We start from the raw sequence: 72,089 nt of genomic DNA, 5'->3' as shown, positions 1-72,089 counted from the left end.
CCTGTTTACCCTATGCTAGACACATCTCAAAGGTTGAATTCCATCCCCATCTGCTTTCTATGGCCTTCTTTCTTTGAATTACTCTCTGAATCCTGAATATATCCTGTACTCCACCACCTCCAAAAGTTTCTCAAGTTATTCCTTATGCCTGAAATGTCTTCTCTCTCCCCCTTCACCTATTGAATTTCCTACCCACCTTATTAAATTTAACTCAAATGCTACTTCCTCCACATAGTCCTCTTTGATTTCCCCAATCCTGCCCCACCCCCATGAGTTCTCTAGATATCACATTAATTATGTCTCTCTAATGCATTTAAAAGTATCATAGTGATCTGGATGGGTAAGCAATCTGATAGAAACAAAGATTCTTGAAGCACTGAGGCATAGTTTCCTGCTTCTGTCTTTTGCACCTATGAAACTGAAAACTTGAGGAGAAGGACATTATGATGTAGTGAATGGAGAAAATGAGGTCACAGGGTTGGGTAAAAAGAGAGGTAAGAAAGTATCATAAGTAAAATAAAGATGGAGGAAAATTCACAAATAGTAGTTATAACTTTGAATATGAACAGGATATTTATAGCAGCTCTCTGTAGCAGCAAAAACTGGAAACTGCAGGGATGCCCCATCACTTGGGGAAAGGTTGAACAAGTTGTGGTGTGAGGCTGGGATAGAATACTACTTTGCTATGAGAAATGAGGAGCTCCATGATCTTAGCAAGACATGGAAAGACTTGCACAAAATGATGAAGAGTAAATGAGCAGAACCAGGAGAACACTGTATACAGTAACAGCAATATTGTTTTAAGACCAACTTTGAGCAACTAAGTCATTCTGACCATTATAAATACACAAATTAAACATAAAGGACATATGAAGAAAGATGCTATATACAATCCAGAGAAAGAACTGATAAATAGATGTATAGAATAATTTTACATATATGTAGATATACGTATCTACATATAGATACATGTATACATGTGTGTCATACACACACACACCTATTTGTGTCTAATGGTACCTATCTTGGGGGGAATAAAAAAGAAAGATATTTACATAATAACTTTCTTGTATATTTGGAGGGAATAGCAAGTCGTACATGGTAGATGTGCAGTTTTGTATGGAATCCTCTTTTTTGTTATACTGTTATGAAATGCTTGTTTGTCCTGTGAATTGAAAATAAAACAAATTTAATTTTTTTGTAAATGAGGTAGTGAAAAAGAGTATTGGCCTTGGAATTAGGAGAGACCTCAATCTGACTATTTACTAGCCTTGTGACCAGGGGAAAATTCTCTTAATCTCTCTCAGATTGAATTTTCTCAGCTATAAAATGGGGATAATAATGTCTGTAGTTCTTAACTTAAAGGGTTGTTTTGCACCTTAAAGAATCCACTGAGAAATGTATGTAAATTGCTTTGTGAGCCCTAAAGCTTTTATAAATGTCAATTACTATTACCTAACTGTACCTTCTCCAGGCATCTCTATTCATTGTATGTGTTGGTTGAGTTAAATTGAATTTCCCAGCAAGCTCTCTACCCGGAGAGCTCCGGGTGATTCGCTCCCACCCTCCCAAACATTCTGAAAGCACCTGCCAGTGTCAATTGACAGAAAGCCTCCTTAGAATTCTCCCTTGTCAGCATGGCATTAGGCCACTGAATTCTCTTGTTCTGCTCTTTACACTGCAAAGGCATCCATAGCAATACAAAGGAATATCAACACTAGGACATTTAGAATCAAACATTGGTCTAATGGGGAAGCATCGAATCTGGGGCCTGAATTGTCACCCTGGTTCTATTATCAAATCACTGACCCTCTCTGTGCCTCAGTTTCCCAACTCATAAAATGAGGGGGTTGCAGTTGATTCTTTCCAAGGTCATCTAAATAATAAATGAACAATCATATATGCCATTTCTTGGAGACAGCCTGTCCTGATATCCCTAAGAGAGCTCCCTCTCCTTCCCACAAATTGTTTTTTAGTTATTTTGTCTGTATACATATATATAATGTTTTAAAGTACTTGGTGGGTACATATTGCCTCTCCTAACCCAATATAAGCTTCCTTGAGGGCACACATTGTCTTATCTTTGCCCTATATTTCAGATATTCAGCCCAGTGCCTAGCACAAAGTAAGTACTTACTAATACTTGTTGATTGATGGATATATGCCAGAATTCTAAGAACAGTCATCATGATAACTGACATTTTTTTGTTACAGAGGACTTTCCTGCATGCCTTTTTTCGTTGCTGTTTTTGTTTTTCATATACTTTCAAATTTCACATACTCCTATGAGGATGAGAGACATGAACTGACTTGCCCGGTATCACATAGTTAGTAATAATCATAGCCTAGACAGGAATCTTTCTATGGTGACAAACACACATACATAGTAGAGTAAGGAGAAAGAGGAGGAAAAGAAAGGCCATCAGTGAATGGTGTGCTCAAACCAGCTCAAATCAGCTTGATCAGAGTGCCTAAATTTTCAGCGGGAGCATGAGCATCAGCACCTCTGATACTAGCAAATACTATAAAGCAAGGCTTAATTTATTGTTTTATTGACTGTCTACACTTAAGAAAATAACAGAGAAAAGGTTAATAATGAAGGTTAAACTTAAGTGTGTCATGCATACTTGGTAGCCGGCAGTTGAACATTGATCAACACACCCCTGCAGGGAAGTGGCTTGAGACAAACTTTCCTCTCACCAGCTCCTGCTGCTTTCTTCTTAATGGGCTTTCCCTGATCTATTCTAGACTGGTGTCCCTGACTCTGAACTGTTACACTAATTCCTTCATGAGTTCTACGAAGGTTCCATTAATTCTAGTTTGTTTTTAGGAAATTATTTTTCATAGGAACCTAGGATTTAGAACCAGAACAGACCGTGGAGCTCCTTTTGTTATATGCCCTCAATTTATGGAGAAAGGACTTGTTTCCCAGAGAAGGTACCCAGAGTCACACAGTGAATAGTCTACTCAGACTTAGGGAGGATAAGATCATTATCCTCAAGTGGCTCCTTCAAAAGATTGTCATGTAGGAGGGGGATTAGCTCCTAGGAGCAGAAGTTGCAGAAAAGAAAATTTCACAACTTGATGTAAGAAAAACTTCTTAACAATCAAAGCTGTCCAGAAGTGGAGTAGGTTGCCTCAGGACACTGAGAATTACTCATCACTGGAGACTTCCTGTGGTGATATATCAACTTCTTATCAGGATTATGTAGAGGAAATTCCTGCTTAAAGATAGGCTATACTAGATGTCCTTGGAAACTCTTTGCAGTTTTGAGAATCTGGAATTCTTTGAAACCAAGTCCAGTACCCTTAGATCATGCTCCTTTTCTTTGGTCTACACCTGTGATTTTAAAAATATAGGCAGAGCAACTAGATGGCACAGTGGATAGAGCACCAGCCCTGGAGTGAAGAGGACTGGAGTTCACCCCAGTTGCCTCCAAAAGTAAAGATAGATGGATGGATGGATGGATGGATGGATGGATGGATGGATGGATGGGTGGATGGGTGGGTAGATATATAGATATAGTTATAGATATAGACATACACACATGAGAAATTCTTTGTACAGAAACTCCCTTCTCAGATGCAAACTGGAAGTCCTAGGGTGCCAGGAAGAAATGGGAAGTGACTTTCCCTTGGCTGTATGTGTCAGAAGCAAGACTAAAATCCAGCTGTTCTTGCCTAGGGTCACACAGCTTACTAGTGAGTATCTGAGGCTAGACTGGAAGATTCATCTTCCTGACCCCAGGCCTAGGGCTCTATCTACTGCACCACATAGCTGCCACAAAAAAAAAAAAGTGTGTGTGTGTGTGTGTGTGTGTGTGTGTGTGTGTGTGTGTATATATACACACACACACACACATATATACATATGTGTGGGTCCAAGACCACCTACTCAAATAAAAATCAGAGACTTCTCAAGGTAGAAGCAAAGCAGCAAGATTTTATTATGATCTCACGAGAAAGGGCATCTCCTCCCTGACAGGTAGTCAGGAGAGTGAGTCAATTACAGAAGACAGAAATAGAGATTATATAGCCCTAACGCAGATCCCACCCCCGCTACTGGCCTTCTACTCCTATTGGCTGGGAGGCAGGCTCACAATCTAAACTCAACAGTCTACCCTGTGAATAGGAGACAAGGTAGCAGTGGAATAACCAATAGGCATTATGTTGATGTAGATGTTGATGTGGCAACCCAAGGAGGGGTTGTGCTCAACCCAAGGGAGCAAGAGGGGTTGTGTTATGCTGATATGGCAATCCAAGGGGGGGTTGTGTTGTGGCAACCCAAAGTGAGGGGGTTAAGTTTCGTATTCCCAAAAGTCACATGATTTCTGGGAAACCAAAACTTAGGCCTAACCATCTACTAAAACCCTGCTGTTAAGCACTAAGAAGTCTTCACTAACTTCATTTCATTCACATATACGTGTGTGTGTATGTGCATGTATGTTTGTGTGTATGTATGTATATAGGCATATATGTGCCCCTCCAGCCCTGGCATTCTATGCCCTAAAATCCTTTCCAGTCCTGATGTTCTATATTCTATCTTCCTAGGCACCTTCCAGCATGTTTTGGATCATGTGATTTTAGAGGTCTATGCTTCTTTCTAAGATTGTAGCAGAATAAACTCTGGGCTTGGATGCATAGATTTGAGTCCCATGCTGTCAGAAACTTGATATGAGACCTTGGGTAAGTCCCTTTACCTCTTGAGACCTTGATTTATCCTTCTACATGAGAGGGAATGGACTAAATGATTTTGAAGGCCCTTGGGCTGTCATTCTATAATTCTCTGCCCTCCAGGGAGGAGGTCTGCCCTTGTCAGTGAAATGGGGTGTGTGTAAGGAGGGGATTCCTGGGGTAGGACTTTGGCTTCAAAGCCCTATGATTATCTCTGCACCAGAGTGTCTGTATCCAAAATAAACCCTTAGCAAAGTGTCACATTCTGGCCACCCTGCTTAGCACATGACTTTGTAAACAAACTAGAGACCAGGGAGGGAGGCCAGGAGTGCTGCCTGTCCAAGCCTGCCTGTCAGAAATGCTCCCTGGACCACCAGCCAGACTGGTCTTGTCTCCTTCCAGACACTTCAGACTTGTTCTGGACCTGGAATCACACTGCTCCACCCCACCCCCCACTGGTCCAAACCCCAAGAGGTCACCAGGATGCTCCCCTTGCCATAGCAATCTCTTCCTTCTTTCAGGAGGTAGAAGTACAGTCAAAAGAGTACTGGACTTGGAATCAGAGGACATGGGTTGAAATCCCATGTCTCTTATTAATAAGCTCTGTGCCCTCAGGAATGTCCCATTGCCATGTGACCAGTCAGCCTCAGTTTTCTCATTTCATATAAAATGGGAATAGCAATAGCACCTATTTCCTGGGGTTGCTGTAAGGATCAAATGAGATAACACATGTAAATAACTTTGAAAAACTTAAAGGTCTATATAAATGCTAGGTCGCAGTTAAGTGGTGCAGCGGATAGAGCACTAAGCTTGGAATTAGGAAGACTCATTCATCTTCACATGTTCAAATCTGGCCTCAGATACTTATTAGCTGTGTGACCCTGAGCAAGTCACTTAACCCTGCTTGCCTCAGTTTCCTCATCTGCAAAATGAACTAAAGAAGGAAACGGCAAACCACTCCAGTACCTTTGCCAAGAAAACCCCAAACAGGATCACAAAGAGTCAGATACAACAAAAATAAATGCCAGCCATAATAGAATAGAATAGTATGATTAACATTATGGCTAATTATTCCTGCATTGAACCCTATTTTCTGCCTCTACAAAAGAAAGTTAATAATACTTGTACTACTTACCTCAGAAGATTCTTGAGGGGAATACTTTTTGTAAATCTTAAATCTCTGTAAAAATGGGAGGTGATATAAATATTTGCATTTCAATTCTGGTTCCTATCTATGATCCCTCAATAGATCCCTTAGTAAGTGGGACCAAAATGCTTTGCAGAGTTCAAGGGAGAAAGTCAATCATGATTATAAACAGGAACATCAGTGATGGTATTTGAGTTAGAGTTTAAGGAATGAGTAGGTGTAAAGAATGACTGAGGCAACCCTATCCCAAGGATGTTTGGGGAACAGAGAGGTTTCATAGTCATGTTCTCTCCTCAACGCTACAGCCAAAGACCTTCCCAATTCTTCCTGCCCTGTGCTTCCCAAAACATCAGCGCAAGGGCATAGAAGGAATGTATTGACTCGAAGATGTGTGTGTGTGTGTGTGTGTGTGTGTGTGTGTGTGTGCGCGCATGCGTGCGTGTGTGTGTGTGTGTGTGTGTGTGTGTGTGTGTGTGTTTGTCTAGGAAGGGAGTTATTTGATGCCACCACCAAAATGAGTTCCTTGGGAAAATATTCCAATAAAATGAAGTCTTCAACTACGATTTCAGTTTCTGTCTCCAACTGGTGAAACTCTGTCTGACAAAGCATGTGTGTCTGCTAATCATTAAAGAGCACTTTGTCCACCTCTTTCCCTTGCTCCTATCTCACCCTTCATTTTATATATTTATCAGTATCTACCTATCACAGACCAGCATTAGACTATAAACTCTTGGAGGTCAGGGACTGTGCCAGTTTGGGTATTGTATTCCCAGCACAGAACACATGACTTTGTCCATAGTGTGCATTTAGAAAATGTTTGTGAAACTCGGTTTGATAAAATTGGATTGAATTGAATTGTGGAATTAACCACGGGATTTTGAATAAGAAAACTTTAGTCTTTGTGAACCTTATTCTCATTCTCTATAAAATAAAGGGATTGAGCTAAGTGACTTCTAAGGTCCCTCCAAGCTCTAAGTTTTAGGATTCCCTAATCACAAAAAAAAAAAAGAAAGAAAGAAAGAAAAGAAAAGAAAGCGTGGGTTTTTCTAACTCAACATGTCTAAAATAGAAATAATTATTTTCCCCCAAACCTATCCTCTTACTCACTTCTCTATATCTGTTGAGCTACCATCACTCTTCCAGTGTTAACCAGGTTCAAAACTTCAGTCATTCTGTATTCTTCTCTCTCCTTCACTCGTCAAAGCCAATCAAACACCAGATCTTGTCATTTCAACCTCCACCTTCTCTCTTGAATCTGTCTGTCCCCTTCTCTTCTCATACAATCCCATAATAGTTCAGACCTCTCACCTGAACTATCGCAATATTCTCCTAGTGATCTCCACATTGCCTCTAGGATAAAATATAGATTCCTCTAGCATTTTTGGTTCTTCAAAATCTGACAATAAGCTTACTACATGTTCCAATCTTTCATGTGCTCTACATTTGAGCCAAACTTGCTTGCTTGATCTTCCCTACACACAGTAATCCATCTCCTATCTCTGTGTAGTTGACTGGGTTGGTCTCCTTGCCTAGAATGTACTCCTTTACCTCTGCCTCATAAAATTTTAAGCTTTCTCTCTTTTAAAATTTTTTTTAAATTTTCTGTTATTGAGAACTTGATAAATATTAACAAACATGAACATTTCTATGTAAAAAGAATAGAAAATTAGGATTGTCCTGTGAATCTCTACTACATAACAACTTGCTTATAAAAATGACAGTGGTTTCAACACATATCTGTACGTCTGTTTTCCTTTTTGAAAATTCTTGTGCTCTTTTATGTGTGTGTATGTGTGTATAGATAGATGCATACATACATACACATATATAATATATATGTATACAGGGCATAGAATGTTAGAACTGGGACAGGCTTTAGCATATAGAATATCAGAGCTGGAAGAGAGATACTGGAGCATTGAATACAGGAGGTCCTATTTGTAAAGGACCTTAGAATGACTACCAAATCTACATCTCTAACCCTAACTTCTCTCCTAAATTCCAGTCCTGTGTTACAAGTCAATCTTATACTGGATATCTCCCCCTAGATATTCCATGGATACCTCACAGTATGTCCAAAGTAGTACAGTTATCCCTTCCACCTTAAGGGGGTTAGGGACATGGTGCCCCACAATGTGGAAAATCCACGTAAAATTTTTTTGGTCCTCCCTTCGTACCATAGAAGAAGTCTGAAGTGTTATGGCATTAAAAGATAAAATATGTTGATTTTTACAATACTATACATATGTTTTATGCATTTGTTAGTTTCTAAACTTTTTCTGTGTCATTCACTAACCTTTGCATGCCATCTGCAGCTTCTGCAAAACTCCCCCAAAAATTCCCATTTTATTTCTTATGACAAACCAAGATATATCAAAATCTTGACAGGGAAAGTCACAATGTAGAAGGGATAACTGTACATATTTTTCCAAAACTTATTCCTCTTCCAAACTTTTCTGCTTCTGTTTAGGGAACAATTATTCTTTCAGTCACCTGATTTTGCTCCATCAGAGGCATCTTTGACTTCTTCCTCTCCCTGATCCCCCAGTTCTATTCAAGTATGAAGTCTTATCCATTTGACTTCCACACTATCCTTTGCATTGACCACCTCATCTCTACTCACTAGGCCTCCATCCAGACTCCTCATCTCTTACCTGGACTCAAACAATAATTTCCTGATTGGTCTCCCTGTTTCCAGTCTCCCCCACCTATTATCCATCCTACACGAATTGCTGTTCCTCAAACACAGATCTCACCATGTCATTCTCTTGCTCAGAAATCTTCAGTGACTTCCTATTGCTTTTAGAATAAAATATTAAATCATCAGCCAGGTTTTTAAAGCTCTCTATAAAGTGGTTCTTTTTTAGCATCCCACCCCCCCACCCTCCCCAGCCCCAGCCCATAACATTGCATCTCTGTTCTCTGCAGGAAGGGGGTGGGGTGGGGATGGGCAGGGAGATGTCATTCACTGACAAATAGTGTTGACTGAAAGAATCTCTTTACTGATAAGTTGTATCTTTGGGCAGATTAGTTTCATTTCTAGAATATTCTTCCATTGTCTTCTACCTCTCAAAATCCCTAGTTTCTTTCAAAGCACCGATAGGATGCCACCTCCAAATAAGTTAACCTTTGTTCACTCTTCCCCAAGTTCTCAGTATTGTCTCCCTCTTTGAAATTTCCTTATATTTACTTCTCTGGGTACATATTATTATAATCTCCCTAATAAACCCCACCCAGATTTTGAGAGCTAGGAATGCTTCATTTTAAAGCATGAATTCACCCAGGAACAACCCCACACTTTTCCTTCCTAGTTCAGTCTTAAGCTTGGAGAAATTCAGTCTTCAATTCAATTCTGGATGATTGCTTATTGGAGATATTATAGAAGAGATTCCTGTTTAGGGATGGGTTAGACTAGGTGGTCCCTGAGATCCCTTCCAACATGAAGACACTATGATTCCATGACTTCTCTTGCAGGGCCTTGTGACTAACTGTTGTACCACTGAGAATGAGATTAGCCACCTGGGGAATCTTGTTAGAAAGCCATTAGTTGGGTCTTATTAGATGCTTCTCATTTGGGTTTGACTTTTCTAGGTCTCCTTATTGGGTTACTGTGTGCTCCGTAGATATTCACTGATAAGGTTACTCACTGTTCAAATGTCTTCTGCCAACTTACATTTGGGTCACCCTACCCCACCAGCCCCACTCCCACTCACCTTGCAACAATACATTTTAAAGAAAAGTAGAAATACTGTGCTAATACACTAGAGTTGAGAAGAGCATTTGAGACAAATTCCCTCATTTTATAGAAATTGAGACTCAAAGAATAGAAGGTGCTTGCTCATGTTCATAAATTGAATTAGTGGCAAAACAAGGACAAAAGCCTGGCACTCCTTCCCACAAGTCTAGGGCTTTAAATAGTGTAGAGTGAGAAGAACCTGTAAAAGAGATAGAAGAATCCTGCATTCATAGTCAGAAGACCCTCAGCCACTTTCTAGGTTACGTTGAACAAGTCATAGAATTTCTAAACTGCAAAGAACCTCCTAATCCAACCCATATGTAAGCAGGGATCCCCTCTTTAATACCCTTGACAAGTAGTCACTCAACCTCCAAGGATAGGGAACTCACTACCATTCAAAGGAGATTATTCTACTTTCGGACAAACTTCATTGTTAGAAAGATTTTTCTCACATAGAATCATAATCAGCCTCTTTTCCACTTCTTTCCATGACTTCTGCCCATCTAGTCATTTCTCTTTTCCTGGACCTCAGTCACCTATTCTGTAAATATAGGGAACTGGGAAGGATGATCTCAAAGTTCCCTATCAGCTCTGACATTCTGCAATTCTGTTGTTTTATTGTGAAAGATTGTAAGAAAATAATGGATTAGAGAATGGAAGGCTGGTAAGGCCAGGTCATTGTCAGGGTCCAATCCAAGCCCTACCTCTTCCATAGCATCTTGTGACACCCTCAGACAAGGTACTAAGGGAACTCTTGAGCTATCACAGTGATATTTCCCATTTAGCTTCCCTCACAACTACCCAGAGAATTATGCATAGTACATGCATTATTACCCCATTTTACAGATGAGGAAATTGAGTCCAAGAGAGAAGTGACTTGCTCAAATTAACATTGACGGTAAAAAGATTAAAACCCAGATGTTCTACAAGTCCAGGACTCCTCCTCCCACTATCCTATTTTGTCATTCCTGGTGACATATATTTCTTATCAGTGACCCAAGTAGTTTCATTTTTTTAACATTTCTCTGAAGAGAGAAAGTAAGTCAGACACCAGGTTTTCAAACAGTACCTACTATGTGCCTAGTCCTGGGGATGGGAGGTGGGGAGAGAGAGAAGCTGAAGGTATTTTTAAAAAACCCAGAATGGGACAAGTCAAGATATCTGGAGCTATGGAAAGAGTCCAGAACTGAAAGAAAGAATGACTAAGTTCTTGATATTAGATTTCTGGGCTAAATTTTATCAGGGTATATGATATCTGACAACTGTTAACGGGGTTTTCAGGTGGATTCAATTTGTTCTGTTTGCCCCCAAGAGGCAAAAGTAAGATCTTGGGATGAAAGTCGCAGAGAAGATTTAGGCTTGAGAAAAGGGAAATTTCCTTAAAATTAGTTGCTTACAGTCAAATAGGATGTCCAAGAAGCAGAAAATTTTCCCACATTAGAGGTGTTCAAGCTGCCTAGATGATGGCTTGTCCTCCAGGGGATTCCATCCCAAGCATGTCTTTGACTCCAGCTCAGGTCCTGTTATGCTTATCCCAGCTCTGTCACTTTATAGACTCATGGGGTCACACAAAGATGAGATCTTTCCCCTTTCTGGTCCTCAGTTCCCTCTTTGGTATAGTCAGGGGGCCGGATTAGGTAGTCTCTAGAACCCTTCTGGTTCTGACATTCCATGTTTCTGGGTCTGATGAGCTAATTTCTGGTTAACAGTTTTACCCCCATCAGTTAACCCTGATGGTACCAAGGGAAGGGTGTGAAGTTGGCTGGTACATTGGTTCTCTGGGAGAGGGTCCCTGAAGGCTTCTAAGAAACACCAGGGTTACTGGGTGGACCAGGGAGAGACTTCCCCCCTCAGAGCCCAGCCTGCCCGGCTCCTCTCCTGGTGGGCTTCAGCACAAGTCTGCTGCTGTCTGCATGCAGACACCCCACAGCAAAGCAGGCAGATGAAATGGGCCCTTTCCCTCTCCACCGATCTTCATTCCCTCCCCGCCCCCGCCCCCGCTGCCCCTCCCTCTCTTCCTCCTGGCCTTATATTCTCCCACTTTTCTTCCTCTCCCAGCTCCTTCTGTCTCTCCAGCCTTCCCTCCTTCCCTCCCTAATTCCCTAATACTCATTTCCCCCGCCCTTCTTCCCCCTTGCCCTCCCCCTCTCGGCTCTGAAATTCCAATCCCGGGAACCTTCTCCAAAGAGATTTGGGATGGAGTGAGGGCGGGGAGGGGGGAGGGGGAGGGGGGGTTGGAGGGCAGTGACCGGGAGGAGGGATGAGTTGTGTTTGCAGAATACTAGCAAACCAGGCTCGGGCTCGGAGGGTTCCTCCACCTCCTGGCTGATTCCCCCGAACCTGGCTGAGTCGGGGAGGAGGGGGAGGAGAAAAGTGGAGGGCTGGTCCCCCGCTTGGGAGAGTTGAACCCCTTCCCCTTCCACCCTCCCCCCAAAAAAATAGGCTACGGGATCCATCAGGGAGGAGTCAGGCCTTGGCCAGGGAGAGCCGGACCCAGGGAGGATCTCCGGACCCCAGCGGTAAAGAGAGGGGCAGCTGGACCCCGAGCTTCACCCGCTCCCTCCTAAGCCGCTTTGCCCCGCCCCCGGAAAGCTTGGGGCTAAGCAGCCATCCCCCTCCCTCCACCTTCTCGCCATCCCCATCCCCCACGCTGACTTTCCATTGCTTCGGGCTGCAGCTGCAACTGCAGCTGGAGAGACTCAGGTAAGACCTCCAAGAGAACAGGGCGGGGTCCGTCTAGGGCTTCCTTTGGATTTTAGAAAAACAAGGCACAGTTTACAAAACATCCATTTTGCTGGGGTTAGAGTTAGAGATCATAGCGATCATAGGATTTAGATCTGGGAGGGAGCTACGGGATCTCATCCAACCCTCTTATTTTATAGATGGAAAAACTGAGACACCACTCATCCTCAGGTTAAATTAACCAAGTGAAGGTTGTGGAAAGATGACTCGGCCAGGGAATCATGAGAAGTGAATTCTAACCACAGCTTGGCCCTGCAGTGTTACTATGACCAAGGTTGGGGGAGGGGGGGACAATCTTAGTTACTTTATTTGTCAAATGGAAATACTAAGGCTCAAAAGAGAATGCACTTGGAAAGTTGACCAAAAGTAGCAAGGCTGGAAAAACCCTTAGGAATCATCTGGTGCAGCCCTCTTGTTTTATAAAAGAGAAAACAAAAGCCCAAAGACAAGGCATAATCCTCTGTACAAGTATGGAAGGCTAGTCCTGGGATTTCTCTTTTTTCTCTAAGGACCTAGAAGAGATAAGGAAGAGGGGATAAAGGGAGAGAGAGACTGACAGACGAGAGGAAAACAATTAACAGGGAGGGAAGTAGACTTCAACTCAACATAAGGAAAAACTTCCCAATAATCCTATTTGAAATTGGAAGAGAAATAGTAATCCCTCTGACCCTTGAGGTCTTTAAGTGAAGGATAAATACAAATATTTATCAAGAATGGTATAGACCGGCTTCCTGATCAGGGAGAGGTTGGGCTAAATGTCCTTGGAAGCCTCTTCTAGCTTTGCAATTCTGGGAAAGCCTAAATTCCCTCTTTCTGTTATCCTTCCTTTACATCATTTAGATTAGGCATTTAGCCTCAACGTAGATCTGCTCTGCTTCCTTTTCTCCTTCCTTATCCTTTTAAGTCTCAGACTTGCCTTGTCTATTTGTCCAAACTGGAAGGGATCTCTGAAAGGAGCGTGAAAGGATTTGCTTAGTGTCACATTAGGGCCAGAGCTGGGTCGAAGATTTCAGATGCCCCATTTCCTCCTTCCTTCAATTCTAAGAGGCTAGAATTCTGGCTTAGACAACATTTGGAATCAGTTTCCAGTTTTCCATGAAGGTGTGAGGAATCTTTCTCCCTGCGACTGTAATGCTTCACTGCTTTTGAATGGTCCCTATGAATCATCTTTCAGTTGCTAACAGACAGCAGTCAAAGGCAGAAACTGACACTTGAGTTCCTTCTGGCTTCTCCTGTTCACTGGAGTTTCCAATTCCTACATCTAATAAGATAATTACTCTTACTCTAGACTCCCTGAGGGGAGTCAAAGATTAAAGTCATCAAGAAGTTTTCTCTATTCAAAATCAGCTGATAATTAAAGTCTGTATTTTTAGACATTCATTTCATTTTCCAAGAGGGCTATGGCTGCCAAAGCAGGCCCCTAGGGGCTATTGGATGGTCCAGAAAACTAAGCTGAAATTTAATGATTCATTTAGTGAAATGGAAACTAGACTTGTGTTTTCTACCTAATCAATATTCTGGAGCAAGCTTCTCTTGAAAGACCCACCTCTCCTGAGGGAGCAAAGGATTGTATTTTAGATGAACCTCAATGGGTAACTTGGAACACATTTGATGTAGTGTTAGAGGACTTTGGTTCGAACTACAGTTCTGATGCTTATGTTACCATAGGCAACACTTATAGTAACTTGCTGTGATCCTCAATTTTCCCACCTGTAAAAATAAAGGAATAAGACTACATGTTTTAGTGTCATTTAAAAAAAAATAACTGAGAAAAGGTTAAATTTGCCTGATTTTAGGTTAAGGACTTCAGTCAATAGTTTAACACATTTTATTGTTGTTCAATCATGTGTGACTCTCCATGACCCAATTTGAGGTTTTCTTGGCAAAGATACTAGAGTGGTTTGTTGTTTCCTTCTCCAGCTGATTTTACAAATGAAGAAAGTGAGGCAAACAGGATTAAGTGATTTGCCCAAAGTCACAGAGCTAGTAAGTGTCAGAGGTCAGATTTGAACTCAGGTCTTCCTGACTCCAGGCACCTACCTCTATCCACTGTGCCACCCCGTTGAAGCCATAGTCGTTTTGCAGTATGGAGCCTTTGTTGAAATCAATCACATTTTTTGGATTAGGGATAGGGAGAAGAGAGAATGGCAAAAGATAAAAGACAAAGAGAAAGGATGAAAGGAGATGTAGGCAGTGAGTGGATGCAATAAAGGGACAGAAGCAGCTTCCTGAAGGAAAAAAAAGGAGCTGGGAGGTTGAGGAAATTCTGAAATAGTAATAAACTACTTTTTTCCTCACCCTGCTGTTTATGTGAATTATCGACATGCAAGTCAACAGTGGCTTTTAACGTGAATTAGCTGGTTAATCACAGCAGTGATCTTATGATCATAGATTTAGAACTGGAAAGAGTCTTACAAGTCACTAGTCCAGTCCCTTCATTTTACAGATCTTTATCCTTAAAAGCAAATGTACACACATTCTGGCAGAGGCAGCAGGTGGAAAGAGCACAGGACTTAAAATCAGAAGGCCAGGGTTCCTGGTACTTATTTCCTGTGCAACCATAGACAAATCACATCATTTCTCTGAATCTGTTTCCTCATCTATAAAATGGAGATAAGTGTATTTGCCTTACCTACCACCCAGGAATGATGTCAAGGTAAATAAGCTAATATTTGTAAAGTGCTACAGAAATTTCAGCTGTGATCATAATTATAACTACAGTTATTACTGGTGAAAACATCCAGATTACCCAAGCCTCCCCCTCAAAATATTATGCTTGTTTCAGTTATCTAATTTGTGAGGAATACAATATGTTTTGGCTAGTACTGTATTTGGGGGTCAGAAGATCTAGATTCTAGTACCATCTAACCCACCTGCTAGACACATGACCTTGGGAGTGTCCCCTTGTCTGGGCTTCAGTTTCTCCCTCTAAACTGGAAATTGTACTCCTTGCCCTGCTTCCCTCTCAACTCTGCTGTTGGGGTTTTTGGAGGTAATAGACGGGATGATGTTTGGGAAGCCATGACTCCCCATACACACTTGAGAAATTACTACTATTGTCTTTGCATTCATTAATTGCGTGTCTCATGGACTTGTGATGTGTATATATACATATATACATGCATATGCATACATATATGTACACACATATATACACGTGTGTATACATGTATATATATTTTGGTTAACAGTCTTGATTAACACCTCACTGTATGTTAAAGTCTGCTTGGGGCTCAGCAAGTCTGAGACATTTCTCATGCTATTCTTATTTCTTGACTCCACCATATCTCAGGTGAGTAAAAAGACTATAGAACATCAGAGTTAGAAGGGCCTAGAGCACAGAATGTCAAGGCCGAAAGGGACCATTGGTTGTTCACTCTCTTTGACCCCGTTTGAGGTTTTCTTGGCAAAGATGCTGGAGCAGTTTGCTATTTCCTTCTCTAACTCATTTTACAGATGAGGAAATTGAGGCAAACAAGGTTAAGTGACTTACGCAGAGTCATATGTCTAGTAAGTATCTGAGGCCAGATTTGAACTCAGGAAGATGAGTCTTCTTGACTTCAGGCCTATCACTGTCCACAATAAAGATAAATAACGATAACCATAATTTATATAGCATCTTTAAAATTTGCAAAGCACTTAATATATGTTATCTCATTTGAAACTGTCACCCTGTGAAGTAGGTATACTGTCTCCATTTTCCAAATAAGGAAACAGAGGTTTACTGACTTGGTAACAAGTTACACAGCTAGTAAGTGTCTGGGAGCAGGGACTGTTGAACACAGGCAAGGCTGTGATGAAACCAACTCTTGATCTTATCATTAAATATTGGTATAAACATTAGAAATCAGCAAACACTACAAATCAGGGCTTGAATTATTGTTGGGTTAGTCACGTAGGCTTTAGAAAGTGACATAAAATAAAGTAGTGATGCAGATTAACTTTAAAAGTGTCTTGTGGACTTTTAAATTGTAAATATTTATCAGCCCACCATTGACAAGTCTCCTGCCTCCAGAATCAGTATGTTATCCACAATACCACAGTACTTCTCACTGTCATAACCGATAGTACTCTAAGAGTCCATCTAGCCTGTCCAACCCCCTCATTTACTGAGGAGAAAACTGAGGTCCAGACTGGAGAAAGGATTCATAGCTCATTCCTTAGTGCCATAGAGCCAAGTTCCCTCCATCATCAGCATCCATTCTGGGGAAACAATGTTCAAACTGACTTTGCTCCTTCCCCCCAAAGACAGGTTACAATACATGATTCATTATGTTGCTTTATTTTTCCATGAGGCTTAACATGGCTTTTTATCTTTTTCGAAAGAAGAGGCAGTGTGGTATAGTGTTAACGGCAGTGGGCTAGGAGACATAGGATCTTAAATTTTAAGAACTGAAAGGGAACTCAAGAAAGCACTGAATCTAGTCACCCTCTACCTGAGCAGGAATCCCTCAACCATCCTCCACCCAAAGAGTTCCTGGGATGTAGAGCTTCCCTCCTTCTATGTCTGTTCCACTTGGGGGCAACTCCATTTGTTAGAGGGTTTTTCTTTTGTCAAACCAAAATCTACCTCTGCATCTTTCTCTACCACCACCATCATCACCAGCTCTCTGAGGTCAAGGAAAGCCTAACTGCTCTAGAATCTTGGCCAAGAAAACCCCAAATGGGGTCACCAAGGGTCAGATATGACTGAAACCACCGAACAACAACAACATGCAGTCTATTCATCCTCTCTCAAGTCAGATCTCATCTCTGAGACTTCCTAGCTTCATGAACTTCTAAACTATCGAGTCCTGATACCACCTACTTCCCTGGGTGTTATGAGAAAAGTGCTTTGTGTAATCTAGAAATGAGAGTTAATCATGCCGTTACTCTTTTTTTGAAATATATTTTTCATGATAACAGCTAGCTTCACATGGTAGTTTAAAGTTTACAAAGTCCTTTATATGTGTTATTTTGTTCAGTTCTCACAACTCATTGAAGCGTAGCCACTATCTCCATTGGTTTTATAGATGAGGAAACTGAGGTCCATGGAGGTAACCCTTACCTCCCAGCAGTAATTGTCTGAAACAGAATTTGAACTCAGGTCTACGTAACTCTTGGGTGTAGCATTATATTTATTCACAATAATACTCATATAAATGCAATACTGCCATGCCATGGGTTGGGACAAATTAATGAATTGGCAAGCATTTATTAGGCACTTACTATGTACAAGGCACTGTGCTAGATGGTCGAAATATAAAAACAAAAGTCTTTGCTCTCAAGAAACTAGCATTCTATCCAAGGAAACAATGTATGTACACAGAGAAGAATATACAAAGTAAATAAAATGGTCCACTTTATTACTTTATACGCTTTTATATTTGATCCAGTAATAAAACATCCCTGTAGGGTAGACTTTAGACTAAAGTTTGTATCTTGTTCCTGGAGTCACTGAATAAACAGCCCCTTGCTGAGCTCCTACCAGGGCTTCTGGCCTCCTTCCAGGGGGAGTTGGCTGCCAGGCTGCCCCTCAAGCTGGCAAGATTTCCCAGAGGACGCTACAGTGAGTGAGCAGCCCTGTGTTTCTAGTGACTCCTTCTATCTTCTTTTCTAGCAGTTGCCGTTTCCTTTTTGCCTCTTGGATGGAAACTTTAGAGTTGGTTTTGAACTTGACCAGTGTAGCCAAATGCTCCCTCTTGAGATCTGGTTCCCTACATGCCCTTGGGGGATCTGGTTCTGATGACCTGGTCTGATTGCCGCAGCAACAACAGAAGCAGTCCAGGAGAGGGCTTGGCCAGGCTCAACAGGCAATTGCTCTGCTGAAGGTGCTCTCGCTGGGAGAAGCTGGCAGGTCCTCCAGCCCAGCAAGGAGATGTTCCTGGGACATCTCATCCAAAGTCACAGGTAGGTCAGAAACATGGCACAGCGACACGAAGAGGGAAGGGTCTTGTAAGGAGTTCTCATTTTACAAGATATATAAGAAGAGACAGAGACAGAGAGACAACCAGAGAGATAATGAGAGAGAGAGAGAGAGAGAGAGAGAGAGAGAGAGAGAGAGAGAAAGAGAGAAAGAGAGATACAGTAATAAGTATAGAAGGATACCATATTAGACATCAAAAGATCTGGGTCCAAATTCCAGGTACTTCTTGCTACCTGGGTACCAAGCTTGAACAAGTCTTTCCACATATCTCTGGAGCCTCAAAGTTTCTCGTTTGGAAAATGAGTTTAAACAATATGTCTAATTGTGATATCATATTTTGGTTTATTACAAAGGTCACTAAGCAAGTCATCTGACTTCTTGGACCTCAGTTTTTCATCTGTAAAATGAGGGAGTTAGACAAGATGGCTCCTGAGGTCCCCGCCAGCTGTCATTCTGTGCTACTATAGTCTTGTGCCTGATGTGAATCCTGTCTTTGCCTCTTACTACCCATGGAAAACCAGGCTTGTCCCTTCATCTCACTGTGTCCCAGTTTCCTCCTCTGTAGAATGAAAGGGTTCCTTCTTTCTCTGAACTGAATGACTCTGAGTAATATGGTCATTCTTACCCAAGCTGTCTGAGATCTGTACAGGGGTGTCTGAAAGAGGATATCTTCATTCCCAAAGAAGGTGGAGGGGAGAGGAAATTAGCTGAACTTGTCAGGGAGAAACTTAGATTTAAAGAAATGGAGACTGTGAACTCCTTGAGAGCAGGGATGTGTGTGTATGTGTGCACACACACTTAGCACCATTCCTGGCGCATAGTAGGCAGTTAATAAATGCTAGTTGACTCGTTGGGTGACTGAACCCTAGAATACTGTGGGATTCTGAAATAGGTGATCAAAATACACTAGAAATCTCAGGGCATTTTGTCTGGATGCCTCAACCTACACCACCCACTCACTATGACCCCCCATCCCCAAGATGAGTTTAATTTATCCAACTTTCCTTTGACTCATTTGTGATTTGTGTGCATGTCTTGATCCTTTTAATTAACTACTTGAGGTCAAATAACAGTATTAATTTTCATCTCTATAGCCCCAGCACCAAGCACAGTGCATAGCACATAGAAGGTGCTTCATATATCTGGTGATTTGAAATGAATCGGAGAAACTTTAGAGGTCATATAGCCCTGAGGTATCAAACGTGCTGCTGTAGAGCACCTGCCAAGCAACACTCCCTAATGCTTCTGAACCAGATTAAAATGGAATTGAGAAATATCTAACAAAATGAATAAAAATACAATAAAACATAGATACCATTACAATTTAAAACTAAGTCAATGTGCAACCCACAGGAATCGTTATGTATAGTTTAGTGTTCCCATTTCTATATGAGTTTGACACTGCTAATATATCCCAACTCTCTGTTCACTGCTAATTAAAGAAGGATGATTTTATCCATAGTGAGTAATTGTGGGGGTTGCAGATGACAGGAGCTGTCCAGCCATATCAGATTAGAGGGGATTGGAAGGCAGATTTGCTACACAAATATTAAAACATGGTGGTGCCCTTTGACAACTGAATGTTAATTTCAGAAACTCTTTGTGAAACTCCAACCCCTGTTTAATCTCAGCATTGAACCCTATGATCTGGCACTGGAGTTGGCGTGGTGTGTTAGAGAGTATGCTGGCCTTAGAGCCAGAAGGCTTGGGTTCAAATCCCACCTCTGAAGCTTACTACATGTGTGATCTTCAACAAGTCATTTCCCCTTCTCTGACAGCCATGTTCCCCATCTACAAAATAAAATTGTTTCGCTAAAGGATCTCTAGGATCCATTCTAGCTCTAAACCTATCTCTTCATTCAATCCCCTCAGCCTCTGCTTTTGAACCTGATATTAACCCTTCTGATTTAGATAACCACTTTCCACCTCTGGGCCCTCAGTTCAGCCATGTGGCCCTGATTTCCAAGTCAGGCTTATTGTACAAACTTCTAGGTCCAAAACTCTTGGATGTTGCCTTTCCTCATTCCAAAGTGGGATAGATTTTAGCCTCCACCATAGATCATTCTGAGCCTAAACACACAAGAAGTAATATCCCTATCCCTGCCCCTCTCAGCTAACGCCAAGAATCCCTTCTGCTCCACCTGCAGCATCTCTGGCAAGGGCTCATCATCAAATCTCTCCTTGGATACTCCCCTTGATAGGGAGCTCACTACCTAATGAGGAAACTCAGAAATCTTTCTTATTCATGAGTTTAGTTACATCACTATTCTGCTCAAAAATATTCAATGACTCCCCCTTTCCTACTAAGTTCAAACTCCTAATCACAATATTTGACACACTACCATCTGGCACCACAGTGAACCTGGTCACAGAACCTGAGTTGCATTCCCACTTCTGCCTTAAGGTCTGTGTGACTTTGAACAAGTTATTTGATTTCTCTGGGCTTCAATTTCCTCACCTTTAAAGTAAGGGGTAGTAATACTAGTACTAGTAGTACTAGTAAAAGCAGCATTTGTATAGAAACTATGTGCCAAGTACTGTGCCAAGCATTTTATAAATATTATCTCATTTGATCCTTAGAACAATCCTTTGAGGTGGGTGTTATTTTTATCCCCATTTTACAGTTTAAAAAAACCTAAGGCAAAACAGAAGTTAAGTGACTTGCCCAGGATCATATAGCTAGTAATTATCTGAGGCTAGATTTAAACTCAGGTCTTCCAGATTCCTAACTCAGGACTCTATCCACTGAGCCACTTTGCTTACTTCAAAGGCTCTTCTAGTTCTAGTTCCATTATACTGTAATCTTTTCTAAGTTTATCTCACATCGCTCACCTTCATAAACTCTGTAGTCCAACTGAACTGTATATTTCCCTGCTCCAAACATGCCCTTTGCTCTCTCTTCTGAATGCCTTCACTCATGCTATTCCACGTATGTGGAATGCCATCCCCTCTCCCCCGTTAACCTGGTGAATTCTCACCATCTTTGAAAGTTACAAACATGCCACCTCTTCCTTGAAGCCTGCTGGGAGCCCTCTTTTCATAACCTACTCCCATTGAACTGCATATAAAATTGTGTCTCTCTCTTATGTGATTATTGAGTATTGTTGTTGAGTTGTTTTTCAGTTGTTCTGACTCTTCATGACCCCATTTGCAGTTTTCTTGACAAAGATACTGGATTATTTTTCCATTTCCTTCTCCAGCTCATTTTACAGATGAGGAAACTGAGACAAATAGGGTTGGTTAAGTGACTTGCCCAGGGTCACACAGCTAAGTAAATGTCTGAGGCCAGATTGGAGCTCAAGAAAATAAGTGTTCCTGACTTCAGGTTCAATGCCCTATCCACTGGACCACCTAGCTGCTTATTCAGTAGTATTGCATATCACTGTCATCTGTGTTAGGGCCTTAAATACAGATTTATATTCCATCCTCTAAAATCTTCATATCTCCCTGTCCTAACACTTAGCATACTCTGCCTTGCTGTTAGCTGTTTATGTAAATGCCATTGCCTCACAGATTTATAAGATTTAAGTGCTGGGAGGGACTATAGGGAATTCTTTAAGGGGGCAGCTGTAATGCAGTAGATAGGAGTTTTGGGCTGGGAGTCAGAAACCTGCTTTCAAATTTTGGCCCTGATGCTAACTCATTGTATAATTCACAGGCACCATAATAGACTGGGGTGGTAAAACCAGTACACATTGAATAGATCCTCTTTTGTTTTCAGAGAACAAACAACATCACAAATGATGTCTTGACTTGGGCATGAATTGAATTTATGGCAATGAATTGCATAAAATCATCTCTTCCTGAGTCATTGAAGGCTAGTGGCAGAACAAAAGTCAGTGGCCCAGGATGTAGCAGATGACCTTGGGATCTTCCATGTGTGACCAAGCTTTCAGTGCCCCACAGCCCCTACTTCAGCCACCTTTGTGGCCACTCATCCACCCATACCACTGGAGTAGATGCTCCCCTAACTCACTGAAGGGTTTGAGGCCTGTTGTGTACCCTCAACCTGGTTTAGTTCATCTGCCTAGAAGGTTTACTGCAGGTGTGGCCACTGTGATTGCTGTAGCTTCTTGGAGCCACAGGTGAGACTTGGGTGAGGGTAGACACCAAAGATAGACAAGCAGCCCTAAAAAGGGCTTGGCAGACCATGTACCAGAGATGCTAGTCCTCCCTTAACATTCTATCCACATATTGAGTACCTGTTCTACAAAGGACTGCATGCTAGGATGGCGGTCCTTCTAGATTCACTTACATCATTCCGTCATAGTTTGCTTCCTACCCTGCCTGTGAGCTGAACTGGCTCATTTCTCCAGGTTCTCAACTAGAACAGATGAGATTTGTGTGTCCCCAGAAGACAGAACTGTGACCAAGAGGGAAAAGGAGGCAGATTTCCACTCAGTGTAATAAAGAACTTGGAAAAGGTGTCCTTGGGATATAGTGAGTGCCATAGAAGGTATCCAAGTGGAAGCTGAACCAACCCCTTCCAGGGGAGGCTACAGAGCAGAAGTTCTTCACCTTTTTTTTTTTATGGATCCGTTAGGCAGTTTGGTAAAGCCTATGGAGCCCTCCTCAGCATCATGAAATAATTGAAGGAAATGCTAAATTTCAGTTAGCAGTCGATGTAAATTAAAAGGTAATTTTTCCCATCCAAATTCATAGCTTCCTTTTCTGGGAATCCCTGCTATGTAGGCACTAGGAGGTACTAGGAGGAAGATTGGGCCAGATGGCCTCTAAAGTTCCTTCTTCAGGGATTCAGTCAGCTCCATTCTTAAGCATTTATGACACTCCTGTTGTATACTGAGCAGTATTCTGGGCCTCAGGGAAAAAAACAAAATTTAGATGAGCCATAGCCTCTACCTTCCTAGAGCTCAGACTCTGCAGAATGATGCAGGACTGTATCTACCCTGAGATATTTATGACCATACATCGCACAGTACTGGAGTTGGAAGGAACCTTAGAGGTTATATAGTCCACCCACCCCTATTTTGAAGATGAGGAAACTAAAGTCTATAAAAGAGAAAGTACTTATTTAAGGTCACACAGTCATTGACAGAGCTTGGATTTAAACTCAGTTTTCCTCATTCTAAGTCCAAGGATATTTCTTGCAAAAATTTCCATTTGATAAATATTAAACACCTATGTTATGTCAGACATGATATATTACCAGAAGAGGAGGTGGACTGGTCACCTAGAGAGATAGAGATAAATGGATGGGCTGAGTGTTATATTATTATCCAAGAAATTTTTTAAGTTTCAGAAGAAGGTTCGCAGTGCATTGGGTAGGCCTCCTATAGAAGAGTTATTGAAGTACAAGGGCAAGAATCATGGAAATCATGGAGAGGTTACCATATATCCTGTGCTACTCACAGAAGAAATCTCATGGATCCCTCAAAGTCTAAACCAGACTTTGCTACATAAGTTGAACATGGCACAGTCCCTACCTGCAAGGGGCTTACTGTCTACCAGGGAAAATATAACATATACAAATAAGCACGATACAGGACAGGATGTGATGAGGCTGATGAGGGATCCAGGCTAACATAGGAAATTATCAGAGGGATAGTTCCTTTTTCAAGTGAGGCACAAGGAAGGTTTCATGAGGATATAACCCCTGGCCTGGAATTTGTATAAAGGAAAGGATTTCTAACACTGGAAATAAGGGGGTATTCTGAAGGTGGGGTTGGGAGAAGGTCCCAGATCAAGTGAGAACTGAATGAGCTGCAGAAATGTATGGAATCAAGAGAAAGCAAAATGAGCTATTGGCAATTGGGAGCTGTCCAGGGTGGGATGAGTTTCCTTGAGAAGTACTACTGGGAGCAGCTAGGTGGTACCATAATGCATAGACCACTGGGCCTGGAATCAGGAAGATTTCATACTTTCTGAGTTCAAATCCAGCCTCAGACACTTACTAGCTGTGTGACCCTGGGCCAGTCACTTAACCTTGTTTGCCTCAGTTTCCTCATCTGTAAAATGAGCCAGAGAAGGAAATAGCAAATCATTCTAGTATCTGCCAAGAAAACCCCAAATGGGGACATGAATGAAAAATAACTCAACAAAAATAGCTCCCCATCCCATGACAACATGTAAGGAATCTCATAAGAGAAATTCCTACTCAGATATGGATTCAACTAGATGTCACTGGGGTTTCTTCTTGCTCTGAAATCCTGTGAGAGACCTAATTCCCTCCCACCCCTGTTTGAAGCCCAGCTGGCACCCTCCCAATTCATTTTTATAGGCTTAAGGGTACCTTTTGGTACAAGATTCCAGCACAAAATCCTGATTCTAGGATCCCTTTTACAAATTAACTCTAGAAAGGAAAAAAGTCTATGCTAGTGGCCTTTGCTTCCTCTGCTCTCACTTCTCAAGCCTTTGTAGTCTATCCTATCTCATCACTCAATTGACACTACTTTCTCTACATTTACCTCTTAATTAACAAATCTGAAGGCCTCTTTCCAGTCATCCTTCTTTACCTCTCTACAGCTTTTGACATTAATGGCCCTATTATCCTTTCAGTCATTCCCTCCTGCATTCTCCTAGTTCTCAATGCCTGACTGCTCCTTTTCAGTCCCCTTTGCTATGTCCCTCTTCTTATATATGAGTATACTGCACATTCTTGTTATCCTCTTGGTGATTTCATCATCTCCCATGAGTCTAATCATCATTGCCTACTGTGTGATCATGGGCACATTGCTTAACTGCCATGGGCCTCAGTTTCTTCATCTGTAGAATGAAGGGAGTTGGAGTAAATGGATGCTTTTAGCTTTTCAGTTTTAGAACACTAATCCTATGAGATCTATACAGATGAGCCCTAGGTTTATATATCCTGACCTAGTCTCTCCTCTAGACTTCAGTCTTGTTACATCAAGTACCTAGTGGATAGTTCAGAATGAATATATCACAGGCATCTTAATACTTAAAATATCCATAACAGAACTCACTATCTTCCTCACTAAATCCTCCCCACTTCTTAACTTCTCTTTTTCTGTTGAAGGTTCCACCTTCCTTCTAGTCACTGATGTTAGCGATTTCAGACTCCTTCTTCCCTCCTTGCTCTCCCTCACCATATCTCATCATCATCCAATCAGTTACCAGGTCCTGTCAATTCTATCACTGCCCCCAATCTGTACTCTTCTCTTGATTCACACAACCAGCACCTTAATTCAAATTGTCATCACTTCTCAGCTGAGTTATTGAAGTAGTCTGCTGATTGGAGACTAGCTGTGTGACTCTGGGCAAGTCACTTAACCCTGTGTGCCTCAGTTTCTTATCTGTAAAATGAACCAGAAAAGCTTCCAGTCTATCCTTTTCAATCCACCCTTCACACAGCTGCGAATTTGAGGTCCGTAAAGCACAGGTTTGACCAAGTCATCACTCCCCTGTTCAAGGAGTTCCAGTTCAATTTTGAAGTCAAGTTTCTTAACCTGGGATTTATGTTTTCTTTGTTTTTCTTAACATTTCAACGCTATCATTATCCCCATTTTACAGATGGAGAAACTGAAATAGGCAGAGATTAAGTGACTTGCCCAAAGTCACAGAGCTAGTAAGTATCTGAAACTGGATTTGAATTCAGGTCTTCATGACTCCAGGCCCAGTGCTTTAATTGCTGTGCTGCCTAGCTGCCTCACTGGCACAGTGGAAAGAATGTTAGCATTGAAGTCAAGAGATCTAAGTTTGACTCCTACCTATACCATTTATACTCTATGCAGGTACCCATGGACAAACCACATAAACTGCCTGAGCCCCGATTTTCTCTTCTGTCAAATAAAAGACTTAAACTAGGGAACTTCTGACTTCCCTTCTGCCAGAGGTGTCAAACATGCCCACATGCAACTTAACAACACTCCCATGAAGCCTGAATCAGATTAGAATGTAATTGGAAAATATTTAACCAGATAAATAAAATTTAATAAAACTTAAATAACATCACATTGGAAAACTAAGTCAATATGTGATCCATAGGGATCCTTGTCTATAGATTAATGTTTCTATGAGTTTGACACTGCTGCCTCAAGCTCTCTATGAGAGCTCACTTCAAGTATTTGCATGGAAGGCAGAATGGATTTGCTTTTTTTGGTTCCATGGGACATAACAACACCAAAAAGAAATGAGAAGATGACATGAGACCCTGGAAAGTCAGTCCACTGGCTTTTTTATTAAGTGACAGAGAGTACAAAATGGGTTCAGAACCTGAGTTCCAATACTGCTTCTATTCTTTATGACCGTAGTTGATCTGGAACCAATCACTGAAGCTCACTGTGCCTCAACTTCATCTCTATAAAATGAAGACTTTTGGACTATCAGAGATTCCCAAACTTATTTGGCCCACTACCCCCTTTCAAAAAAATTTCAGCACCCCATCCCAAAATCTACTTTCTTTAACCTTTTAATAGTTGTTTTGGAAATTTGCATCATTTCAAAAATTATAAAATATTTTTAAATGACACATCTTAAGTTTAATAATTCATTGTAAATTTGTGGGGGTTTTCCTGCATTTACATTTTGATGGTGCAGTATTGCATTCATATAACCATATAGCATCATATTGTAAAAAAGTCATTACATGCACATATTCCTGTCAGTACATGCAGGACTTTCCGACAATGCACAACACACTCACCATCAACACTTGCTTGTTAAGACCTGTCAGTGGACTTGACTGCTGATTGGCCATAACTTACATTTTGGTTGTTTATTTGGAAAGTAATGTAATCGCTATGACTTTAACTTGGTTACGCAACAAATGAAACACATACAAATGGTTTTCAAGATTCTCTTATGTTCTCTTCTTTTTTCTTGAATACCTCCTAATTGCACCTGAGGCTACTACTGCCCCCTGGATCATTCCAGCGCCCCCCAGGGGGTGGTACTGCCCACTTTGGGAACCTGTGGACTAGATGATCTCTCAGCACCATTCCAGCTCAAAGCCTATGATTCTAAATTCTAAGGAGATAGATTTTGGTTTAATATTTTAAAAAAGAAAACCTTTCCACCAGTTGAATGGCATGTCATAGTGGAAAGAGCCTTTTGTTTAGATTCAGGAAACCTACATTCAAATTTTCACCCTGACATTGACTAGCTGGTTTGACCTTGGATATGTTTCTTCTCTTCTCTTGACTTGAGTTTCCTTGTATGTAAAACAAGGAAAGCCATTCATGTCTATTTCTGCTTGATGGGAATGTTGTGAGCAATGCCCTTGAGGGGCAGCATAATAAGGTAGAAAAAGCTCTGGGTTTAGAGTCAGAGGTCCTGAGTTCAAAATTCAGATTTACCATTTATTCGTTCCGTGACAATGGATAAGTCATTTGACCCATCAGAGCTTCAGTTTCCTCATTTGTAAAATGAAGGGTTGTACTACATCTTTAGGGTCCCTTTTGTTGTTCAGTCTTGTCTTTGTGACCCTATTTGGGGTTTTCAGGGCAGAGATACTGGAGTAGTTTACCTTTCCTTCACCTTTGTTTGAGCTCTAAATTTAATTGAACAAGAATTTATTAAAAATGCCTGCTCTATACCTGGCACTACGCTAAATTGTACAGAGACAAAGACATACATAGATAAAAATAAAACCACCTCTTCCCCCAAAGAGCTTACATTCTAACTATTGACCATCAAATGCACACTTCTATAAAATGACCAATTAAACAAAATGTCCTATGAACTCACATTTCTGCTAAAATTTACGAAGTGTGAGTATATCTGAGTGTATTTCTCTGCAAGTGTGAGCATCTGTGTGATTGTGAGAATTGTGTATCAGTGTGTGTGTGTGTGTGTGTGTGTGTGTGTGTATGAGAGAGAGAGAGAGAGAGAGAGAGAGAGAGAGAGAGAAAGACTGTTCTAAGAACACATGTGGCTATAAGATGCCCGTGCTCTTCTGCCTCCCTGACCACTGTGAGTGCCAAGCTCAGGCAAAACTCAGGCAACAAAGTTTGACTTTGGAGTCCTGTTTTTTCACCGTCAGCACAATGAAGGTGGCAGCTTCTTCATTACTTATGCATCAGCCACCTGCTGTTCTCAGGTTTGCCACTGCCACCTCCAGTTACATGGGCCCCCACTGGCTTGATTTGGATTGTCCAAGAGAGACCCAGATCTCTTGTTATTAATCCGCCTGCAGGAGGGGGAGCGGTGGGTGGAGGAGCTCAGGCACACATGGTGGGCAAGCCTGTCTGAAGTGTGGAGAGCTGAGATAAACCACATTCCCCATCAGTCCTGATGGCTGGCTCCAGCTATAACCCTATTTGCAATAAAACCAGATTCAGTGATATGAGAAAATTGCTTGGTTTCGGGATAATTGAACCAGCCAGGACAGATCTGCACAGAGGCATCATTAACCGAATCCTTTGCTCATCTGCAATATTTATTCCTGCGGCAACGTGAACAGTCACCCACCCTGTTATCTCCCAGGCGTAAAATTGTTTTATGGCCCCACACACTGTTCTCTATCTAGCTCTCTTCACTGGGGAACATCCTGCTCCCCACTTTCCACCTCTCCCTTCTCAGAGGCGTCTGTTCCCTTCTAGAGCAGACCAACGGTGAAAATAATAATAGAATTCATGGGACTTAGAGCCTGAAGGGACAATCTAGTCTAACTACCTCATTTTACAGATGAGAAAACTGAGGCTCAGAGGGCCTATGACTTGCTAGAGGTCCCACAGTTAGTAACAGAGTCCCTATCAAACTCAGGGTTTCCTGCTCCACAGACAATGCTCTTGCCACAGAGTAGCACCATATTGTACAGAACTTTCAACAACTCATTTCATAAGATCATAAAGCTAAAGTATGAAGGGAGTTTAAGACCCTCTAGTTCAACCCCCTCCTTTTAAATTGAGGAAACAAAGGTCCAGCAAGGTGAAGTGAATTGCCCGAGGTCACCCAGGGAGTAAACAACTGAGACAGGATTCAAACTCAGGTCCTTGGCACCACAGTCAGGGCTCTTTCTACTGTACCGTGAACACATAGATCTTCAAGTCTTTCTTCACAGATTTTTCATAGATCTTTGAAAACCCCCATTTTTCAAATCCTGCCTTTATCCCATTTACCAGCAATGTGACAGCGGCTAAACATTTCCCTCTCAACATCTCCGTTTCCTTTTAATAATAATACCTAGCATGACTGAGAGGAAAGGCATCTGTAGGCCTGTAGAAAGTAAGCTCCAAAGGGGTAAAAGTCAAGGTATATTTACCCTTGGATCTTCCCTAGGACCTTGCACAGTGCCTTCTAGCAGTTTCTTGTTAACTTGACCCTTAAAGTTCTGTAAGCATATTACTTTGGGCAGCAAGGTGGCCCACTGGATAGAGCACTGGGTCTAAAGTTATAAGATCTGAGTTCAAATCTAGCCTCAGACTCTTACTAGCTGTGTGACCCTGGGCAAGTCACTTTACCTATTTGCCTCAGTTTCCTCAACTGTAAAATAGGGGTAACAAAAGCATCTACTTCCCAGAGTTGTCGTGAGGATCAAAAGAGGTAATATTTGTAAAGTGCTTAGCACGCTGCCTAGCACACAGTAGGTCCCATGTTTATTCCCTTCCCTCACCCCCCCACTATTACTTTTACTGACTCCTGTAGACAACTTAGACTTCCCTGGCACATTATTCTCCTCTTCTCACCACCTTCTCTTCTCTTAGGCAGGATAGTGTAATTCTGGACTTAGAATTAGGACAGCTGGAATTGAATCTCAACTATGATGCTTCCTACTTGGTGCCATTGAATTTCTGGGCTTTATAAAAATCATCCCAAAAACTCCCATGCTGATCCTAAGGCCCTTTCCCTCAGTCATTGAGATTCTGTTTCTTCATCTGTAAAATGGGGCTAATAATCCTAATGGTGGGGAGATAAGGTTTTTACAGATAAACCTCAAATCTTAGTAGAAGTGAGATTTTTAAGATTAAAAACGTTTTAAAATCATTTTAACATGTAATAGGGGGAAACAAAATATTTTTTTAAAAGATTATTATTATATAAGCGACCTCTTTCTCTCCATAAAACAATAAAAGATCATCAGTCACTGGGAGAGTGCCCCTAAGCCCTGGGGTTAATTCCTTTGGGTTTTCTACTTCCTCCAGCCCCCAAACGTTTTTATCCAGGGTGTAGTCAAGTGTCCAGAGTAGTGGATACTTCTTGATTCTGCTTTCTATGCTTATGCTTGCTGGAGTAGCTGAGTAACCTTGGGCAAGTCAGAATCTCAGAGTTCAGAGGGACCCTGAGGGCCCTCTGGTCCAAGCCAAACCTGAACGAGCCTACCCTTGACCATACACCCCACAAATGGTCACCCAGCCTTTGTCTGAAGACCTCTTATGAAAGGAAGCTAAGATTTAAGGTTTATTTGTAAAAAAGTTTAACTCCCCAACTTGAGGATTATTAGTCCCATTTCACAGATGAAGAAACAGACGTTCAATGATGGAGGGAAGGGGCCTTAGGGTTGGGGTGGGAGCTTTTGGGGTGATAAAAGCAACTTCCAAAGAATCTCTCCTATTTTTGAACTATTAACAATTGGTAAGAAGTCTTTTCTCTTCTAGAGCTTAAATTTACCCATCTAAGTCTTCCCTGTGCTAAAACTAAACAGTAATTCCACCTTCAACCAATCTGTATATGTCATGAACTTGAGACTTACCATCATCCTGGATGCCTTCCTCTAGATGTTCTTCTCTTATCATTAGGTTCTTTAAATTAAAGCCCCCGAACTGAACACAATACTCCAGATGGAGATCTAACCAGAGCAGAGTATAGAGGGGTCATCACCTCTCTCATTCTGTATGTCATGTCCCTCAATACAGACTTAGATCATAGTAGACTTTTTTTTTTTGGCTAACATATTATTTACTTATATTGAGCTTGTATCCCACTAAGATCCTGGGATCATTTTCAGACTAACTGCTATCTAGCTGGGCCTTGTACTTGTGAAAATGGTTTTTGTTGCTGTTTTTTACCTAAGACTAAGACAAATCTTGTTAAATAGATTTGACCCTACATCCTAGCCTATCAAACTTTTTATGAATCCCAGCTTCATAGGTCAGTGTTAGCTGTCCCTTCCAGTTTTATTTCATCTGAAAATTTGACAATTAAGGTCACCTAGGTGGCACAGTGGTTAGAGCACTGGGCCTGGAGTCAAGAAGGCCTGCGTTCAAATCTGGCCTCAGACACTTACTAGCTGTGTGACCCTGGGCAAGTCACTTAACCTCTCTTTGCCTCAGTTTCTTCATCTGTAAAGTGGGGATAATAACAGCACCTACCTCCCAGGATTGTGGGTGGATCCAATAAGATCATAATTATAAATTGTTTCACACAGTGTCTGGCATGTGCTGTATGGATATTAGCTATCTATTATTATTATTATTACAGCTGTTATCTCTCTATCTGAGTAGAAATCTTAAATGACACAAGGACTAGAGCAGATCCTGGAGACTGTCCACTTCACATGCTCTCATTATTTAATTTGCCCTTGCAAATTTTGTGAGATAGCTCAAATTCTATTTGAGTGATAATTGTCATTGAGTTGTTTTTCAGTTCTGTCAAACTCCTTGTTACCCCATTTGAGGTTTCCTTGGCAAAGATACTGGAGTGGTTGGCCAATTCCTTCTCCAGCTCATTTTACCAATGAGAAAACTGAGGCAAACAGGGTTAAGTGACTTTCCCAGGGTCACACAGCTAGTAAGTATCTGAGGCCTGATTTCAGCCTTGGAAGATGAGTCTTTCTGGCTCCACATCCTGTATTCTAACCATTGTGCCACCCAGCTGCCCTTTTGACAGATAAATCAATCAATAAATAAACATTTATTAAGTATCTGCTATGTGCCAGGCAGTGGAGATACAAAAACAAAAATAAAAGAGTGCCTGTTCTTAAAGAACTTACGTTCTAGACAGATCAAGGAACTGAGACCAGGAAATTACACCAGGATCTCACAGCAAGTAAGTGGGAACACTGATTCTATCTCTCCAGGTCTAGGTCTGAGGATCACTTCTCAATCTTTCTTAGGCAACCTGAGCTTAGATTCTGCCAGCCCTCTTTCATCCTGGCTTTTACAATCTCCAGTTCATATATTTTAAACTCAGCAACATCCAAGACATTTGTTAGCCAGATTTGTAGTTAGTTTGTGGGAGATGACCCCGCTAGGCAGAAGGAAAATAATAGAGACCATATCGAGAGATCTCTGTGAAAACCCTTACCAGTCTTCCATTCCAGTTTTTCCCACCAATTCCATCCAACCCCCTGGAGTTGAGGCAAAATTCTGACCTATCACACTATATATACACTTTGATAAGCAACCTACTCGGTTAATCAATCAACAAACATTTACTAAGGAAATTAGGAGAGCAGCTAGGTGAGGCATGAATAGAGAGCTGGGCCTATAGTCCGGAAGACCTGAGTTCAAATTTGGCCTTAGACACTTACTAACTAGCTGTCTGATCCTGGACAAGTCACTTAACCCTGTTTGCCTCAGTTTCCTCATCTGTAAATGAGCTAGAAAAGGAAATGGCAGACCTCTCCAGTTATCTGCCTAGAAAACCCAAATGGAATCACAAAGAGTCAGACATGACTGAAAATGACTGAAAAACAAAAACTAGGACTAGCCCCTTAACTTTTCTTGTCCTCAGGTTCCTCATCCCTCATCTAAAATGAGGATAACGATATTTTCACAGCCTACTTTACACAAACACAATGAATTCTTATTATTCCTAATGATCAAAGTCATTGGACAATGAAATGCTCTGTCTTTTACTTAAGGTACCTGAGAAGAGCCTGAATAGTTGCCTATTAGAAAGAGCATAGTGGAAATTTTTCCACTGAGTAGTCAGTCAGTAGACTAGCATTTATTAAGCACCTACTGTATGCCAGCCACTGTGCTAAGAGCTGGGGTTACAAAGAAAGGAGAAACATAACCCCTTTTCTTAAGGAGCTCACAGTCAAATAGGAGAGACAACAGGCAAACAATTATATATGGACAAGGTAGATACAGGATATGTTGTATGTAATCTCAAAGGGAAGGCACCAGCATGAAGGAGGATGAGAAAGGATTCTTGTAGAAGGTGGGACTCCTTAGCTGAGCCTCAAAGGAAGTCAGAAAGTAGATACAAGAAATGAAAGAGGTCCAGACATGGGGAAAGCCAGTGAAAATACTTAAAGGTCCAGAGAGTAAAGAAATTGAAGGGGAATGGGAATTCCCCTTGCTGTCCTCCCACTCTGTCTTGGGCAGATGGAAACCATACCTGCATTTCAAAAAACTAGAAGATGCATTGGGGGAGGTGGATGTCTAATATAGCTCTCACACTTAATAAGTTCCCTCATGTGTCTAGTTCAGTCTCTCCTATTGTGGCATCAACCAGTTTCATCCCACCCCTAGGGTGCCTGTGGAACTCATGACATCTTACACCAAGGACTGTTCTTCAGGTTTTGGTCTAAGGAAAGGTATTTGAAGTTGAGAAATACTGATGTGAAGGGGAGTTAAAAATATGTCTTTCTCCTTTTCTCCTTTTCCACATTGTGAGGTCTCACAACCTGGAGCTTTCAGTAGCAGGCCGGGCAAAGATCCAGGCCCAAGGCACAGCTTTAACTTGGGACAGCATGAAAACACACAAGATTCAGTTACACCAATGCATGAAAACTACCAGGTAAGGAGGCCATGCCAGTGTCATCCAAAGGGTTGCAGAATCTCCAGTCTGGAAGGTACCTCAGAAGGAAGCTAGTCCAGCCTATACCTGAGCAGGCATTCTCTCTGTAGTATCAACAAGTGGGTACCCGCCTCCAATTGGATAGGATAGGTACAAGTTCAACAAGTAGAAGCGGAGAAGAGGAAATTCCAAACAAAGAGTTGGAGACCAGAAATCAAACTCCCCAGCCCCTAAAACAGTAGGACAACTAAGACCAAGGAGGATCAAGACTTAATAAGGATATCATAGTGGTCTTCAGGTATATAAATATGAAAGATATTTTAAGGCTGTTTGGCTTCTCTCTGAAGAAAAGTGGGAGAAAGTCAGCACAGTAAAATAAAAAGAGTGATGCTGGAAACAAATAGAGAAGACCCAGGTTCACATCTCAACTGTTTATTAACCTGTATGAACTGGAGCAAGTCGCACAACCTGATGGTACCTGAATTTCTAATCTATAAAATTCTTTGATTGTTAAAGTATTATGGGAATAGATGTTACTACTTTATTATTAGGGCTTTGAAAAAATGGAAGAGGGTGCTCTGTATCACTCAAGGTGTTAAAATAGAAGATGCTGGTCCCATGAACTTCCTGTCAGTACTGTCCAATAATGGAGCTGGTGACTTCAGGAGACCATGAGTTCTGTCACCAGAAGTGATCTCTAATCAGGAATATTGTCCGGGAAGGGAGTTTGAACTAGGTGCCCAGTGAAGTCCCTTTAAACTGTGGGATTCTGGGATTTTATAATTCTGTGAATCACCCCTGACAGTTAGGTCCTGCATTGGGGCAGGGCAGTTAGCTTTAATGCACATGAAGAGAATTGGGCTGAAGTAACAGCCTAGGAGCTTTTAAATTCTGGTACCGTAAATCAGGCAAGAGCTGCACTCCTAGCACTGAGGGTGACACCTCTGCAGAGACTTAAGCCAAACCTTCCCTTAATTGCTGAAATAATGGACCCAGTGTCTGAGACTGCTGTGAACATCAAGGGGTAGAGATGGGCGGGAGAAGGGGGAGGGAGAAGAGGTGAAATACAAATTCTGGCAGAGAAATCTGTCATCTTTCTATGAGCTCCATATATTCAGTCATTCTGACATTTAAGATCAGTCATGTTGGAAATGAGAATGGAGAGGTAAGGGAAGGGAGAGGGAACAGAGGTAAATACCATGGTATCCTGATTTCAAAGACGTGTGATTTATACTTGAATTACAGAGGCAAGGAGGACACCTGCAGCCTCATATGACCCAAGCAGCAGGGCAGACTGAATTTGACCAGAACTGTCAGAGTGGGTAGGTAGTGAGGAGAAGGGAGAAGAACTACAGACTGGAAATCACAGAAAACTCATGCCTTAGCCCTCCCATTAAATACCTGTGTAATTTCAGTTATTTCCCTTCCTCTCTTTCCTTTCTGAAAAAACAAAGGAATTGGACTAGATACATAGATGTTCAGTTTATTCTCTCTGTATCTTCTTGTATGTTGTTATTTGCATGTTGCCTTAGATGGTAAGATCCCTGAAACCGTTTTTTGCCTTTCTTCATCCCCAACACTTACTACAATGTTTGGCACATAATAGATGCTTAATAAATGTTTGTTGATTGACTGACTGATTGGCATCTTATGGTTCCTCCAGTGCCAGTGGTTTTTGTTCCATGGAGTTGGAAAGATCCATCTTAATCATTAAGAAAAAAGGAATTTAGTTGGAAAAGCCATGACTTGTGAATCAGAAGATTTGGGTTTTAGTTCCAGGCTTATTTCAGTCCTCTGTATGACCTTACACGAGTCCTTTCCTCTCTCTGGGCCATAGTTTCCTCCTCTGTAAAATGACTCTTCAGCTTCTCTCCATGAAGCAGCAGCTATGGATCCAGAGCTATTTGGCCATGGGACAAGTTCTTTCCCTCTCTAAGCCTTAGTTTCCTTAATTGTAAAATGAAAGCAAAGGCCCTTTCAGTTCCAGAACTTGTCATCCTACGTGGCATCAGAAACCAATTCCCTTCCCACCTCTCCATTGCTAAGAAATTCTCTTATTTATTCCTGGGGATTGGAGAAAGACTTTATATCCTCCCATTTGCTGTAGTAGGAAAGTCTAACAAATCCCAAGAAGCAACCTAGATTCTCAGGCCTAGAAGGAAAGGGACCTCAGAGCTCATTAACACAATAATTTCTCACATTCGTGTAGCACTTCACATACATTGCCTCATTTGTTCCTTGTAACAGTCCCATGAGGATATTCTTGTCCCCATTTTACACATGAGGAAACTGAGGCTCTCAAAGAGACTAATAGGATTGCAGAACTTAAAGGGAGATGTTATTGAAGTCTTAGAGAAGGTAAATAATTGAGTAACAGTCATATGGCTGACAAGTGGCCAATGGATGAGCAGCTAGGGAGTGCAGTGGATAGAACACTCAGCCTGGAGTCAGGAATACCTAAGTTCAAATCTGATCTCAGGCACTTACTAGTTGTGTGACCCTGGGCAAGTCACTTAACCCTCTTTACCTCAATTTCCTCATCTGTAAAATGAGCTGGAAAAGGAAATGGCAGACTACCAAGGAAATCCAAAAAATAGGTCACAAAGAGTGAGACAGGATTGAACAACAACTTCAAAGTGGCCAGTGGGGAATTTGACCCTTCCTCATATTTGTGATTCTGAAACTGGCACTTTCACCACATTGCCCAAGACTTGAGCCAAGTTCTACTGACTTTGAACTCAAGACTTCTGACTGTAAATAAAACACTCATTTTATGATATTACAGCTCTCCACACTGTATTTGAATAGTATTTGGCTCTGCAACATCTCCAGCAAGTGATTATCAAATCTGCCCTCCAATTACAAGAGACTCACTATCTCCTAATGTAGCTCATTCCACATTTTCCCCAAATTTATTAATTTATTTGTTTTCAACTTTCAACATTCACTTCCATAAATTTTAAATTTTCTCCCTCTCCTTCCCTGCTCCTTCCCCAAGACAGCATGTAATTTTATATGGGCTCTACACATATATTCCTATTAAATACATTTACACACCAGTCATGTTGCATAGAACAATTATACAAATGGGAGAAACCACGAGAAAAACCAAAACAAAACACAACAGAATATAACAAAAAAGAAAATAGTCTGCTTCATTCTGCATTCTGACTCCATAGGTCTTTCTCTGGATATGAATGGCATTTTGCATCATGAGTCCTTTGGTTTTAGATCCTTGCATTGCTGAGAAGGACTCAATCTATCAAAATCAGTCCTCACACACTGTAACTGTTACTGTGTAGAATATTCTCCTGGTTCTGCTCACTTCACTCAGCATCAGTTCATATAAGTCTTTCCAGGTTTTTCTAAAGTCTGCCTATTTGTCATTTCTTATAGCACAATAGTATTCCATTATATTCATATACCAGAACTTGTTCAGCCATTCCCCAATTGATTTGGGCATCCCCTTGATTTTCAGTTTTTGGCCTCCACAAAGAGAGCTGCTATAAATATTTTTGTACATGTGGGCCCTTTTCCTATCTTTATGATCTCTTTGGGATACAGCCCTAGAAGCAATATTGCTGGGTCAAAGAGTATGTACATTTTTATAACCCTTTGGGCAGAGTTCCAAATTGCTGTCCTGAATGGTTGGATCAGCTCGCAGCTCCACCAACAATGAATTAGTGTTCCAACTTTCTCGCATCTTCTCCAACATATCATCTTCCCGTTTTGTCATAATAGCCAATTTGATAGGTGTGATGTGGTACCTAAGAGTTGTTTTGATTTGCATCTCTCCAATCAATAGTAAGTTAGAGCATTTTTTCATATGACTATAGATAACCTGAATTTCTTCCTCTGAAAACTGGTTATTCATATACTTTGACCATTTATCAATTGGGGAATGACTTGTATTCTTGTAAATTTGATTCAGTTCTCTATACATTTTAGAAATGAGATCTTTATCAGACACTAGTTGTAGAAATTCTTTTCTAGTTTTCTGCTTCCCTCCCAATCTTGGTTTTATTGGCTTTGTTTGTACAAAACTTTTCAATTTAATGTAATCAAAATTATCCATTTTGCATTTCATAATGTTCTCTATCTCTTGTTTGGTCACAAATTCTTCCATTCTCCATAAATCTGACAGATAAACTATTCCTTGCTCCCCTAATTTGTTTACAGTATCAGCCTTTATACCTAGGTCATATATCCACCTGGATTTCATTCTGGTACATGGTGTCAGATGTTGGTCTATGACCAGTTTCTGTCACACTATTTTCCAGTTTTCCTAGCAGTTTTTGTCAAACAGTGAGCTCTTATCCCAGAAGCTTGGGTTCTTGGGTTTATCAAACAGTAGATTGCTATAATCATTGACTACTATGTCTTGTGTACCTAACCTGTTCCACTAATCTACCCTTCTATTTCTTAGCCAGTACCAAGTGGTTTTGATGATAGTTGTTTTAAAATATCATTCCACATTTTGACAACATGGATTGTTAGGAAGATTTTCTTCATGTTAAAGTGAAATTGGCCTCTGCATACTCCCATCTCAAGCCCATGGACTATATCTAGTCATCCTGATCTATGTCTTATCACTGGACCCAGATGGCTCCAGAAGAGAAAGTGAGGCTGGTGACCTTGCACAACCCTCCCTCACTTAAATCAATTCACTTGCAAGTCATGGCATCACTTCCCTGATATCATGGTCCTCTTTGAAAACAAAGGACAAACAAAAATCTCATGGCCACTTTGAGGAATTCCAGCTCTTAGTTTGCCCACTGAAGCCCCTTGGTAGTCACACCCAGGAAAAAAAGGTCTTCCTTGGGGAGGGGCTATGAATGTGTATAGCTAAGTGTGTAATACTGACTTTTTGGGGACCCATGAGGAGGGCATGTAAGGGGGCAGGAGAAAAGGAGAGCATGAGCCCTGCCTGATGTTGTGACCAGGATAGGGCAAGAAGGAACCCATCCTAGAATAGGAGGAGTCTACCTTATTCTTCCTCATAGACCTCTGGGGGACATTAGCCATCCAGGCTAAGCATAGAGAATGTTCAGGAATGAGAGTTAAGAACTTCATTTAGGAAGACCAAAGGATTTCCTAGCATTGTATGACTTGGAGATCACTGACTCCAACCTCCTCATTTTAATTATGAAAAAACTGAGACCCAATGAAGTTGTGGGATTTGTCCAAAACTAAATAACCTAGAGAGGCAATTTTGTAACCACAAAGTCAGGAGGATCTGGTTTTAAGTCCCTCCCTTGGATATAAACTAGTTGTATGACGCTAGACAGCTCTTAGAACTTCTCAGTACTCCTGCCAATCCTCTAAGACTGCAAGTTACAGACGAAAAGGCTAAACTGCATTGGTAGAGGAAGTTTCCTTAAAAAAAAAAATGCTTTGTTTTTCATACAAGAATTTGTTATCTCTCCCTCCTACTGTCCCCAACACTACCACTACCATCATTGACCAATCTTAAAAAGAAAAACCTTGTGCACAACAGAGAACAAAAGAAAACTCACAAGGAAGCAAAGATGCACAGCTCTCAACACAATGCATAGTATTTATTAAATAGGCTTTCTTGAAATGGAAATGTATTGTGTACATTTTAAATCCTCTCATTATGTGCAAAATTTTTTTCTTTTTTTATTTTGTATTAAGTTTGTGTTTCTTTTTATTTTATTATTGTACATTTAAGTTTTAGTATTTAAGTCTAAAAAACTTTTTTAAAAATAAAAACCTCATAACAAACATATGTATAAGTCCACCAAAATAAATTCCCACATTGGCTATGTCCAAAAATGTACATCTCCTTCATGTTGAAAATCTATCACCTCTCTGGCAGGAGGTGATAATATATTTCATCTTCAGACCTGGGAGAGGGAATTTTCTCATCAGGAGTTCCTTCTACCAGTGAAATTACCTGGACTGCAATAGACTGCTGGAGGGCAGCTTATTTGCACATAGCTATTCTCATACTGTCTCCTACATTGGATTGTAACCTCTTGAGCCAGGCACTATCTTTGTATCCCTAGAGCTTAGCACATTGCCAGGGATATTTTTGTTGCTGTTTGGTTGTCTCAGTTATGTCTGACTCCTTGTGACCCCTTTTTGGGGTTTTCTTTGCAGAGATCATGGAGGAATTTGCCATTTCTTTCTCTAGCTCATTTTACAGATGAGAAAACTAAGGCCAAGAATTAAGTGACTTGCCCAGGGTTGCACAGCTAAATAAGAGTCTGAGGTCACATTTGAACTCAGTTCTTTATGATTCCAGGTCTGATGACATCTAGCTGCCACTGGAAGTTGGCCCATAGTAGGTCATTATTAAGTAACTGAAATCTCAGTATTAGCTCCAAAATATGTAATAAATAATCTAGATGAGGAATTCAAACCCTGATCCCTCGAATCCAAGCCCAGGATTTTTTTTTCTGTTGTCCATAAAGCTCTTTGCCTCCCTGCTTCCCTAACAGCAGGACAAGGTACTGGGCAAGCAAGGTCCAACCTTCCTACCTTCAGGGATTTTTATCATTCAGCCAAACTGGTCTTCTTGCTGTACCTCAAATAATAACACATCTCCTCTCTCCGCACCTTTGCTGGAGTATACACCCTGTTCACTCTCTGCCTGTTAAAATCCCTAATTTCCTTCCCAACTCAGTTCATGCCACCTTCTTCAGGAAAGCCTTTCCCAATCCCCCCCAGATGCTAAGGCCTTCTCCCCTCCCGTCAAAAAATTGAATTAAATTTATTTTGTATGTGCATAAGCATATATACATGCATATATCTCTCCCCCAGTAGGATATAAACTCCATAAAGATAAGGAACATTTTTTACTTTTGTATCTCAAATGCCAAGCACAGTTCCTGGCAAACAGTCGATGCCTAATTAATACTTATGCATTCATTAATTGATTCAATCTTATCTACCTCCCAGACTGGCAGTTTTAAGTGCCCACCTTCCATCCTGAGACGGAAACCACCGGAGTGCCCTGTAACAGGTGACAGGAGAAGGGTTGAGAGGCGAGTACGCTTCCGAGAGCCTGAGGAGACGACCATATATGGTATGTATGCAGCAGAGGCACCAGCATGGGCCTGTGGGAGGGAGTGGGTGAAATTGGACTTCAGATCCAATGTTCTTTCTATCACCCCCCTCTACCACCTTTGTTCCTCATAGATAAGGCCATGAGTCCATTTGCATAACCCTAGTTGTGTTACCAGCTCCCACTGTAATAATTTGTTAATTTGTCATTGGTAAAATTAAACCCTCTTGAACCTCTAAAGTGAAAAGAGATCCTGTTTATTCCAAATCCAATAATACTACCATCTTCCATGTGTACAGTCCTATACAGCCTTAATTACTTTCAAGCACATTCTCTTTTGATCTCCACAACAACCCTGATAGAAAATCAAGGCAGACATTAATATCACCATTTTGTAGATGGGGAAACTGAGGACCCACAGGAGGAAGTAATTTACCCAGCATCACATGGCTCACCAGTATTGGAACAAGAACTGGAAGAATGATTTTCCTAACTAATAATTATCTAATGATTATAATAATTAATTAATATATTACTAATATATATATTATATATAAGCATAAAAATAACTGATAATAATAATTGTCCAGCTCCTAAGCCAATATTCCACACATTACACCGAGCTGGGTGTTCATTCATGTCCTACTCTTCATGACCCCATTTGGGGTTTTCTTGGCAAATACTGGAGCAATTTGCCATTTTTTTTCCAGTTCATTTTACAGTTGAGGAAACTGAGGCAAACAGAGGTTAAGTGACTTGCTTAGGGTCACACAGCTAATAAATGTCTGAGGCCACATTTGAACTCTGTTCTTTCTGATTCCAGGACTGACTTTCTGTCCACTTAGCTGACTGTATTTAAATTTTTGTGACCCTGAACTACTTCTCAATAAAACTGGAAAGTTCAAATTTTCACAATGATGTTTGCATCTTGTACAATGGCAAATGAGAGTCAAAACAGGGACTCTGTGTCATGGTAAAAAAAAAAAAAATTTAAACCAATGTGAATCATTACTATAACCCCATAGGTAAAACACAGTGCCTTCCCTCAGAGAGGCAGCTAGGTGGAGCATTAGTCGTCATCATCACCATTGTCATCGATTTACACCTGGAAGTAACCTTAGAGGATTCCTTATTCAACCCCCTCATTTTACAGGTGAGGAAATTGAAACCCAGGGAGGCCAAATGATTTGCCAACATCAAACAGGTCAGATTTGATCTCAGGTCTTCCCAACTCCAGGTCCCGCACTCAATCCACTTCTCTCCTTTCCTGTCTCCATGATGAGCACACATCCTGCATTATTCCATAGTGTCCTAGGACTTGGAACCAAAAGGGACCTTAGAGATCATTTTGTACATTTTGAGTTCTTCACCTATTTTAATGTCATGGACCCCTTTGGCAGTCTGATGAAGAAAGATCCCCTATGGATCCCTTCAGAATCACATTTTTTAAATGCATAAAATACATGGGATTACAAAGGAAACCAATTATATTGAAATACAGCTATCAAAATATTATAAAAGCAAAGCCCTAGACCCCAGACTAGGAGCCCTTAATTTAGTCTAATATATTTTAGGAAGTAACTAATGCCCGTTGAGGTTAAAAGGACTTGCCCATGGTCACACAAATAAGAAGGAACAGAATCCAAGTTCAAACCTAGATTTCGCCTTCAAATTCAGAGATTTGTATACTGCACTATACTGCCTTTCCTAAAGAGAAGTCACCAGAGAGAAAAAATAACAGATTAGCTTCAATAGCCACCCAAGAAATGAAGCTTGATCTAATACCAAAAATAAAGCAAATAAACCGGTATTAGATAATAATCACTTTAAAGAGAATCAGCAATTGTTTTGGTTTCTACAAAGAAATATCTGTTATCTTTAATGAGAGTTGTATCTTCAATGAAAAGGAAATAAACTGATAGCAAAAGTCAGTAATATGGAAAAAGCAGTGGAAATTTTAAATAAAGAAATGGGATCAATGGGAAATGAAATTCTCTTGCTGGAAGCAAATTAGAAGCAACCAGGCGTAAAGCAAAACAAGGTCAAAGGATAACTCAACTGGAAGAAGGTTTGATGACTTTAGAAGCAAAAATGGAAGTAGGAGACAGCTCAGAGAGAGAATTTTTATGAGATTACCTGAAAATGAAAAGAAATAAAGTCTAACCACTGCTTTTCATAAAACTATTTAAGAAAAGTTCCCAGAAATAACAAGATTTCAAGGCAACTATAGATAGAAAGAATTCACCAGACTCCCTCAGAGAGAAATGTCAGATTCAACTCACCCAAACACATATTGTCCTCAAACATCAAAGATGCCCCAGTTTGAATTTCACAGGATTATTCACCCATCATGAGAAAACAGAGAAAAAGCTGGAACTTAACGTATAGAAAGTAAAGGAAAATGGATTTCATCTGTGAATATTCTACAGGGCTAAACTAAGGAAAATATTCAAAGATAAACAACATATGTTTGATTCCCCACAACATTTCCAAGTTTCTATAGTAAAAAGACTGACTGGTGTCTTTCATATGCAAATCAACCCAGGAACAAGCCTCCAGGTACTATAATTCCTGGAGAGACTATATTTGAAATGCAAATCACTGGTGACCATGAAGTAAAAATCTGAATCTGTAAATCACTAGAAGGGAACTCTGTGTAAATGTTATATGGGGTAAGCAAAATAACAATAGTTGTGTTATGACCTGAAATTATCTCATGGGGTAAGGAACAGAAGTGGATGGGAACGAATTATTATTCATGCTCAAAGGGAGCAAAAATTCAGAAGGGTTGTTATAGTCTGCTATGTTCTCATGGGATGGGAGCACAGACTCCGGAAGGGGAACATGCAAATGTTGTACAGAAATAGCAACACTTATGCAGTCAGAGAGGCCTGCAGTTGTATTGTTGGAAGATGAGGTGGCAGAAAGTACATCAGAATGACCAGAATGTTGGCATGGTTCCTACCCTGAAACCATCACATGGGATCATCCAAACAACAAAGGATTCTTCACAATTAGCAAATGCCAGCAGCAAGGTCTTTTTGATTGACTATTAAAGGTCACAAATAGGCTCCTGGTACGGGGAGGGGAGAGTGTTGAAGATCAGTTAACCAACAAATCGTATTTATAAGCCTAACACAACAAATAACAAAAGTAAATGAACGGTCACAAAGAGGAAGTTTTTGATTATAAAGGTCATAAGTACTGAACAAAAAGATTGAGGACAAAAGGGGGAGGGTAAGTAATCTTAAAAGCAAGGCTCCTAGTGGGGAAAGATGAGAAAGCAAAGTCCCTCAAAAAGCATTTATTAAGTACCTACTAAGTGAAAGGCACTGTGTTAGCTACGACAAAATAAGTAAATAAAATATAGTCAGTTCAACCAGCCCAGAAATTGGAGTTAGTGCTTTGTGACCATGTTGAGATATCTGTTTGGGGGGCTGCAGGGATGGGTGTACAAATAATAAATTCTTATTGTGTCAGGCACTGTTCAAAGTCCCAGGGATACAGTGAGGGAAGGAGGAGGAAGAGAAGCCCTACCCTTAAGGAACATACTAATGGAGATAAATGAACTAATGCAGAAACTGGAGTTGGTATCTAGATTCAGATTTTGTCAAAGGTTTTCCATTGTCACAGGAAGTATCTGTGCACTAGATGGCTCAGTAGGTGCTGGACCTGGAGTCAGGAAAACCTTAGTTCAAATCTAGTGTCAGAGACTTACTAGCTGTGTGACCCTGGGCAGGTCACTTAACCTGCATTTGCCTCAGTTTCCTTATCTGTAAAATGAGGATAATAATAGTTCCTACCTTCCAAGGTTGTTGTAAGTATCAAGTGAGATAATAATTAGGAAGTGTTTAGCACAACACTAAGCATAGTAAGTGCTATATAAATGTTAGCTATCACAAGTTTCCACAGAACATGTGAGGAAAATATATAGGCCCAAAGAGAGATTAAAAAGTAAAAATGACTTGCTTGTGACTAGCCCAGAAACCAGATTATAAAAAAATATACACGTACATGTATAATAATGCAGCATACCAAAATTTGTGGAATGCAACCGTAGTTCTAAGACAATTTATTTACCTTTTAGTTTTAAAAATTAGACTATCAGCAAATTAATACACCTAAATGAGCACTAAAAAAAGTCTTTAAGGTCAAATGAGAATTAACAAAATTTAAACAAGAAAGCCAATTTAATTAACAAACAAAACAAATTTTAAAGGCATTTAAATTAATAAACTATTACCTATGTTGACAAAAGAAGAAGACAAAAGGAAACAAATTGAGCAAAATAAAAAACAATAAGGGAGAAATAATAAAAAAATCATAAAGAAGTAAAGGAAATTATTAGAGAATACCATGCACTATTATATGGCAAAAAATGAGAATATTAAAAAAATGAATATCTACAAAAATATAAAATACTCAAATATACAAAATAAATTATATTGGTAAATAAATATTGGAAAAAACAATCAAATGAACTCCCCTTTAGGGAAAAAAAACCTACCAGAACCAGATGTATTCATGAGTGAATTCTAGCAGACATTCAAAAAGCAAATGATAAGTTTTAAGAAAAGATGGCACTCTACCCAATTCCTTCTGTGAGACAAATGTGGTTTTAATATGCAAAACATGGAATGACATGACAGAAAGAAAACTACAAACCAAATCAATGAATGTAGGTACAAAAATGTTAAGTAAATTACTGGCAAATACAATATGTTCACAATCTCCTCATTGTTATCAAGGGGGACTTAGAGGAAGATTACAAGCATAATTAACTATTTGGAAGTTAATTGGCATGGTACAGGCTCACCGTTATTAATCAATACAACCTTAGAAATGTTGGCAATAGCAATAAGAAAAATGAAGGGATAGGCATTGGCGAGGAGAAGGCAAAAATACCTCTGCCTGCAAATGATTTGGTAGTTTATTTAGATAACCAATAAAATAAACAATATTAATCAAAATAACAGGTCAATATAAGCAAATAATAGGATATATTATATATATTATGTTACATAATTATATATATAATATATATAATATATTATATTATATATTATATATAATATGTTATATATATTATATGTTATAAATCAGCAGCATTTCAATATATCACTGATAAACATTAGGAAAGATATAATAGAAAATATCATTTAAAATGACAATGAAGTGTATTAAGCATTAGGGAATGAACACTTACACAAATATGTCTTATTTAAACTCAATTATATAAAATGAACTTTTAATGGAAGTAAAGGAAGAACTATGTAATTAGAGAGGTAATTAATGTTCCTAGACCGACTTAAATAGTGTTGGTGATACTTCCCAATTAATATATTTAATCAATTAAATGAAAATATTTCAATTAGATCAAGATATTTAAAGCAACACAATTTCAGATATTAGTGATATGTCTTAATTAAGAATTAAGGATTATAATAACAGAAGTAATGTGGGGTTACAAAAGTTCAAGTATATCAAAGGAAATTAAGGAAAAGGAAGAAAGGTCACTTAACTCAGAATAATAATACTAGCCAGCATTTATACAGTCTCCTACGTGCTAATGATCATTTCACTGCTGCCTCAATCCCAAGACTTCAGCACAGAAAAAGATGTCAGAGGTCACCTAGCCCAGCCTCTACCTGAACAAGAATTCTCCCTAACATGTAATCATTTATTATCAATAACATACAATCACTCACTCTTTGTTCATAGTTCATGAGAAGGAAGCCACTCATCTTTATTCCATCAAAACCTAATCCACATCTCTGCACCTTCTGCCCATCATTCCTAATTCTGCCCTCTGAAGCTAAACAGAGATCTTCTTTTCTACCCTTTAAATATTGAAAATTGCTTCACCTTGATTTTCTATTATCCAAGCTGAATTTAAATAATGTAGCCGGGTGACATGGCTGAAAGCACATTGGACTTGGGGTCAGGAAGATCTAAGTTTGAACTGTGCCTCAGACATTTCCTAATTGTGAGACCCTGGGCAAGTTACTTGACCTTTCTCAGCCTCAGTTTCCTGATCCATAAAATGGGGATAATAATACCTGCTTCACCAAGTTTATTGTGAGGATCAACTGAGTTAATAGTTATAAATTACTTTGCAAAGCTTAAAGTGCCTATATATAAATGTTAGCTGTAAATTATTCAGTTATGGGAAAATGGGTTAGTTATCTGGTCAAAAAAAATGGAACCACACCAACATCTCATGCCATAAAGCACAATAAATTTCAAATAGATCAGTGAATTAAATATGAAACATACAAAGATGAACGTATATCACTTTTTTAAAAAAGTTATAGAATGAGGTAATGTTATATATTTTTGCAACTGTAAAATAATTAAATTCTTAAATTATAACTTGGAGGAAATTTTAAGAGCTAAAATAAATGAATTTTATTATATAAAAATAAAATTCCTTTGCAGAATGAAAAGTAGCGTATCCAGGATCAGGAAGAAATGGAGGAAAGTAATTTTGCATCAGTCTTTTCTGATAAAAGTCCAACATTCAAAAATTGAAAGGAACTCATAAAAATGTTTTAGAGCAAGAACCATTTTCCAACAGAGAGTCATTGTATCTAAAAGAAACTTCCTCAAAGGGTGAAACAAAAATTTATAGCATGAAAAAGTGTCCAGAATCTCTAATTCTCAGTGAAATGCAAATGTAAGCAACTCTGAACTCCTACTGAAATTTATCAGATTGACAAAGATAATAAAAGATACAAAAATCCATGGCTAGCATTGCTAAGGTAAATCAGACACTCTCACTGCTTCGGGAATCACAGGTTCATAGCACGTTTTTGGAAAGAATATGAAATTAGACAGTAAAATAATGATACACAAACATGTGTCTCTTTTGACCCATTGATTTCTTTCCTGGAACTATTCCCCAGGGTGATGATTGACAGGGCGGCAGAGGGGAAAGAGTTATCAGCACATAAATATTCCTAGCAGCACTATTTATAATAGCAAAAAATACTAGAAACAAGCTAGATATTCATCCATTGTGGAATTGCTGAACAAATTATAATATAGGAACGCAAATGGAAAAGTGGTGTGTCATAAGGAATGATTAATGTGAACAATTTAAAGAAATATCAGAAGATTTATATGGAGTTAGATAAACACACCAAAAACAGTAGAACCAGAAGAATGATATACACGTTGACAACTACATAGTTAAAGTCAACGAGAACAACAAATTCATCTTATATGCACAGTAAAAAGGTTCTAAAAGACTGGGAAAACAGGGAAGAAATGAATTAAAGACAACATACACATTTTTAATAGGGTCAGTGATTAGTAATCTTCAGAAACTTATAAAACCATCCAATTATTTACAATCTCTTGTTTGTTTCATCTTTCATGCTCATTTCTTTTCTTGTTTGTCTCATCTTACTCCTTTGTTTATATATTTAGATGCCTATCAGTGGAAATCAAAATAAAATTTATAATTAAGGAAAAGAAAGCTAATTTGCAGTTCTCCAGCCCTAGTGAAGTATGAGCTGTTTTGATTAACTGAACAGTCTGGGAAATTAAGCTCATATTCCAATCAAACCCATCACCACACCCCACCCCCAATTTTTTTATTCTTTCCTAATATTTTATTTTCTGCATCCTTCGCTCCTCCACCTCCCACATCAGTCAGTATCTAAAACATTCACCCCCCTCCTTTCTGTTCTCATTTCTACAACCTTAATTCAGGGTCTCATCAGCTCTTATCCAGATTTTTATAATGACCTCTCAACTGGTCTTCCTGCCTCCTGTCTCTTTAATTTTTCAAAGCTCTTTAATTAATTACTGAGCAAACATATGTTGGACATTGCAGAATCCTATGCTTGACTTCACTGTGGCAGAGTCATAGATGCACATGAACCTCCCATTATAAATATGCATTACCTCAGAGCCTTGGAGTGTTTGCTGTTGATCTCATTGCTACTGTTAGCCAATGCAGTTAAGTTACAATGGTCCTAGATACTTTTCAAAAGGATTCTGCTTTCAAATCCCCATAGTCCTTTATGCTCTTTGGAGAAATGATGGTAGGTATAGTAGATAGTACAAAGGTGCTGGCCTATGAAAGACTACATTTTGTCCTTGGAAAGACCTAAACTGAAGGTGTCAAACTCATTGGCCCACCAGTTATTTAGCCAACTCTTGAGTGGCGCCTGAACCAGATTAAAATGTAATTAGGAAGTCTTTAACAAAAATAAGAAAAAATATAATGTAGCATTAAAAAAAGAAAAGAAAAGGCAATAACCATGTCTTATAGCTTTTGCTACGGGGCCAATGGGAGAAACACTTAACATGTAATAAACATTACACAGAGGAATCTAGGTGATACAGTAGAGAGAGCTCTAAGTCTGGTGTCAAGGAGACCTATATTCAAATCTGGCCTCAACCACTTACTGGATGTGTGAGTCTAGGCAAGTCACTTAATTCCTGTTTGCCTCATTTTCCTCATCTGTAAAATAGGGATAATAATCACAGCTACCTCCTAGGATTATTATGGACCAAATGAGACAATCATTGTAAAGCTCTCAGCACGTAGCAAGCATCAGGATAAATGTTACCTATTATTCTTATTACAGTGAAAAGAGAATTGTACTTGGAGGGAGGAGACCTGGGTTTAATATGTTATCATGGACAAATCATTCAATCTCTCAGAATCTAATTTCCTTCATCTATTTTAATAATTTAATTAATAACCACCACTGGGCCCACACAGCTGCAGGCACTTGCTCCTCTCCTCAGATCCATTCACTTGTTCAGACTCGGTTCAGATTCAATTTCCTTAAGAGAAAAACTGGCTTTAAATAAATGGTCCTTTTTTTCACATTTTCCCTAGTTACATCCTTATCATATATGGCTGGCAGGAATCAGGAAGGAAAGATTTACACATGCCCTTGTTGAACTCCTGTTTACATTCAAAATGGGGATATTACTGCTACATTATCCACCTCACATGTTTTTAGTGAGAAAAGTTCTTTAATTAAACAAATTTTCAAGTGTTATATGTGAATTATCATCATTATTTTTGATGGTGTTATGTCTCCTTGTTAGACTCTAAGCTATGAAGGCAAGAACTTTGTCTGACCTAAGCATTACATCTCCCCAGCCTTGAGCATGGTCTTATGTATACAGTAGGTGCTTTATAGGTGCTTGTATTGCATTGTTAATGTTGCCATTGTAAGTTTATCTAGTATGGTGAAATGACCTCTGGTCTTGGAGTCCATTGGGACTGGAGTCCCAACCAGTTCTGACACTTGTCAGCTGTGTGATCTTGGGATAGTCACATCACATCTGTGGCCCTTAGTTTTCTCACCTATAAAAGAGGACTAACATTTGCAATCCCTTCCTCACAGAGTCATTGTGAGAAAAGTAGTTTTTTGTAAACACTAAAATATCTAACAAAAATAGTTATTATTAGAATCGTAGGATCTAGGGATAAAGAGACATAAGAAATCTAGCCCAGCTCCCTTATCTTTCATATAAAGAAAGGGACAATCAGAAAGGGCATCCTCCTCAAGGCCATATGGAAAGTCACAGAGCTGGGATTCCAGTTCAGTTTCTCTCAAAATCAAATGTTTGTTTTGCCTCCAATATACTATTGTCCCACTCCACCTTTCCCTGGTTGTAGGACATGTGTTGATATTTCTGTTTTCTGTTTGAATTCCTAGACATCTCCCACGTGGACACCATTGTAGGTAAGTGCTGAATACCCACCTAGTGCTATTCCCTGCCTGACTGGCTTGTCCTGGAGTCAGCTCTGAAGAGAAACTCACTGCTCTGCAGAGATAATGAACCCAGACCGAGTTTGGAGAAGAAGGTCAAAGGAAATCTTGCCCCACTCTACCCTTCCCCTTGCTCCCACACTGCTCAGGGAAAGAGTTTTCTCCACCTTCCCACCCTACCAGGTCGTCCTCATTCAGATCCTGTAGGAAACAGGAGAGAAAGAGTAGAGAATTTTAGGCATTCTAGAAGAAGGTAGCTCAAAGACCATCTCATCCAATCCCCTTGCTTACTAGATGAGGTCTAGAGTGGAAAAGTCAAGGTCACACTCAGACACAACAAGTAGCAGGGACAGTATTTGAATTTTTTCTACTCATCAAGACTTGTTTAAGAAGTAGTCAAAGGATGGCCCCTTTAATGAGGCAAAGAAAAAGAGACATCAGGCTGGGAGGGAAACAGCAGCAGTTACTATTGATAATCACTCTGAAGCCAGCAGGGTGCAGAAGAGAGCCCAAGTCATCCTGATGAATATCTGCTCTTTGGATGCAGATGGCTCTGAAGGAGAAGTGAGGCTGGTGCCCTGCACAGCCCTCCCTCACTCAAAACAAAGTCAAGTTCAAGTCATGTCATCATTTCTCTGATGGCATGGTCTTCTTCGGCAATGAAGGATGAATACAACAACAACAACAACAACTCATCAAGACACAGGCTGTGCCTATATATTTCTAGTGAATGGGAAGACAAGCCTTACCCACGCTAATCCTTGGGACAAGACAAATTGTAACTCAGGAGAAATATAACAGAATAAAATCTCAGAGAACTCTGTGGCAGAAGGGTAGGGAATAAGCATTTATATAGCATCTACTCTGTGTCAAGCACTTTACAGAGAGCATCTCATTTGATCTTTACAACAATGTTGCAAGGTAGGTGTTATTTTTAGCAAAAGTTATTATTATTACAGAGGTTCAGTGACTTGCCCAGGATCACACACCTAGTAAGAGTTTGAGGTCAGACTTAAACGTGGGTCTTCCTGATTCCAAGACCCAGTGCTCTATCTGCTGCATCACCTAACCACCCTTGACTTCTTAGTCCAGCCTACAGGCAGCCCCTCTGCAACATCCCTCATAAGTGGTTGTTGAGGCTCTGCATGAAGCCCAACTCACTTTCAAATGGGTCTCATTTTGAGGACATTTTCTTGACATCAAACCAAAATCTACCTTTTCATTCAATTCTGCAAACACATATTAAGTAACTTCAAATTGCTAAAGCCTTTATTAGGTGTTAGGGATGCAAGACCAAGTTCAAGCTTGCAGGGAGTTCTGAAAAGATCTCTTGCTTTGGCTTGTTTTACCCTCACTCAGAGTTCCCTGGTGGTGGTGTTGTTCAGTCATGTCAAAGTCTTTGTGACCCCCTGGAACACAGCACACCAATGCCATTCATGCGATTTTTTGGAAAAGATACTAAAGTAGTTTGCCATTTCCTTCTACAGAGGATAAAAGTAACAAACAGACATTAAGTGATTTGTTCAGGATCACACAGCTAGAAAGCATCTGCAACTGGATTTGAACTAATTCCCTAACTCCAGGCCCAGTAAGAAAGTCTCAAAATACAGATCTGTGTCGAGGTCTCCATAGATGTAGATTAAAGGACACCCAGTGCTTGGCAAGCAAGCACCCAAGAAAACAATGTACATATTGGGTACCCCCCCCAAAAAAAAAACACCCAGCCTTTTCTATACCTTAGAGAAAATGCAGAAACACATAATTCACAGTAATGGTAAATACAATTCTCCTCTCTTTCTGGTGAGTCCCACCTTTCACCAAGGCCTCTGCAGTCACCCCACCCTCACCCATTCTCATAGTACTGCCCTGTGGCACTGACCTTCACAGTAAGGAACTTAATTCATCAGGTATTTACTGAGTACCTAATGTGTGCCAGTCACTGTACTCTAGAGATAACAAGATTGCTAGGAAAACAGCCCCGGAGCAGTCTGTGGAATTTTACTTTTGCCACAGAGATCTTTGAAAATATTCAACCTCTAGGCTTGAACTCCCCCAAAATAGAAGTGTATTTGGGGTTTCTAGAGACTTATAATGTCCAAAAATCTTACAGAACCAGGGTCTCTTGCTATCTACTGTTATGGATAATATAGTTCCTTGCCACTCTTCAAGCTGTGGGGGCCACATGTTTGATCATCTTTTCTCTCCATGAGGCTGGCATTGACCATGGACTCCCCTTATCCTTTAAACTGTGCCCAAGAACTCCCACTACTTGCCCATGTAATTTCCCTCTCCTGGGTATGTTTCACCATCACTTATGTTTGCCCCTGCCTCCCTAAGATTGGGTTCAGAACTCCATAGACTCCTTCCACCATCTACATCTGTTGAATTCCCTCCCTCCCTTCAAGAACCAACTCAGATGCCCTTTCTCTAAAACTCATAGAGCCTGTGTCAGGGAAACATATTTCTTACTCCACTTTTTCTGGCTCTCCTTTGCTTTTTGAAGCACATACTCAGGAGTGATTTTTCCCAATCCCAACTCAGTCTATCAAATCAGCAAAGATGCTCCTAATCCCCTCCAACTTTGTGACACACTCTCCCACAAATGCACAGAGAATCCAGGAAAAGGTGGGTGCACACTTACAGTGCATAGCTAGCAAAATTTCAGGAAGTCCTTTTCTCTGTTTCACAAAGTTTCCTCTTATCATGGTATGTAGTTTTTCTGCTGGGCTCCTTGTTAGAGTCTTAATGTTTCATTTCCTTGGTGTATCTTGCTTGTCTTCGGCTGCCAACAGAAAAATGACCAGGATGCAAAGTGAAAGGCAGCTGTGGTGTAGTGGATAGAGAGATAACTTTGGAGTCACAAAGACTTGGCTCTAAGTTGTACCCATAATGCATGCTAGCTATAAGCCCATAAGTAAGGAACTTAATTGGCCACTTCCTCCAAAGTTCAAGAGACCAAATACAGCAGCTCTTCTCCTCCCCTCCAAGCAATTTCTTCTCTGGGGCTTGACTGGAGGCTCCCCCTCGTGGAGACTGCAAGAGTTTTGTGTCCTTTCTGAATTGGCTTCCTATTTTATAAACAGTCTCCAGGGCATGACCACATCTTAGTCAGTTGCAACTCACTCCCTTTCATCTAATGGCTTTCAAGGTCTTCTAAACTGATGAAGGACTTCTCACACTTTGATTTATTGATTTAATAGAGATGTCTATGCTTTGTTCATGCCTACGATTTATTGATTGATTGCCCTCACTTGACAAAGTTATCAGGGCATAGCGTTTCGTTGGTTACTTTAAGAGAGGGTGATGTGATAGATTGAATCAGTCAACCACACCTTTACACATTCTTCCTCATATTGTGGTTATTTCTGTCCCTGTCCTATCTCCTCTAATTAAACTATAAGTTTCCTTTAGGGTGAGTCAGGGTCATAGACCACAGCATCACAGAATTTCTAGTTAGGAGGGGCTTCAGGGACCATCAAATCTAACCAATACCAGAAAAAGAATCCTTACTATAATACATCTGACAAGTGGACACAAGCCTATACTTGGAGACTCTCTAATGAGGTCAAGAACTTTTGGGTAAGGCTTATTAAAAGAAAAAAAACTTCCATGAGCATATGCAGGATTTAGGGTGAGAAGAAAGGTAGGATCATAACTAGAGAAAACCTTTGGCCTCAGTTTCCAGGATCTGTTTTCATTCTGCTTGACCCCAAGCATGATGAGGGGATGCCCACTAATGAACACTAACCCTGTTCTATTACTGTTTCCTCCTACTGTACCAGCAGCCCCGGACAGATGGTCATCTGGATGCCCTCTGTTCCTGTGCCTCTGCCTTTGTATCCTGCTTGGTCTAGCCCTGAGCCTCTATTGTGGTCAGGCCAGGCTGGGCTCCAAAGCCCTGGAGGAATTCCGAGCCTGGCTCCTACTCTTCCTCCTCCGGGTAAGACACATGGCTATGACCTTCTGGAAGTGGTTTGGGAGACAGTGACAGGAGCCTCCACAGAGTCCCAGCATTTGCACAGATATGGTTCTTCTGACTTTCTCAATTTGAAGAATCTCTTCAGTAGCCATTCGGGAAAGTGACTTCTACAGCCCTACACCCTCCAAGGGAATGAATGGTGTCTGAGTCCGGAATATGGGGCATTCTGACATGAAGTCTCAGGAAGCTGAAGGTCTTCTGAGCAGTATATTTAAGTTCAAAGAGAAACAAACAGTGGGTGTGCTGAAAAAGCTCCAAACACGAGACCCACATTCTAATGGATTCTCCAGAGCCTGTAATAAGTTAGTTATGAGAACCTACTACTATCGCTACTACAGTACACGTGCCCGCAGACATGCACAAGTTCAGAGATGGAAATGATCTCAGAGAACATCAGGTTCAACATATAACAGTTACCTGGAGAAATTCTTTCTACACCAAGTCCCACATAAGGTCCTCTAGCCTCTACCTGAACACTTCTAGTGATGAGGATCTCATTTCTTTCAGAGGCAAACCACTTTACTTATGGTCAATTCTAATTGTTAGGGACTTTTTCCTTATCTTGTGCTAAAAATCTGCCTCTCTGTTGACTTTCACCCATTGCTCCTGATTCTGCTGTCTTGGCCAAATAGAATAAGTCTTTCCCATAACACCTCTTCAGGTCACTGAATGACCTGAGGTATCTGCTGAGTTTTCCCTTCTGTAAGCTAAATATCCCACGTCTATCAACATAGCCTCACATAAGGTAGTCTTCAATCCCCATTATTTGGGTCATTCTCCTCTCAACATAATCCAGCTTTCCAGAGTCTTTCCTAACTTGTGGCACACAGAAGATAATACCAGCTATGTGCTTACCATGACAGAAATCAGCCAAACCATTGCCTCCTTCATTCTGGACACTTTTAATGAGTCCATTCTGGACTCTTTTAATGAAACTTATAATTGCATTCGCTATTTGGGTTACCATGTTATTCTGTTGACTCATGTTGAGCTTCTGGTCAGTCCATTAAGAATTCCAAGTATTTCTTTTTAATGAATATGTATAGTTATACCCACTTACACATATACACATACTTGTGTGTGGATGTTCACTCATGCACACACACACACGTGCACACACACACACACACACACACACACACACGCACACTCCTCTAGAATTCTTGGAAGCCCAGACACTGCCAGGTTAAACTGCTGTTCCACTAATCACAAATGGGACTCACGTTACTACAACTTTTATCAGATAACAGTGGACCTTGGGCATATCACTTTCTCAGTCATTTAAGAAAGTTTCACTTGTTTATCCAAAAATAGATTCCATTCCGTTTTCCAAATTTGTCACCTTTCTCCAACTTAATCGCATACAATAAATATAAATTGATTACTACAGGCAAAGTGAAAGGCAGCCAGGGTATGGTGGATAAAGAGATGGCCTCAGAGTCAGGAAGACCTGACTTCAATCCCTATCTCTAACACATATTAGCTATGTGATCATTGGCAAGTAATTTAATCTTCCATGCTATAAGACTTCTCAAGACTGAAAGTTACAGATATGTTGCTGGTTGGCATTGGTAAAGGACTTTCCACAGTGAAATTTCACCTATGAAATCACATCTGGGCAAAATAAAATGTATGACACTGTGCTAAGTACTGGTAAACATGGTCCCTTCCCTTAAGAAGGTTATATTCAGATGGGGGAGGGAAAGAGAGGAATAACTACAAATTGAAAGTTGACAAATATAACCCAAAAAAGAGTTGTAGCAGCAAGGATAAGACATAGACGAAGTGCTCTAGGAAATTTTGAAGAGGGGAGAAGTTTCAGCTAAAGGGATTAGGAGAGACAGTGCCAGAACTGGGCTTCAAAAAAAGATGAATATCTCAACAGGCAGAGATAAGGAAGGCTTGAATTTTGGTGATGAGAGGGTAGCTTTTGGGGCTGCACCAAAGTGGAAGCCAGCCAATGTCTGCTAACATTCCATAGGAAAAGTGCAGTGCATTTTGTCCAAAATATACAATGTGTGAAGGTGGAGCTGGGTGAGTTGTCAAGAAATATAGATTAGAGTAAGATTAGAGAGAGCTTCAAATGCCAATCCAACAGGTGTTTGTTTTGTCCCATGCTTAATTAAGAGCTGCCAAAGGTTTTTTGACAAAGGAGTAATATAGTCAGATCTATGTTTTAGGAAGGTTATTTTAGCAGTTATTCAAAGGATATATCCTACTCTGTGAAAATGTGAGATCTTTGAGAGGAGAGACTGTGGTTTTGCCTTCCTTGTATCCTCAGTGCTTAGCACAGAGCCTGGCACATAGTAAGTACTTAATAAATAATTGTTAACAGACATGACTTAGTTCTTGAAGATAATGTCAGTTGTGAAAGCTCTCATAGTTTCTACCAAGCCGGGAAGACTTCCAGTGTAGTCAAGGCAACAGACACCCTGGCTGGTGACCTATCTAGCTAAGTGGAAAGGCACAGCGGGTCAGCTACAAGATAATGAATTCTTGGGCCATGGAAACTCATGAAAAACATTTTAAAATGAAATAGTCCTTAGCCTCGTGTGACTCCCTTCTGTGTTCTACAGAATGGCAGAAAATGAGGGAGAGGGAATTAAGAATCACAGTTTTTACATAATCCACAAACACTAATTTAACTTGTTTCTTAAAATATCAGATCTCTGTCCACTGACAAAAAGGTTGATACACTACCAGAGAAAGTGAAATGCACCAAATGGTTGTTTTCACTGATAATGAAGTTAGAAGTCAACAACAACAAAAAAAAACCCTTACATGTCAATATCAATCATCAGTCATTTATTAGATGCCACCTGAGTGCCAGGTACTGTGTTAAGCACTATTAATTCAAAGATGAAAGTGAGAAAAGTCTGAGGGAGACAACATGTAGGCAAGTAGACATAAACGTATACAAAATAGAAGATAATTTGTGGGGGAAGATGACACCTCCTGAGTTATTTCCTATTCTCTCAGGGTGCCTGGATCAGCAGTCGTGACACACCTGTTCCACTTACCACCTGTGTGAGCTATGTCATTTACACTCTTTGAGTTTCCATGACTCCTTTACAGAGATGGGGAGAATGATAATAGGCTACACACCTCATAGTTTGTATCAATGATCATATGAAATACCTTGTGTGAAACACTACGGTACCACAATCCTGAAGGTAAGTAAACTAAACCATGGGACAAAGGAAATGAAACACTCATAGACCACCTAACATTTCACAAAATGAGTGTTGTTGAACAATAGTATAGAATGGGCATTCAGCAAGAATATACCATTGATTTCATTGGGTACTGCCCCTGATTGCCTTCCCATTTGCCATGGTTGCACACCCGGTCAAGAAACATGGGTCAAACTTGAGGTGTCCCAGTCTCTTCATGCACTAAATTTTTGTTCTGAGGCCACCAAGTTCAAGTCTTAGAGGAAGTGGAAAAATGGCAACTGCTCCCTAAGAAGGCATCCGTCTCTCTCTTCCCTTGTTGCCCTCCTACCACACACATGCGCGCACACACACACACACACACACACACACACACACACACACACACACACACACACACTGCCTATAACCATAATATGAAAAAAGAACTTTGACCTTTGGCTACTATTTTCTAAGATTTTCAAAGCAACTTTCCCAAGAACACAAAGATTACCACAAGTGCCAGAACTGGTATAGAACCCTGTTTCTCAGAATCTCTATCAGCATTCATTCTACTGCCCCATGCTCACTCCTTAGTCCAGTTCTGTTTTACAGATGAGGAAAGTGAAATTGAAGGAGATTGTGACTTGCCCTCGGTTCCATTGCTAGTGTTTGAGGCAGATTTAAAACCAGGTCTTCCAGACTCCAAATCCAGCATTCTATTCACAACACTCCCTTTCCTCTCTAAACACTATCAACTTATGACCTTGCCAACAGGGTACACTGAGAAACAAATCTAAAATCCTATATTTGTGGTGGAATATGGCTTGGTAGAATGATGCCTACTCAGGAGTTTCATACACCTGGGTTCAAATTCTACCTTTGCCCTGGACTTACTTTTTCACCTTGAGTGAGAGGCTAAATCTTTCTAGACCACCATTTCTTTATGTGTGAAATGTTAGGGAAGGGTCAAAAAACCTGGATCTGAGTTCCAGTCCTACCACAGCTTGTGGGCCTCAGTGTCCCCATCTGTAAGATGAGAGAGAAATCTCATTTTCTGACATTCTCAAATGCTGAAAGTCTTAAGTTATTAGTCCCTGCTCTGCCTTTCACATGGCTATGATGAGAATTGGAGAAGATGGATGGGAAAACACTTTAGGAAGCCTAAACCTTGCATAGATACCAAAAATAGCTCATATTTACACATAATTTTATGTTTTATGAAGTTATTTATATCCCTCCTACCATTTGATCCTCAAAACAGCCCAGAGGAGTAATTATTGCAGATATGATTATACCCATTTTAAACAAGAATAAGCTGAGGTTTGGAAAAGTAAAGATTGACAGAAAGTCAATGGCAGAACTGAAATCAACGCTTAGGTCTCCTCGTTCGAAATCTAAGACTCCTTCCAAAGTGCTTAGAGCCCTGTTGTTTAAGAATCTGGGATAAAAAGATGTTATAGAAAGATGAGCTGTGTTTACAGAGAGGAATCATTTTGTTTTTGTGAAGGGAATAAGGGGAAAATAAGACTCTTCTGTTCTTCTTCTATCATGCGGAAGGTAAATGCATCTTCTATGAAACCAGGTCAGCCCGATGACTCCCAGCTGTCCTCATCTCCCCTGGGGACCCAGAGCTTTACAAAACTCTCAACCGCCAGCAAGAGCAGCCCTCGATGGGCACTGAGCCCAAGCAAGGGCTCTAAGAGACTGACAGATGCCTTAGGGGCTTGGGGCAGGCTGAAGTCAGCAGGAGGGAAAACAAGTCAGGTCAACAACTGAGAACCTACAGAGACAAATGAGCCAGAAGATTATTCTTACCCCCAGCTGGCCATCATAAGCTGTCTTCTGTAATTAGGGTTAGAAATGGACTGTCCAGGCTAGTCACAGTCTATCATGGGTACTCACAAGTAGTCAAGGGCAGCCGTGTAGTAAGAAGCAGTTACAGGAGGTGAAAGGCAGTTGCAGACAATGATAGTCAAGAGATAGATTCAGGCAGTTACAGACTATCCATTGTAGGTAGCCATGAGGAGTTAGAAGCAGTCACAGGAAATGACAGTTAATAACTGATAGTAGTGTCATCATGGGAAATCATGATCACAGTTAGTTATAACTAGCTGCAGACGATCACTGGCCATCCTGTACTCCCAGGCAGTCCCGGGCAATCCCCAGCCTTCATGACTCAATTTATCCTCCCCAACCCAGCTTCCCCTCTCCAGTCACTACCTTGTTATGGCAGAGGGGCTTGCATAGCTCAATGAAACTGTGAGCTATGCTGTGCAGGATTACCCAACACATGCAGGTCATAGTGGAGAGTTCTGAACAAACGTGATCTACTATAGAAAGAAATGGAAAACCACTCCAGTATTTTTTACTCAAGAAACCTGATGGACAGTCGTGCTACAGTCCATGGGGTCAAGAAGAGTCAAACATGATTAGATGAATGAACAACATTTCAGCTTCTCAAGTGGAGAACAGGGAAGGCAGAAGGATGGCATGAACCCAACAAGCAATCAGGGTTAGACATTATTCCCAGGGGACTTTACTTTGTAGCTAAAGAACCACATCTCTAGGCCCAGCCCAAGTTGGCTTCTTCTTTCAGGTCAAAAGCAGCAGGAACGAACTTGATAAACTCATATTTAGGGATGGAAGAGAGCAAGGACAGACTCGCTACCCACATCCTTTCCTACTCAGGAAACTTGTGAACTTTAATAATGACCTTCCAGAGAGAATGTTCCTGATTCTGTTGCCATTCATATTATCCTGGATTGCTAGAAATAGAAGGGGCCTTAAAGATCCTTTAGTCTGACCTTCTCATTTTATAAATGGAGAAACTGAGACCTATAAAGAGGAAATGACTTGCCCAAAATGAAATAGAGAATCAATGAGAAGGCCAGAACTCTAACTCAGGTCTCCTGACTCCCCATCTAATATGCTGCCCATTCCTCCATTCTTGCAACTATTGTCTAAACAACAAACTCCTTTGAGCTAATGGTGGGTTTTTCAGATCACGTTAGAGGAGACATTTGGTCATGGTTCACAGGGTCAGCTGGGACCATTCAGTGCCCTTCTAATGCTAACTACCAACTTAGGCTATAAGACCTGCCTAACCCTAAATGCTTTCCAGTTTTAACTCCAATGATGCTATGAATTGGCCCCTTGCTCATTGATGTGTTTCTTGTATTTTTATTGATGCCTTTGGTCAGCACAGATCTTATTTTCTTACCAAAAATTTTGTAGAGATGAAAAGTAGACTCATAAGGCAGGAATTACTGTCTCCAGTTACCTTTCTTTGTAATATCCATTCTTTTTCTTCATCATTTGACATCTTCCATTCTTTCCAGATGTCTTGAAAAATCAGTACCTCTATAGCAGTCTAACGGAGCTGAATCATGAGAGTCTCTAAGCTAAATTGAGGTATTCTCCAATTAACTACTTAAGCTGTGATTTGAACTATGGCATCTCCCTACCTAGGATTAAGACTATGATTATTAAGATTATTAATTGAAATAATAGAGTGTAGATCATGGAAGATCACCTCAGTTTGATCAAACACTTCTGTTTTCAATACCCTCTTGCATTTTTCCCCCTCAAGACTCCTTCCAAAATGCAGCTAACTTGAAAAGGTCATTGTGATACAAAGGAAAGAACATTGCAACTAGAGTAAAAGAACCTGGGTTCAAATCCCGGCTCTGCCACTTGTGATGTTTGTGACCATGGGCAAGTCATCTCAGTTCATTTTCTGGGCCCATTTCCTCATCTGCAAAATGAGTCTCTAGATGAAATGACCTCTGAGGTCCCTTCTGCTGCTACAGCTATGATCTTGTAAGTGATTCTCCTATTGAGTTACAACTCCCTTGGATCTTCTGATTTGCTTTGTAGAAGGAATGGGGATATTGATTATGCTTCAGCTCTTCCAGCATTCTTCCATCAATTCACTGGTTGATGGAAAAGGTCTCACACATGGAGAATAATAGGCAAATTAATATTTATATGATCCTGGAGGGATAGAGAGGACTTCTTATGAATATGAAATATGCTATACACAGATGCAGTCATTTTGTCTATCAGGTTTGCTTAAAGGTTTTTCTCTAATACAAAGGTGGATAGAGAGAAGGTAAGAGGATAGATGTTAAGGGGTACAAAAATAAAGGATATTGTTTTTAAAAATGTTTATAGAAAGTCTAAGAACTCTATGATTAATAGAATCATCTGCCAGGGCAGCTAAGTGGTACAGTGGATAGAGCATTGCCCCACCCCCCAGGAGTCAGGAGGATCTGAGTTCAAATCCAGCTTCAGACACTTACTATCTGTGTGACCCTGAGCAAGTCACTTAATCCTACTTGCCTCCAAGAAAAAAAATAGAATCATCTTCCCTTTAAAAAATCATTATAGAGAGTTTAAGATCTTGATGATTAATAGAACTATCTGCCCTTTTTCCATCACTTATTGAAGAAATGAAGAGAGAATCTCACTGAACTGGATCATTTTGCATTTTCCTTAGTTTCATGGGTTGCCATAGACAAAGAATTCACCTAGTGCAGATCTGCAAACCTTGGCATTAGGTAGGGGCTAAAATTAAAATGGGCTACTCTGCAGGCCTCAGATAGGTTTTTAGTGACTCGCTTTCCAGGTAAAGGTGTAATTAATGCTTAAACTACCTTGTAAATAAATCTTATTTTTAAAAAGGGAAATTTCAATTAATATCAATTAATTACACTTATTACTTAAGATTTTTATTTATCATGAAATCACATTAATGTTAAAAAATTACTTTGCTAAGTGGTACAAGTTTTAATACATATTTCAGGTTTTGTGTTTACATTTAGTTAATGGGACATATTACACTTCTGGGCAGTAATCAGTTTATAGTACTCTGGAATCATGTTTGAAATAGATTTCTTTAGAAATCTGAAAACTAACCTTAGTAGTCACCTCATTTCTACTTTCTTGAAAAACCATTGTTCTCCACTGAGATTTTTCAACAGTTTGGACACTTCAGGTTTTGGGGGCTTTTTTTGGGGGGGTGTCCAATTTCTTAAGTCAGGATGTTTTGATTCGAAAGGGCAACAAAGATTATATTTCTTTGGAACAGCTGTGACTTCTCCGCAAACAAGGCACAATATTTTGTCTCTCGTATAAGTAAACGTATCTATTTGTCCACTCCAGATTAAACGCTCTATGTTCTGATTCAATTTTCTGTTTCTTTTTTTCACCCATTTTACAATCACCCCAAAAACCAGAACTAAGAAATCTCCACAGCAACTGCTCACTTCTAAAGAAATACTGAATGGAGTGTCTGACCTTGGAGAGAGCTCCAGACACTCACGTAACTTGGAGGGTGGGCACACAGTAAGGGAGGGGAAGAAGTTCACACGTTGTTGGTACTCATCACAGAGCGGGCATCAACTGCGTTGGTGGGTGACTGCACTCACTTTGTCCCTGTTCAATGCCAGTAATGACTGAAAACACAATAAAAAGATACATCTTTCCCTCCTCTTAGACTAGGGACAGATTGGTGATGGTTGGTTGCAGCACACAGAAAAGAGTGCACAGTGGCAACCAACCTGCCAAGTTACACTATGGGCACAGTAGTGACCAGTGGGAGATGGGTTAAGCAGGGCATGGACAAAGCACTTCTTACATCTTTACTTTTTACATCCTTTACATCTTACATTCTCTACATTTTTTGCAAGCTGCCTGAAATCCTTTGGTGGGCTGCAAGTGGCCCACACAAGTGTAATTGAACTTGAAGTTGGGCAATCTGGGTTTAATTCACAATTCTGCCATTTATTTATTACCCATGTGACCTTACACGAGTCATTAAATTCTCCAAGCCTCAGTATTCTCATTTACAAAAATGGAGTAATGATAATGGGGCTGTGTATTTCAAAGGTTTATTGTAAATGACTTATGGGATAAGATGTGTGACACAATATGAGACCCCAATCCTAAGTTGTGAGACAACATTAAGTGAAACACTCATAAAACATCTAACATTTACTTTTTAATTCTATTTTATTTTCAATTCCAGATTCTCTTCCCATCCCATTCCCTCCCTCATCCATTTGAAAAGGCAAGAAATACAAAACTTATTATAAATATGAAGTCATGCAAGTCAAATTTCACATCAGCCACATTGGAGGGAGGCAAGAAAGATAAAAAAGAGAGCAGGAGAAAAAATATAGTTCAATCTGCCCTCTGAATCCATTAGTTCTCTGTCTGGAGGTGCATAGCAATTTTCTCACGGGTCATTTGGAATTGTGGTGGGTCAGAGTTCTTTCACAGTTGACTATCTTAACAATATTACTATTACTGTGTAAATTGTTCTCCTCATTTTGTATCAGTTCATAAAAGTCTTCCTAGGTCTTTCTGAAACCCTCTCCTTCATTATTTCTTACAGCACAATAATATTCCATCACATTTATACACCATAAATTGTTCAGCCATTCCCAGATTGATAGGTGTCCCTTCAATTTCCAATTCTTTGCCATCACAAAAAGAGTTGCTATAAATATTTTTCTACATATGAGTCCTTTTCCTTTTTCTCTCTTCTCTTCAGTGTAAAGATTCAGCAGTAGTATTTCTGGGTCAAAGGGTATGCACAGTTTAATAGCATTTGAGGCATAGTTCCAAATTGTTTTCCAGAGTGGTTGGATTAACTCATAGTTCCATCTATAGTGCCTTAGTGAACCTATTTTCCCACATTTTCTCCAACATTTGTCATTTTCTTATTCTGTCATCTTCAGTCTAATGGGTATGAAATGGTACCTCACAATTGTTTTAATTTGCATTTCTCCATTAATGATTTGGATAATTTTTTCATGACTATTGATAGCTTTTATTTCTTTCTCTGAAAATTGCCTGTTCATATCTCTTGACCACTTATCAACTGAGGAATTACTCTTATTCTTACAATTTGTTTAAGTTCTTTATATTTGATAAATAAAATTCTTATCAGAGAAATTTTCTGTAAAACCTTTTTTACAATACCCTGCTTGTCTTCTACTTTTAGATGCATTGATTTTGTTTGTGCAAAAACTTTTATACTTTATATAATTAAAATTATTATTACTTTTACCTCCCATCAACCTTTCTATCTCTTGTTTAATCATGAACTCTTCCTCTATCCATAGATCTCTCATGTAATTTCTTCCATGCTCAGCTAATTTGCCAGTGATGTCACCTATTATGTCTAAATCATGTATCCATTTGAAGGTTATCTTGGTATATAGTGTTATGTATTGGTCTATGCCCAGTTTCTGCAAGACCACTTTCCTGTTTTCCCAGCAGTTTTAGTCAAAGAAAGAGTTTTTGTCCCAATAGCTGTGATCTTTGGATTTATCAAACACTATGTTACTGTGTTCATTGGCTTCTATTTGTGATGTTCCTAATCTGTTCATTGATCAACAACTCTATTTCTTATCCAATGCCAAGTTGTTTTAATGATTACAGATTTGTAGTATAGTTTGAGATCTGGTTCCAATAAGCCCCCTTCCTTTCCATTTTTTTCATTGATTCCATTTAAATTCTTGACTTTTTGTTCCTCCAGATGAATTTTTTTTATTATTTTTTCTAACTCAATGAAGCAGTTCTTTGGTAGTTTGATTGGTATGGTACTTAATAAGTAAATGAAGTTAGGCAGTATGGTCATTATTATTATATTGGCTCAGCCATAGAGGGAACTGAAAGTCAGCAACTATGCCCTAAGAAGGCATCAGTCCCTCTCCTCTCAACATTGCCTGTAATGAAAATATAAAATAAGAGCCCCAGCTTCTGGCCATCCTTTTCCAAGATGACCATAATATTGTGACTGTGCAGCTGAGTGTGTTGGAAAGGACAGCAAGAGAGCCCAGTAAGCCATAATTAGAGCAAAGCAGCGTAGTGATGTGCAATCTGGTTACCTCGGTGATCTAGGTGTTCCCCTTGGCTGCATATCCCATGAAAATCTGGTACATTATAAACTTGGAAGAAGTCTCAGACCAACTCATGTATGAAATCTCCTCTTCAATATCCCCAACATGTTGTTATCAGCCTTTGCTTAGGCATTATTATCACCATCATTATTATCATTAGTGATCCCCAGGGATGGGGAACGCAGTGCTCTCCAAGGCCGTTCCATTTCATTTAAGGACACCTCTGCTTGTTAGAAAAATGTTTGTTACAGCAAACCAAGACCAGCTTTTTGGAAATTTGCACCCGTTATCTTTGTTTTGCTCTCTAAAGCAAAACAGGAAAAAGAAAAACTAATCCTTCTGTCCCATGATATCCCATCCATAATTATCTCTCCAGCCCCACCTCTCTTCTTCTCCAAGCTAAAAATCCCCAGTTCCTTCAATTAATCCTTATCTTTATAATCCTTTCCTGATCCTGGTCACCTTCCTCTAGGAAAATTCCAAATTATTAAAATTTTTTCATAAAAAGAGATAACCCAGAACTTAACCAGAGGAGATTCTACCCCAGCTATTCTGGGTCAGGTCTGATAATTTATTTTCTAATCTTCCCAAGTCATTGAAGGCCCCCTCCTTGTCCCATGGAGAGGACTCAAGGTATGTAGCCAGAAGCACCACCAGGATCATGGTGGCCAGGGGGTGTAAGACTTCCTTATCAAGACATCTGTCCATGTGGCACTCCTCTCATTGCACATTGCCATTCCTCTCCTTTAATCATAAAACTAACTACAATGTCACTCTTATCTGATCCTGCCAACTCTTATTAAAAGATGTAGGCCAGTCTTCCCTTAGTGTTACCCATTGTTTCAGATTCAGAACTGGAATGAAATGAGACACTTGCAGACCTTTTAATAGCTAATAAGAAGAAGTTTACTTAGTTATAGCATGGAAAGGACATTCAAAAAGGATGCAGCACTGATTCAGCTGGGCTCTGTTTCTCTGCCTTCATGTGCCACGGTAGGGCACTGGGTCAGAAACGGTCTCAAGTTTAAGGAACCTCTGACTCCTTGTGCATTGGGCTTCTGTAGTTAGGCAACCATAAAGATATGTCAACAGGTCAAATCTCAGTCCCCTGGAGCAAAACTGTCCAAAGGATAGTTTTATTACCCTTTAGGGAAAAACTGGCCTTGTCTATATGGCAAGGACCTTACAAAATGCAGCTTCTACCACTCCACCCCTCACTGATTTATCTCTCCTCTGAATCCCTGAGGCACTACACAGTTTAGACCTGGGTTATATATGGTATTCTATCATCCTTGATTGTTTCATGTTAGATTTATATCTAGGAAGCCTTTCCTCGCTTCTGATCATTCCTTCCTTGGTCCCTTCTTAAGTCATCCCATTCTACCTTTCATTCTAGTTATTGGTGCCCATGTCTCATCTTGTCAGGGCCCCACAATCACAAACTCCAAGCTAGATGTGCACAGGAGAACAGGGAAGGGGATAGAGAACCAGAAAGCAGAGTCAAAGACGAAATCTTCACAGACTTCGGGACGTGGAGTCCTTTTCACTGGTCCCTTTGTGGTACTCTAGATTTCAGCTATCTCAAAGCCCAGTCTAATGCATGAGACTTTTGGAGGGGAGGAGAAGGAGGAAGAGGAGAAAGATATATATTTACGTATTTATTTATCACTGTATGATTTACAAAGCATCCTTTTCACAATGATCCTGTGAGACATAACTCATAACACAAGGAAAGCCACCCAGCAGTAACCAGTGTTCCCAAAGCCACTTGACTCTGCAACAGAAGACAATTGCTCTCCTTTCAATATAATTAGCTTTACAACCACAGTAGAAAGCCCAATTTAGGAAACACTGACTCAGAGATTCAGGCTCTCCCTGCTTTTTAGTGGCTGCCTACAGGCAACCCTAATGGGAGAAAAAGATAGCTTTGCCCATTAGGAATATTGGCACCAGTTGCTGCCTTCCTGCTCATCTTCCTGCTAATGATAACACATTACCTCTTTCTAGGATGAAAGTTCCTTAAGGCCAGAGATTCTGTCACTTAGTTTTCTATCTCGCCCAGAATTTAACAAATGGTCCTAGACAAAAGTTGCATGATCAATGGTTTTGAATGAATGAATAAATGAATGAATGAATGCATGGCAGGGGTGTGTGTCTCCTTCACTGGTATTCCTCACAATATTTCCCTAAAATACATCCCCCGCAAAAAAAGATCCCAACAAGGACCAGAAGCAGGACTTTCATGTCTCTATATGCTTACATGTTGGATTCTGCCTGGTGTTCCCCACAGATGGATAGCATAGATCCCATCTTTCTTGTGGTAAGCCTTAACCTTGTAGTTAGAAGGCTGAAATTTAAATTCTGACTAGCAACTACTAACCACATAGCTTTAGGCATGCTTCTCAACCTTCATGAGCCCCAGTTTCCTCCTCTATAAAATGAGGGAATTGGGCGAGAGCATCTCTAAGGGCCCTTCCCACTTTAATCATCTCTGATTTTGTGAAGCATCCCCCAGACCTTCCAGAAATGGCTTGGAATAGGCATGAGCTGGCTTTTGTCAGCATTTCCATAAAGCATCTAGTTATCCAGGAAATTTAGGGGAATTGGACAGAAGGTGATTCATCAGTGGTCCGCCAGGTGGCACAGCAAATCCACGGTGGTGAGCAGAGAGAAGAGGGGCAGAGAGGTGGGTGGGGGTGACAAGAGCCTGCTGAGTTGTGGATGCTATTATGTCTCCCCTCCTATCATCCTTGGACTAAGTGTGGTGTGTGCTTGGCTATCTGGGTGGATTGATGGTAACAGTTTAACTGTAACTCCCATAGTAACTCCCAGAACCCAGACACCTAATAGCCATGTGGCTCTGGTCAAATCATTCCCCCCTGTCTGAGCCTTCATTTTCTCCTCCCTAAAATAAGAATAATAACAGCTAGCATTTATAAAGCGCTTTAAGGCTTGCAATGACTACAAATACTGTCTCTTTCCATCTTCACAACCACCCTGAGTGGTGAGGGCTTGCCTGTCTCTCAGGGGTATTGTGAGAGCAGCAGTTTAAAAACTGTAAAGTGCTAAGAAAAAGTGAGCTAAAAGAAATAGATCCTCCTGGCTGAGAGAACTGAGGTGGACTGAGAGGCTGAGATGAACACCAGGTGCAGAAACATGCATTTTTAATGCAGCCACTGCAGAGAGCTATCTCACTTAACGATGCTTACTTGTTTTCGGGGTTGGGTGCTTTTCCCCTCTCAGTTAATTGAGGATCGGGTCAGGAGTTAGCAATAATTATGCCCAAAAAAGAAGGGCCATTGGAACATTTTTTTAATGCAAAGAGGAGAAGAAAGTTCAGAAGGAGGCTGAAATAAAAACGACAATTTTGAAAGTAACTTATAGAATGGAGGTTCTTGACATTTTTTTGTGTCATGCCAGGGGTAGGCTGGTAAATATTTAACAACCACTTCTCTAAAGTATGTATACATTGCTTATTTTTAAGTTTAATATGTATTTCTAACATTTTCTCCAACACTTTCTTAAATCCAGACTATCCACAAAATAATAAATCAAGCTCTGTTTTGTAGCATTTGCCAATTTCCAAGGTATAAATGCTCACACTGAAAATTGAACAACTGGCTCTCGCTGACTCCAGTCTACCCTACATGAAACCCTTTGACAGTCTGGTAAAGCCTATGGACTTGTCAGAATAATGTTTTTAAATGCATAGGAATATAGAGGTAACTAGTTATGTTGAAACAAAGTTCTCAAAATAGTTTTTTTTAAGTCCATGGATCCCAGGTTAAGAATTGATAGTATATTGTATCAGATTGCTTACTAACTCAGGGAGCAGGAAGGGGAAGAAGGGAAGGAGAAAATTTGGAACTCAAATTTTTTTAAATGAATGTTTTAGATTGTTTTTATATGTAACGGAAGAAAAATAAAATATCATTTTTAAAATTATTTTGTAATCATGAATTGCTATGCAAATTATCTTTAAATTGTTATGTGAAATTATCTCAAAACACCAACATTGAAAACAGTATATATGGGAGGGGGAGAAGAATCTAAAATACAGAATTTATTTTATAACTTTTAAAAATGCAAGTGATGTGAAATGGAGATTCACGGTCTCATATAGAATCCCCACTGGGTTCTACTGTGCATATGGTGTATATGGAAATGTTCAATGAGAACAAATAGAGCCTATAAAGATGCTATATTTCTCTTTGAAGACTATTAATTTTTTTGGAATTTAAGTTCAGGAAAAAAATTTTAATATATGTATATATATATACATATATATACACATGCATACATACATACATACGTAAAAGAGGTGAGCCTAGGTGACCTCATGTCCTTCTCATTCTCAAGTCCATAGCTCTATGGGATGACTCAATACAGTCCTGTCTTATGGACCTTTCTCTCCTGAGGAGCACAAATAGCCCTAAGTCCCTGGTCTCCTGAGAATGGGCCTCAAAAGGGGAGTGGGGACAGAGAATGAGGTCTCTGCACTCAAGGAGCCCCTTATCTAGAGAAAAATATGCCCACAAACTCAGTGATCTTTTGTACTGGGGACATAGGCAGAGACAGAGAGAGACAGAGATAGTCCTTGACACTGAGGACCTTAGCTCTGGTATTGATAAGGAAGATGAAGATACAAGTGTAGGATTAAACTCTGAAGGTACAAGTGAAGGATTAAACTCTGAAGATACAAGTAAAGGATTAAATGCTGAGTGTTTTACGAGTGATCCCAATCAAGTATAGTAAATTTCGTGTGGTTTCCTAGAGGAGGTGAGAACTCATCAGGTCTTTCACAAAGGGGAGGGCCCTCAATGACTCAGAGGCCCCATCTACAAACTGATTGGGGTTGACTAGGACCCATTCCAGCTCTAATGTTTCCTGACTCAATTGGAGCTGTGTTCTTAGTCCAGCATGGACTTCACTCCTACCATGTGTTCCAAGGAAAATATGGCGGCAGTGAGGAAAGAGAGTGTCACCAAGTAAGTATTTCAGCATAAAGAGGAAAACTCAGTCAATAGAATCCATTCAAGGCTGGTAGACACTGGGGCATTGTCTTACAGTTAAAAAGGAAAGCAGACTCAGTGATCTCCAATATCGGGACATCACGTGTGTACATTTATGTATGTATGTATCATATATATATGATGTGTACATGTAGCCCTTAAGACAGAGTTTCCCTCCTGGCACAAAGGGTTTGGGTACCTTTTAAGGGAAATCTCAGTCCTCAGACTCGATTCCCCCACTCAGATAATCTGGGAGTTTCCTATATAACAATAATATATTGTCATCAACCTCCTTTGTGGTGAACCATTTGGTTCACAAGGTCCAAAAAATGGATTAATTTTATTGATGGGTCAATGAGAACAAATAAAGCCCACAAAGATGCTATATTTCTCTTAAAGGCTATGTTAATGCAATTACTTATAGCACCCAATGTGCAGAGATCCTGCCAGAACTCTGCCTTGTGGACCTCCAGTATATCCTCCCATGGAATCTCACACAGATTTTTTCTGCTAGCTTAGCCACATATCATATCACCCATGCCACTTTGACTACAGCTCCCGTCAGTTCCAAGCAAGTAGTGTGAGCTTTCTCTTTGCAAAACTCCTGGTCCAGCTCTGATAGCACTCCACTGGCAAATCCAGTGGAAAGATAACACTCTTCAGTGGTCAGAAGTTTTTATGTAGTATACTCCCATAACTCCTTTGGGTTCAGTCCATTTCTGATGTGCAGTGTGTCAAAGAAACCCATTTTAGGCTTCCCCCTTGTCCTAGAATGCAACCATCTTTCCTTGCAGGGGAGTGTCCAGCTTCCAAGAGCTCCCCTTTAGAAGTACCACACTTTTCCCCACACCCACATTAGATCTCAAAAGCCAAGTAGAGTCCCCATCTTCTTCCTTCAAGCCCCCTGTCCTGATGCCTCAGAAGGGAGGAAGTTACACAGTCCCAGGTACGTTCCTATGAAATGTGGAGTAGACATGATACATGGAAAGAAAAAAATGTGCAGTATCGTAATTCTCTCTCTTCCCTCTACTAAGAATGTGAGCTCCAATGATGGTAGGATTGTGTCTTGTCTAAACTATACAATTTTCTCCTAGGGTGCACAGTGGACAGTTAATAAATATTTGTTAAATTTTAATTTGGACTCAGCTCCATATACTCCTTGGCATTGTTATATTCCCTTATTAAAATTTTTCCTGTGCCGTGTATCTACCATATAATCTCCTCATCCAAACACCTTTTGGGAGCATGTCCCCTTGTCCTAGAGGTAGAAAAAGTAAAAAAAAGCTGTGCTGTGCTATGAATTTACCATGGGTGAAAAAGATATTAATCTGTAAAAGATGATCAGAGAGCTTTTAGAACATAAAATATGGAATGTCAGAGCTAAGAGGGGCATTGGAATAAAGAAAATCAGAGCTGGAAAAGCCCTTGGGGATCATTACAGTCCAACTCTCTC

General features: G+C 40.2%; 1 protein-coding gene across 1 annotated transcript; it reads left to right on the top strand.

The window, feature by feature from the left end:
• Window positions 1-12,082: 12,082 nt before the first annotated feature.
• C1H14orf180 (chromosome 1 C14orf180 homolog) lies at window positions 12,083-62,903 on the top strand. The gene is made up of 5 exons (XM_072630066.1): window positions 12,083-12,260; window positions 33,685-33,807; window positions 40,732-40,858; window positions 50,527-50,553; window positions 54,363-62,903. The coding sequence occupies exons 2-5, from the start codon at window positions 33,790-33,792 to the stop codon at window positions 54,566-54,568; spliced, it is 378 nt and encodes a 125-aa protein (XP_072486167.1). The 5' UTR covers window positions 12,083-12,260; window positions 33,685-33,789; the 3' UTR covers window positions 54,569-62,903.
• The last annotated feature ends 9,186 nt before the right edge of the window (window positions 62,904-72,089 follow it).

The sequence above is a fragment of the Notamacropus eugenii genome, chromosome 1, assembly GCF_028372415.1.
Source record: "Notamacropus eugenii isolate mMacEug1 chromosome 1, mMacEug1.pri_v2, whole genome shotgun sequence".
Lineage (NCBI taxonomy): Eukaryota > Metazoa > Chordata > Mammalia > Diprotodontia > Macropodidae > Notamacropus > Notamacropus eugenii.
The sequence above is the reverse complement of the archived record's forward strand: the minus strand, read 5'-3'. Positions and strand labels throughout refer to the sequence as shown.

Excerpts from the sequence above, each read along its gene's own strand:
- C1H14orf180 (XM_072630066.1), top strand. Across the intron at positions 40,859-50,526 it reads TGAGGAGACGACCATATATG|ACATCTCCCACGTGGACACC; the intron begins GTATGTATGCAG and ends TTGAATTCCTAG. Across the intron at positions 50,554-54,362 it reads CCACGTGGACACCATTGTAG|CAGCCCCGGACAGATGGTCA; the intron begins GTAAGTGCTGAA and ends CTACTGTACCAG.